Genomic DNA, 72,089 nt, shown 5'->3' on the forward strand with positions numbered 1-72,089 from the left:
AGGACTAAACTTGTAACAAAATACCTAGTAAAGGACACTGCCTGTCAACATTCGTTAAAAAGAAAACTGTCTGAAAGTGGTATAAAGACAATGGAGAAAACTTGTGATTTTTCAAAAAAAAAAAAAAGAAAAAAAAGAAAAAAAAATGAAGCGGCTCTACACGTTTAAATGAAGCGGCTCTAAGACGTTTAAGTCAGTAACGAAGCCGTCTCCGGAGCGCAGATACCGATGAAAGCTCCAGAAGTTGAATCAATGGAACTTTGCTGCTGCTGGTGTGGTGTTATCTCTTCGTCTTCTTCCTTCTCTATTTCCTATTATTCAGGTTACATTTCTTATTATTCTTTTACCTACTTACATTTTGTTTCTTAATCATTCCGTTAATTAATAGCGTTTTACTCAACGTTTTGTGAATTCATATATACTGATAATCGGTGATACGAGCAACAAACACACACTCACTCACCTTCAAGCACATCTCTACTTCTTTTTAGTTTATTTCATGACCTATTGACTTGTTGTATTTTTAGTGTTTCTGAAACCTTGTGAGAACTCCATCTAACTATTGATATTTCTGTTTCCTTTTTTTTCGAGGTTTAGTTTAAGGGTTTATTTTTTAAAGTTTTGGGTTTAGCTTTACCATTTAGTTTTTAGCTTACGCCCCGCTTGCGGTATGCGCATATAATGTATATATTTGTGGGCACTCCGAGGGCAAAAGTGGAAGTGCACTCATTTTAACATTATTTTACTAATTTGGTGGGATTTACCGAGTATGATGATGATGATTTAGTTTTTAGCTTTTAGCTTTTAGATGTTTGACTTTAGGTTTTAACTTTTACGGGTTTAGAGTTTAATAATGGTTATCGGTATTTAACCGAATTTTACCTTCAAAAACCGGTCTTGTCCGGGTAGTGTACCATATTGTATCGAGCATTTTCGGTACCAATACCGGTACCCATATTTGGCGATTTTCGGTACCGGTACTTTTGTACCGAGCTCATCCCTAGACTTAGATATGGTCCAAGTGTTTATATTTTACTAGTAATTGTTGTTTTGTTTGATTGATTGCAGATTGGTTAAAAAATGGTCAAGACAGAGGAAGATGCCTCAGATACACCAACTGAGAAGGTCTGTGTATGTTGTACACCCTATGTATACGAGTGTATACTAAATGAATACGGGCGTATAACACTTTTATATGGTTGTATACAAGTGGTTATAGGAATAGGACTACCCATTGTTACATAAGAAATATAAGCTCACTTTCTGATTGTTTTAGGTCAAGCTGTATATAAATGCATCCTTACGAGTTATGACTCTCGCTAGATCTATGTCATCACGTTAAAAAAACACAAGATTTTTGGCATATGTTAAATGCGTGTGTATGATGATATACATTGTATACATGATTGACACTTTTTTGATATATGAATTTCAAAGTAAAAAGATTACTACAGTCTCTTTTAATTTGTATGATGATATACATTGTATACTGTCGTTTCTTCAGGAGTTGTATTTTCGGGCTGAAGTGAAGATTCGATGCCGCATAGAAGTAGCGACAGAAATCCGGGTTAGGTTGAGACCAGGCTCTGCTAGGTCGGAGTTATTTCGGGGAACTTGTTTTGGACCATGGCTAGATGTACGATCTACATCTATCGACTCGAGTTTACTCCATCTGATACTACAGACTGAATATACCCCGACCCCAGTCGTGCATCAAGATGCATTATTTTTTCATGTTGGAGGTCAGGAGTTGCGGTTTGGACCTCAAGAGTTTTGCCTCATCACAGGACTGCAATTCGGTCCGCATCAACTTTTGAGACAACATCGGATGCACGTGGGGCCCAATACGACATTCAGGGGGAGGGTATTTGGTCATGTACAAGCTAGGGTAAAGGTTTCGGATCTCAAAAACGTCTTTTATAGCTCTCTTGATCAGTTATCGGACCTTGATGCCGTACGACTTTGTCTGCTGATGTTGCTTGAGGTCGGATTCATGGGCTCTCAGTCTCTTTATTTGGTTGACCCGGATGCTCTAGAGCTAGTTGAGGATCTGGACTCATGGAACACATTTCCATGGGGTTCATATGTCTGGAAGGTTGTGTACAGGCAGCTACATAATGCGCTGCCAAAACGTTCTGCACGACGCACTTTTTCGCCACTTAATTATACGCTAGAGGGATTTATTTGGGCCTTCAAGGTTATTGTTATTTTGTTTAAGACAAATTTTTATTGTAATTTACTTGTCTGAAGTTTATTATATTGTGATTTTCTAGATATGGATCTTCGAGGTTTTCCCATACTCTAAGAAGTTTGCTATCAAGCATAATGGGATTCCGAGGGCCATTAGCTGGGGCAAGAACCAATGCATAACGTGGAAGCTTGCACTACCATTTGTCGTGAATGCCACAGTGGTATGTTGTATGTACATTAGTTTTTCTTATCATTTCAATTAGTTTATTAGTAACTAGTATTACTTAGTTAAGTGTGCCATTAATTTTCAGCCCGGATTTGAGCCACTACCAGTGTTGACACCAACTCCTGCAGAGTGTGCCACTGATTGGTGGCGCGCTAGCTGTCAGTTTTTTGACGGCTATGCTAATGATTTTTCACCGTTGTTGAAGAAGGCACGATTATCATCGGTACCTCAGCCGTCGGTTATGGTACGTGATCAGCTGGTAGGCGACATTAGCAACACGACTACTATGCTTGTAGAGGACAATACCGACAGCACCACCATGCCCGTTGATGACATTGCCAGGACCAACACCATGCCGAGCTCTAACAACACAACTAGTCATCAAAATACCGGGTTGACATGCCTCACTAGTCTAGACACACATGTTGATGTAAGTATCCTAAACTCTTTATTTATAATCACTTAAAAATCTTATAATATTTATCTATTACGCATGAGCCATGATTGTGTAAAGATAGAGATGCCAACGGCGTCAAACTTGCTTGCTTCATTTGACCACCTCGTAGAGGATTGTGTTGTAGATCATCGAAATCTATATAATACCAACCAAACCTGTTACCTAAATCAACCTTCCTCGCTTGTTTTTGAGCTTCCAATATGTATCGTCATATTATACACAGGAAATTTTTCATCTCAAAGTTGTAAGCTTTGTGTCAACTATATTACTTAATGAGAAGTCGAGCTAAACCAGCTTAAGCTTGGACTCGAGGTTAAACGAGCCGGCTTGGCTCGAAAACGTTTAAAGAGCTGAAATTTTGCTCAAGCTCGGCTAGGATAAAGCTCGAGTCATCTTATTTATTTTTGCACATAAGAGCGAGCCAAACAAGCTAGCTTACCTTGACTCGAAATTAGATCGAAGATTAAACGAGCCAGCTCAGCTTGTTTATTTTTCGAGCAAGCTTCTTTCCGGCTATTTTCGAACGTTATTTGAACAACCCAATTCTTTTGACCCATTAGACCACCCAGTCATTTTGCCACATCTAATCCTTTTACTGAACAGGAACGAAAGATTTCATCTCAATCCGACGTAATTTGTGTCCAAGGGTACAAAGTGAAGCAAAGTGTTGCACCGGTTCTTGAGAACATTTTCAAGAAACACGGTGACATTGCAGCAGATTGTGTATTCAAACCCGTCTCTATGAGATCATCTTTCCTTGAGATCGTTTGTGAAGTTGTCAGTCGAATTCAAACCAATGATGATATTGACAACATGGAAGAAATAGAACAGCAAGTGGTAGCTACAGAGGCAGCTAACATTAATGTGTCATGGCTTCGAGCTCACTTGGACGTCATCCGCAAAAGGAAGGAGGCGAGCAAGAAGTGCAGTTTGCTTATGGAATTGAGAGTGAACACGGTTGTGGTTGAAAAAGCCGCCCAAAAGGATCTGCGAGAGAGATGTGTGGAGCTCATGGCTGCACAAGAACGGTTTGAAGAGGCTGAAAGATGTGTGAGAGTACTCCATCTTGTTAAAAATAATCTAAAGGACAGGATCTTGGAATCCAAAGGTAATGTAGACTCATTGGCAAGACAACCAGTTTTATAGGCCAACTAGATCATGCTAGGATGTGTAATAGTTACAATATTGCCTAAAAAAAAACTTATATTATCTCGAATCAAAGGTGTAGAATGCACAACTCTAGTAAAACTGTTGTACTTGAAACAACCTTTTCTCCTGCTCATTTTGGAAAATATTTATAGAGCGTTTCGAGTTTATTATTTTAATGTATAGTAAAATCCTTAGATGTTTCCTTTTACAGGCAGTTTTCTCTAACAAGTCTTAGCCAGGGGCGGACCCACATGATGCGGGTCGGGGTCCACGGACCCCAATGTTTTTTTAAAATATAGTAGAACCGGTATGTAAATTTAGACGTGCTCATTTAGACGTTTCATATCTTTGTATATTGTTTGTTAATCATTGTGTGTGGGTTTCGACGCCATAGTTTGATATATTCACAAGCATATCAAGATGTCTCAAGACTTCTCTACCAACTCGTGCCACCATTATTGGATATGCATTAAAATTAGTCGATTTGATTGCGTTTTGCTAACCGTTTTGTTAATTCATATGCGTGTCAGTTAATTACTTGTTCAAGTTGATTAAGCATCTTGTATGAAAGTCAAGAGTCATAGAACCAGGTATAAAAGTTTCCGGGTCGGTTTGACTGGTTTGGGTCGGATAAGGCAATATCATCACATGGGCATAGTTTATGGCCATTTAAGATTTCGTCATGATCATTAAATGGAACCAAGTATTAAACATGGTCAAGTCAAACAAAAACTTATGATCCTAATTACATGACAACTTAAAAAAAAATTAAGTATTTTAATTAACAATAAGCCATTTGTGACGAAGGATTGGAACAAGCTGTGGGGCATAATAAAACAAGTCTTAACTCTTAGGTAGCGTTCGTTTCATGGAATGGAATTAGAAAATTTTTCTGTGTAAAATTGATCTTGGTTGGGGGAGGGAGGAATTTGAAATCCCATGAATTTCTTTAATCAATGAAATTTGTGACTATTTCAACATTCCATTCCATTCCTTCATTAGAGTGAAGGATTTCTAAGGAATGTTGAAATAGTCACAAATTTCATTGATTAAAGAAATTCATGGGATTTCAAATTCCTCCCTCCCCCAACCAAGATCAATTTTACAAAGAAAAACTTCCTAATTCCATTCCATTCCATTCCATTCCATGAAACGAACGCTACCTTAAGGTTTGGAACAACCAATGGTGGATCCAAGATTTATTTTCTAAGGGTGCGGGGTTCAACTATTTTCAAGAGGTGCGATTGGGGTTTTTGCCTAAAAAATACACTAAAATTTATTTTCTCAAGGGGTGCGCCCGCCCACCTACCCATCAACATAGGCCCGTCCCTGGGAACAACACATTAATACACATTATGCCGTAAAGTATAATATGTAGGCCAGTAGGTGGAACTTAATTCAACGTTTCCATTACCACCACAAATAATCGAAAGTATATAGATTTAAAAATTGTAAAATGATAAAATCTCACTAAGTGCTTATTAATACTCAATACAATGATATTCTATCGTTTAGAAACCTCAATAGGTATCTTCATTATCAAACATGTTTTTTTATAAGATTTTGTATAGTAATTTTAATATATGAGTGATAATTAATAAGCATTTAAATACATAACTATTAGTTTGATCCAGGAAGAGATAATTATAGACCTCATTTACGATTAAAACTACTAAACCCCTGACAATCCCATATTTTTTTACTATGGTCACTCTAGTATATTAAATCGAGTAATGAATACTAGAAAATTAAAAAAAATAAAAAAATTCTGCAGATATTTGTCCACAAAAGCTTTAGTTTAATCTTACAAAATGTTGTAGATAAAAAAAAATTAAAAAGTATAATACAAAATTTAAAAATCTTAGATGTTTAACATATTTAATATTTTAAATAAAATATTGTTTATAATAATCTAACCTTCTAAACTAACTTATGTATCTCCAAAGTATTTATAAAGATATTTTATTTTATATTACTTTGAAAATCATTTATTTTTCTATGATAAATTTTGTTACTTCTTGTAGGCAATGAATAATCATTTAAAAAATAAGTAAAAAAGTTAATGTTCTTATTAAATAATGCTTAATATTTAAGAATAAAATTAATAGCTCCTTGATACATTTTGGGTAAATTACACTTTTCGTCCTTTATGTTTGTATCAGATTGCAATGGATAATCTTTAACTTTAATAATGTCACAATCCTTTATTTGGAAAACTTATTACCCCCTACATCCTTTAACATCAATCAGGTTAAAATTTTCAATTAAAGTTAGTTATGTCTTTTTATCCCAATCTTTAAATTATAAAAAATAAAAACATTAAGGGCATGTTTGGCTAAGCTTTTTGAAACAACTTATTGACTTATTGGCTTTTGAAAAGTCATAAACTCTAAAATAATGTTTTGCAATGAGGGTGTATGTGAGAAAAAAAAACCAAGTCATAAGTCACTCAATAATGACTTTTCCAAAAAGCTAATAAATCAATAAGTTGTTTTGAAAAGCTCAGCCAAACATGCCCTAATATATATTTTAAGCCCTTTGCTTAGAGCTACCGTAGTGCCACCACAGCCACAAGGCCCACAACGAGATGCCAACATTTGAAACCATCAACTACCACCATCAGAATAACATTTGTTGTTCATTTGAAACCATCCATCCACCACCATTAGAATAACATTTGTTGTTAAACAATTACTATACACCTGAAAAATGGGTTAGGGCCAACAGTTGAAACCATTCACCACCAGAAACACTCGTCCAACACATCAAGACTGGTAATTCAAAGGCTGATCCAACAAAAGCTGATCCTATTTTTTAGACATAAAACATGTCAAAGGCTTTGACTTAATTATTATTAGGTTAATAATGAAAAAGAAACAATAAAATGCCATTTTGTGAAGACATACGTTTAATCAGTTTAGGGTGTAAGGGGTGCTCACCTAATAGGTGAGTCCCCCATCTTACACATGGCCAATCAGATCAAGCCACGTCAACTCCCCTAATACACTCCCCTAATACCTTGTTTTGATGACGGCACTCACCTATTAGGTGAGTTGTTTTTTTTTTTTTTTTTTTTATTCTAAAAGAATGCATGTTTTATAAATTAAAAAAAGATTAGTAAAAATAAAAATTAAATAAAAGACATTTTATTAAATTAAAAAAAAAAAACATTCGAACTAGAAAAAAAAAATACATTCAACCTAAAAAATATAAAAACAAACTACTCCTCGTCCGAATCAACTTCAAGGTGAGGCAAATCTAAACTTCCGAGATGCTCAACGAGATCGTGTTTTAGCCTCCAATGCGTGTCTTCGTCAATGAGCTCCGTATAGGCTGTATCATCGAAGACGGGTTCGACTGGAGGATCTTGAATATGAACCGGTGCTATCGCCCTTCCGTCGTCTTTTATAATCATGTTGTGTAAAATAAGGCACGTATACACGATGGACCTTATTTTTTTCACCGTTTTCGAACGCATTGGACGATTTAGTATTCCCCACTTCGACTTTAACACACCAAACGCCCGTTCCACATCTTTTCTTGCGGCCTCGTGTTGCCTCTTGAATTTTTTTTCGTTCGGGTCGTGTGGATATGGAAAAGACTTCACAAACACGGACCAGGTAGGGTAGATCCCATCAGTAAGATAATACCCGCGTTTGTATAAATGGTTGTTCACTTGAAATGGACAATTTGGCGCCGTTCCATTTCGTTGAGCAAGAAATAACGGAGATTGTTGCAGCACGTTGATATCGTTTTGTGAACCCGCTGGCCCACAAAAAGCATGCCAAATCCACAAATCTTGAGACGCTACCGCTTCTAACATAACCGTCGGGTATTGATGATCGCCTCTCATGTATTGTCCACGCAATTCTGTGGGGCACATTCTCCAGACGAAGTGTGTACAATCCAGACTCCCTAACATACCAGGTAGGTGATGCCTATCCTCATGAGCCTGATACAATAGCGCGATGTCGTGGCTCGTTGGTCTACGTAGGAATTCACCGCCATACCTTAAATTAAATAAAAGACATTTCATTAAATTAAAAAAAAGACATTTCATTAAATTAAAAAAAAAACATTCGAACTAGAAAAAAAAAATAAATTCACCGCCATACCTTTTACAAACCGTCTCGCAGAAATATTCAAGGCACTCACGAGAGGTCCTTTCAGACATATTTAAATACTCGTCCCCCTCGTCTGGTGGGTTACCGGTTGCAAGTTGTTTAATTGCCGAAGTAACCTTTTGCAACGGTGTAAAGCTTTTCTTCATTCTCCCGTCTAAGCCTTCTTGAAACCACTCGTCATACGCTTCCACGTCACTAACAATTTTTAGGAACAACGACTTGGACATACGAAACCTGTGACGAAAAGTATCTTCACTAAATTTTGGATTTTCATCGAAATAATCGGCCATGAGTGTCTCGTGGCCCCCCACACGATCCCAACGGACATATTTTTTTTTACTAGACGATGCCGTGTCTAGTAGCTCCGCTTGTTGGATGAGATTTTGGAAGAAAAATAAGCTACTATCGCTTGACGACGTATCGCCATCGTCGGGAAAGTCGGGTATGGGAGAAAGAAACGGGAACTTGGAATCCATTTTGTGTTTAAAAGATATAAAAGTTTTAGAGTTTTGGTGTTGGTTTGTTGTGGATGTGGTAAAAAATGGATTAAGATTGGTTAGTATATATATTGTTTTAAAAAAATTGATTTTTTTTTTTTTTTAAAAATTCGACCGTTTGTAAACGGTCAAATCTCGATCATCGTGCCATTTCCAAGCGGTAACCCCACACCCATTTCCAGCCCCGATTCGGGACCCCGCAGGGATGGCGGCGGTGTTCCCGATCGGGGAAATGGTTCACCGAGGCCCTCCCCGATTGCGCCCCGTATACCCTTACACCAACAATCAAACTCGAGAAGTAGATCAGAGAAAAACGTATCCGCACTCGCTTTCCTTCTCGAAATCTTCAAAGGTCGTCAATAGAGCACGGTTATTCATGGAGGAAACTGTTATTGGGATTAGGATCAAATACAAAGAATCCTAATTGTAAGAAGTGTAAGAAGGATTTATAGAGTGACAAGTGTCCAATAACCTAAAAAAACCCACTACACAAAAAAACCCCACTAAAAAAAAAACCCTTAAACATCCACCACCACCAAAAACCTAAACCCCCCCACCCCCACATCACCCAACCTAAAAAAAAAACTTTTTTTTTTGCCGAGGGGGGGGGGGGTTTAGGTTTTTGGGTGGGGGTGGGTGTTTAGTTTTTTTTATAGGTTTTTGGGGGTTGGGGGGGGGGGGGGTTAGGTTTTTTTAGGTTTTTTTTTGGGGGGTGGTGGGGGGGGGGGGTTAGGTTTTTTTTAGGTTTTTGGGGGGTGGGTGGGGGGGGGGGGTTAGGTTTTTTTGGGGAGGTATAGTTTTTTTTTTTGTTTTTTTTTGCCGGGGTGGGGGTGGGTGTTTAGGTTTTTGGTGGTGATGTAGTGGGTTTAGTTTTAGGTCATTGGACACTTGTCACTCTATAAATTCTTCTTACACTTCTTACAATTAGAAGCCTTTGTAGAATAACTTGACCCACTGTTATTGTTAGATCATGTGAATATGGACGGGGATCTTCAGGTTGGGGGAGATTTGGAGGGGAGACGGGATGTGAGATGGAAGGAGGGTGGACCAAAGGAAGTGGGGTTGCAGGTTTTTGGTGGTGGTGGTAGTTGGTGCTGCCACCGTGGCTCCGCCACCAAGGGTGGTGGCGGGCGTTTTCTAGAGAGAGATATAGAGCCTGTTTGGCTTAGCTTATTTTGAGGGTAAAGTCCTTTTGAAGGGCAAAAGTCCTTTTATAAGTGTTTGGCTTTTCTTTGTTTGTGAGGGGGATTTGCCAAAAGTCAGGATTTTCTGACTTATTTCAGCCAAAAGTCCTTTTAAAAAAGTCAGAAATACGTTAAGCCAAACATGCCAATACTAGAGATATGAAAGAAAAAGAGGATAAGCTCTTCGGTCTGTGGATGTGAAAATGAAATTGAAATTAAATATATTACGTACGTTTAATATAATAGGTAAAAGAGTAAACTACCATTTTGGTCCCTGTGGTTTGGTGACTTTTGCCACTTTAGTCCAAATTTGAAACCTTTTGCATCTGGGTCCTTGTGGTTTCATTTTTATTGCCATTTTAGTCCAAAAATGAAATCAGGTCATATTTGTCAAATTAAATTCTGATATTTTGTCCTTTTCTCAAGGGTAAAATGGTCATTTCATTTTTTATTTTATTTAAACATTTAAACCGTCTGATAAAGGACAATTTCACCATTTTCAATCTTTCTCTCTCTAGCTTTAAATTTTTCCTACTCTCTCTCTCTCTAGACTTGACCTGCAACAACAAGACGAACATCCATTAAATATTCTTCATCTTGAAAACTACCCAATTCGACCAAACCCTCTGTTGTTCCATCCGATATTAATTGCATTGTGCAGTTTTCATTGCTAATTTCCTCTTCTATTGAATATCACCATTGTCATCTTCTTCAGTTTTTCTTCACATTTGAAATAATATCCATGAAAAACAATTGAAATGCATCTATTTACAAACAAGAAGATGAAATTATTATGAAGCAGGTACCGATTCCGTTACTTCAGATTGCTCTTCTGGCTTCTTAACTCTTTCATCTTCTACATTCAATTCATCAATCGTCATCAACCTTACGAACAAACCTAATCTCTCACTCTCATTCCAATGCCGTTTTAATAGTGAAATCTATGAGATCAATTATTTCTCGATTTGCACTTGTTTTGTTGTGAATTATGGTTTATGTGTATATTGAACGGTCTGGTTAAGTTAATAGAGGAATCTATGAGAGTTTGCACTTATTTTATTATAAGTTAGGGTTTATGTGATAAGTGGATCTGTTGAACAATCTGGTTAACTTAATCGTTTAATCTATGTGATCAATTCTCTCTGGATTTGCACTCGTTTTATCATAAATTAGGGTTTATGTGATAGTGGATCTGTTGAATCATCTGGTTAAACTAACTGAGGAATCTATGAGATCAATTTGTGCATTGGTTGCTTGAATACATGGATCTGCAAGTGATTTTTGATCATATGCCAGGAGAGAGAAAGAAGGTAGAAGAAGAAGTGTGGGGGTGTGGTGGGGCCCACAAAAAATTATTGTTTAAATAAAAAAGAAATGACTATTTTGCCCCTGAGATAAGGACAAAATAACAGGATTTAATTTGAGAAATATGATTTGATTTATTTTTGGACTAAAATGGCAATAAAAATGAAACCACAGGGACCCAGATGCAAAAAGTTTCAAATTTGGACTAAAGTGGCAAAAGTGACCAAACCTCAGGTACCAAAATAGCAGTTTACTCTAGGTAAAATTATTAAATTACCCTCATGTGCAAGGCACATGCTATAGTTAACTGAAAATTTTAACTTGGTTAGTGCTAAAAAACGTAGGGTGTAATGGGTTTTCAAAATAAAGGATTGTGACTGTAATTATTGAAGTTAAACACTATCCATTGCAATCCGATACAACATAAAAGACGAAAAACGTAATTTACCCATACATTTTTGTTATCTCTTGTAGGCAATAAATAATCAGTAAAAACGTTAATGTTCTTATTATTAATGCTTAATATTTAAGAATAAAATTAATAATTCCTAAATCTATATATAACATTGTTTGTAACTATTGAAATGAATACTATACTGACTTGAGCGTCGGACAATGATGGAATATTAGAATGGAAGGCACTAGGTTAATTACCAGAAATATGGAAGGTCAATAATACCTTAATATCGTACTTTACTCAAATTTAAAAATCAAATTTAAGATAATGCACGTCAGTTCAACGGGTTGAACCAGCATAAATAGATTTACCGCTACTATATACCGGGTTTGTGTCCAGTATTCGGTATTACCGACCAGTTCATACCGGTATTTCAAACATTGTTAGTAACTATTGAAATCCAGGTTCACAACCCAAGTTCTAAGCATATAACATGTTAGTCATGAATTGTGCGTGGATAATATATTAATATAACTAGGTGCCAGGATGTAACCGGGGGTACCTTGAGCTCAAAGAGGTAGAATATCCGAGTCCATGACAAATTGACGTGTGGGTCGTAAAAGTGTTCACGATCCGGTTTTGACGGTTTTTAGATTAAACTGTGAGAATAGTGTTACTAACAGTTTCAAAAACCAAAAACCAAATCGTTGGATTTTAAAACTGAACTACTATCAACGGTTTGGTTTTCACGATTTAAGCATAACTAGCGTTTAGGACCCGCGCGTTGCGATGAGATCATTAACCAAACGAAAAGTAGACGGAAAAACGCTAAACCATGCACGCCTGCTGCGGTGTGTTAACATGCGAAAATTAGACCGAAACGTTAAACATAGAAAAAAAAACTAAGTCGGCCTAGTACTTGCGCGTTGCGACGGAACAGTTTGAGAAAAAAATAGTTTCTACCAAACACACGTGGTGCAACATTTTAAATTGCAAAATTTAGACGGAAACGTAAAACAAAAAATTTGTAAATATGAAAAGTAAATGAGATCAAAGTTGAAAGTAAAAAAATATTGGAGTTAAAAATGAAAAATGCTTTTTGATAAATTTATAAAAGATAAAGTATAGAAGGTTAAAGTAAATAACCTATATGAAAGTTTAATAAAGAGAAAAACAATAAAACATTATGTGGTGAAAACTATTTTGAATAAATTATATGATTTGAATAAAATATTTAATAATAATGAAAGTTACATAAATCAGTTGTAATATATGCATTAGATTGTGCACAAAGTTGAATAGTAAAATATACACACATCAGAAACTTGATAAATTATAGTGAGGATAATATCATCAATATTAATAAAAATATAAATAAATTTAAAAATTAATCATCATTTTCTAAAGAGCAAAGTGCTAAAATAGTCTCCGAGATTTGGTCACTTCGCTACTTTAGTCCAAAACTCAAAGTTTTTAAATCTGGGTCCCTGTGGTTTCAATTTTGTTGTCATTTTCATCCAAAAGCAAAATCTGGTCAAATTTTTCAGTTTACATCCAACTTTTTTGGCTTTTCCTCTCTTTTAATTAAGGGCAAAATTGTCAATTTTTTTTAATTTTTTGAAATAAAACGTTAAAAGACCATTATGCCATTCATTAAAAAGGGAGAAAAAGACAAAAAAAACTAGATGTTAACCGAAAAATCTGATCAAATTTTGATTTTGGATGAAAATAATAACAAAACTGAAACCACAGAAACCTATATTCAAAATGTTTGAGTTTTGTACTAAAGTCGGAAAAGTGACAAAACCTCATCTGCCAATTCATAGTTTACTCTTTTCTAGATATTCTCGTCATTTAACTATATTTTAAAGTAGAAAGTCGGTGGCAAAGGCCACCGACAATCTACTAGAAATTACAATTGTGTCCTTTAATTTTTCCAAGCATTAAAAGAGCTATCCTATACAAACGTTAAAACTTGGAATATTGAACTTTTTTAAGATCCCAACTAGAAGTAGATGAGTTGCAGTCAATGACAGGAATGGATTTCTAAAGGATGTAATTTTTATTTTGGCTACCTTAAAATTTTCTATTTTTGCTCCCTTATTTTTTTAACTAATTTGTTTTCCTCCTAAAACTTACACAATAATAAATCTATTGTCTAAATTTCTAACTTTTCACTTTTACTTCCTTCGTTTTTTTTTTATCTTTTTTTCCCTTTGTGTTTTTAGTTTATATCACGTTTACATGTTCCTATAAATTCGAAACGAGTAGTTGGTTTGTCACAACTTAATACATTTCGTTTAATCGTACCGTATCTTTATACGTTTCTTTCATGTGCTTAAACACGTTAATGTCACCTTGCAAACGCACTTAACGAACGATAATGTGCCCTTAAATATTACGCCACAACGCGCGAGCACCTTATTTTCATTCCTTAACTTAAAAAATTATTTCCTCACGGGCTTATTTTTATGGACATTTCGGTACATATTCATGTATCTGCATTGGACATAAACAGTACACATTTACGTTTCGACCTAAAGTTTTCCTAAAAATAAGTCGGGTCTAATATAATACGTTTTCATGCCTATTTTATGTATGTTTTAGGTTGTTATACGTTTTGATGTAAATACTTTATTTTCTCACATGCTCATTTTTACATGCACATGTCAATATTAATTCATGTTAATGAACATGGTCAACTATAATACGTTTTAGTGGTTATTTTTATCTACGTTTTTAGTTGGTTTATGATTTGACATACGAATCACTATGCACATTGATGCCACTAAGTCTTAATGAAGATGTAAGGGTTGTATAGTAGTTAGGTGGAACCCCACTAAATGAACCAACCCGGTTTGGATTTTGTTATTTGATTTAAATGCTTATATAAGTTACATTGATTATATCGGATACGTCAAAACAGAGTCTGTTTTGACACATTACATAACGTTTGCACTAATCTATTTGATGTTTGCGATGTACCCACGCCGCAACGCGCGTGACCTTGTTACTAGTTAATGTTAAAAAGTCAAAGTCGGAAGTTGTGTGTTGGGGATATAATTTTCTTGTGAGAAATAGAACAGCAGATCAGATCAAAACAAGATCAAGTCAACGGCTAAATTCATAGCGTTGGAGTATCTGGTTGCTGTTTCGATCAGCTATTTTGAGTTTAGTTTTATAACTCGATTCTTTAAATTTATGAAGTAGTGATGGTTTATATGTGGTGGTTTTCTGCATTAAAAGTCGTATGATGTTTGAAAGCTTATTATTTAGTTCGGATAGTAATTTTAGTGCTAGATCGGTTGGTAAAATGTTTGATATCGGCAAACTGAAGCCAATGGGGTTTGACTTTTCTAAGAAAGTCAAATTCTGGTTTGAAATCTGATAAAATCCGTAACTGAATCTTGTTTATCAAACGGATAACTTGAAATCAGATACACATATCGTTATTCATTAGGTCCCAAGATCACCATTCTATAACTTGGTTCAATTGTTTGACTTTGACAAAGTCAAACTTTTACATTTGAAATCAGATCCACATATCTTATTAACCCTGGTAATTAAGCTGTAAGGTATGATTACCAGCTTATTACATATAATAAATAAAATACACTCTTATGGGTTAAAAGCGTGATCCGTTGTTTCTTTGCAGTCATCTTCCAAGAAAAGATTTGATCAAGTTGTAGAACCCGTAAAGCATAACTCCAATGGCGGCGTCTTCTTCAGCATCATTCGTTAAGGAGAGCTTTCAGTATGATGTGTTTTTGAGTTTTAGTGGAGAAGACACTCGTAAGAACTTTGTGGATCACCTTTATGCTGCTCTTGAGCAACATGGTATTCACACTTTCAAGGACGACGAGAGACTCAAACAAGGAAAAAACATCAATAACCAGCTTTTGAAATCTATTGAAGAGTCAAAGTTGTTCATCATAGTTTTCTCAAAGAACTATGCATCTTCGTCTTGGTGCTTAAATGAACTTGTAAAGATTATGGAATGCCAAAGGTCGAACGACCAGATTGCTTACCCTGTTTTTTACGATGTGGATCCGTCTGAACTTCGCAAACAACGTGGACCAGTCGGAGAAGCTCTTGCCAAACACACCAATAAAGAGATCGGGAACTGGAGAGAAGCTCTGACTGAAGCAGCCAATCTATCCGGTTGGGATTTAAGGAACACTGCTGATGGGTAATTTCTTTCATCATTTCTCTATGAAACTATTCATTCTTTTTTAGTTTCTTTCTTATTTTGAGGAAAGCTCAAGCATTGTTGCTATTGATATGCTATTATGTCTTACACTTCGTATATTGACTTGAAATATAACTTTTTTGTGTGGGATCTTGAGTTAGTTAACTGAATCTTCTATAATTCATAGGCATGAAGCCAAAGTTATTAAGTTAATAATTGCACGGATCTCACTTGAGTTACGACCCATTAATGTGAACCTTGATGATAAATTAGTAGGCATGGAACCCCGACTACAAGACCTTGAGAAGTCTTTAGATATCGCGTCAAACAAGGTTCACATGATAGGGATCAAGGGGATGGGAGGTGCTGGTAAGACTACACTAGCCAGGGCTATGTTTGATAGAATATCAGTTTACTTTGAAGCTAAAAGCTTTGTTGAGAATGTCAGGGAAGTTTCAAAAGCATCGTTGTCCGGTTTGTTGTCATTGCAAACAAAGATTCTTTCAGATTTGCCAAATGGTCAAGGAAACAACGTAGGTAGTGTCCATGACGGGAAAAACATGTTGAAAACAAAGCTGCGTTGTAGAAAGGTTCTAGTGGTTTTAGATGATGTGGATCATCAAGAGCAGCTTGAGGCGTTAGCTGGTGATCTTAATTGGTTCAAGCCTGGAAGTAGAATTATCATAACAACAAGAGACGAGCAAGTGTTGATAGCACATAGAGTGGAGCGGATTCGTGATGTCAGTCTATTATCACATGAGGAAGCGATTGGCCTCTTCAGTAGGCATGCATTTGGGAAAGATCTTCCAATTCAAGAGTATGAAAAGGAATCACAACAAGTTGTACAATATGCTGCTGGCCTTCCCTTGACAATCAAAGTTTTGGGTTCATTTCTGTGTGGTAAAGACAAGCTTGAATGGGTGGATGCATTAGAAAGACTCAAAACAATACCATTGAAGGAGACTCTTGAAAAATTGGAGTTAAGCTATGCAAGTCTGGAGGATGATTATAAAGAAATATTCCTCGATGTTGCATGCATATTGAAGGGGTGGGTGAAAAACGAAGCAATAAGCATGCTTGAAAGTTGTGGATTTCAGGCTAGAATTGGTTTAAGAGTTCTTGAGCAGAGATCTCTAATAACTTTTCATGATTATTCTTTTGGCCCTTGCTTGTTGAGCATGCATGACCATATTGAAGAAATGGGCAAGAATATCGTACGTCGTTTGCACCCAGATGATCCCAACAAACATAGCAGATTATGGATTCAGGAAGAAATTGAAAATGTATTGGATACTAACTTGGTAAGAATCAGATTTACTTGTAACATAGAGATGAGACAAACACATTTTTTTATTTATGACATGAACTATTGTTGAATTACAGGGTTCTGAATCGACAAGGTGTATACGTCTAGAGCTCACCCCTAATATTGTTTTGGAAAGTCTTGGAAACATGAAGAATCTAAGATGCCTTATTGTAGATTGTGATTACGATGTGGGGGTTGATGAAACTGATTATATAGATACCGATTGTGATGACTTTGTGGAGATTGATGAAGTAGATCATATAGATAACGATTGTGATGACCTTGTGAAGATTGATGAAGTTGGTCAATACTTCCCAAATGCATTACGATACTTGAAGTGGTATTGTTACCCTCATTGGTGTTTACCCAAAACCTTTCAAGCAAATAATCTGGTTGAGCTTCACATGTCTTGGAGTAGAATCGAACAACTTTGGGTGGGGGGAAAGGTAGGATGATTGATTAATAATTTTAATTTATTTATTGATCAGTTATTAGTATTTTACATTCTTTTTGGTGTGATATTAGGTTCTTAAGAAGCTTAAATCCATTACACTCTCCTACTCAAAGTTGAAGACCCTTGACCTTGGGTTGACTCCGAATCTTGTGAGGTTAAATCTTGCATTTTGTGATGATTTGGTATAACTTCATGTGCCAGTTGGATGTTTAAAAAGGCTTACGTACCTAAACCTTTGGTATTGTATGAGGTTGAAACCTGTTTTGTTTATCAAGGATTTGGAATCACTTGAGGTTCTTAATGTAAGTTCTTTACATCTAATGGAGTTCCAGGATATAATCCCGAGCCACTCCAACAGTAATCTGCAACAGCTTTATTTTGAAGGCAATTGTGACAACTGTGCTCTGTAATCTCTGTACGATGTAAAACAATGTTGATTATTAATAAAACAATTTGCTTTGGTGTTATTATATGTGTTTTGATGTATTATGTGTATATTTTTGTTTGGTGATTTGTGCAATTCGATTCGATTCCAATTTTAAGCTCTAACTCGCTTTCTGGAAGGTTATATGCGCGCTAATGCGTAAATATAACCATTTTAATGCAAACACTCCGGAATAGTGAAATAGGCTTAACATACCTTAAATAGCCTCCACATAACTTAGAAATAAGTTTTGGATGGTTCGGTGTGTTAAAATCAACCTTGTTCGATCGCAGGGACTAATTATGTCAAATTGCGAAACTATACCGAATTGTATAGTAACGAACACTCCGGAACTTGATCATAAGTTAAACATACCCTAAATAACCATTACATGGCTTAGAAACAGTCTTTGAGGGGTTCGGTATGCTAAAATAAACTTTATTGATCAATAGGGACTAAAAGCGTCAAAAAGTGCACAAGTTTGCATTTTCGCGCATATCTTACATTCTGAATATATCCGGACATCCAAAAATTCATGTAATCATTAAAATATTATGTTTTAGTGTGTGACATGATAAAATTCCATTCGTCGCTTAATTTGGATCGTTTTTGCGTTTGTTACGACTTCTGTCGTAATTAAGCGAATAACGCAATCGTACGACCAAACGAACCAACATCCGAGATATTTTTGAGCATGTTTTAAGTTCCCTATACTTTAACTTCATTTTGGAACCTTGAAATGGGGTTAACGGGGTTTAAACGTGCCAAAAATGAGCCGAAATGCAAGTTTCTAAGCTGCAGGGACTAAAACTGACAATCTGTCAAACATCCTCAGGCGGGGCGCGTAAGACTAAGCAAAATCTTACGCGGGCCGCGTGGCCTTGCCAGACAGAAAGTTCAGAATTAGCAATCTGGGCTGAATTCAGGGGTTTTAATGTAATATTTGCAATACCTGGAGCTGGTTTTTGACTCCCATTGTATTCTAATACCATTAACCCACATGTATGGCCAAGATTAATCCCTCAAAACACTTGGAATCATCCTATTGATCTCCATTTCCTATAAATAGCAAGCTTCCTCATTTGGGTTTTTCACACTTGATCTAAATTCAGCTCTAAGTTGGGGTGTTTACACTTCATACCTGAGCTATTTTAGATCAAACACCCTTCTTGGACCCTTGGTAAGTCCTCTTTTTGCTTGTTCTTGTATTTCTAGCATGAAGGTCAAACAAGTTTGACTTTCAGCTTTGACCAAGTCAATGGTCAACACAAAGTTCCGTTGAACTTTGTAACGTGAGCGTAATCACGATGGTTATAGTCCCTAGTGACTATACCTACTGATTACCACGTTATCTAGGCTCAGTGACGAGTCGTAGTTTCGGCCAAAATGCGTTTTCTCACGTATTTTGTAACCAAACTACTCTAGGATATCAAAACCGTTTGTTTTGATATCCAAACCTGTTTTCTAACTTAACTAAACATGTTTCGACATGTTTAGCTCGTCACTTGTTAGTTTAGTGCTTGTGTGGAGTCGTAAGTCAAGCGGACTAAACACCCGCTTAGACTTTCGAACACGACCCGTTTGGTCGATCGTTAGGATCCGACCAAACATGTTTAGTGACCATAGTAGCATAGGGAATAACCTTTCGAGGTTATACCTTATGGTCACTTAGGTTTAATTAGTCGCATGGTAGGTAGTCATATGCCCTTAGTAAATTACCAAAATACCCTTTTCATACATAATTGGTAATTAAGCATATGTAACCTAAACTTTTTACACATAACTGATTATGTAACATAATTAAACATGTATGGGCATATAATACTTGTCATAGGACTAGTTAGACGTCTCGAACGCGTTGTTGCGTGCACGACATGTTAAAGTAGCGTAAGCTACCTTAATGGGCCGCGATGGGTCGAAAGCACTTAGGTTAGGTTCCGATTTAGGATGTAGGCTTTGTTAAACCATATCACATGAGTTCCAACACTCATTTGGTTTGCAAGACCTCATTCTGTCCAATCTTCCGATTTAGGCGTCTATTGTTTAACTAGTGGTTCGATTACTAGGTGCCACTTGATTCCTTTGGTTTGCTTGAATTTGCTTGAGTTCTATTGATCGAGGATACTTTGCACTACATGTGAGTACATAGTCCCCTCTTTTACTGTTTTAAATTGTTTTGGGGTGATTCATATGTACAAAACGAATTTCAAAGTTTAAACGATGATTTCAAAAACGATTAAGGTGGTTTATACAAAACTAATATCGATTTCGATAAGGTGTACACGACTTGTTGGTTGTAATTACATAACAAATGACATTCATTAGCTCCGATCAAGCCGACCAGTATTAGGTTATGGTACCATAGGATCTGACAAATCCCGTTATTGCACTGCACCCATGGTTATGTGTGGGGGTTGTGGATAACGACTGAATCTGATGATTGTTAACTTACCCTTTGGTGGTTTGTTAATACGAAACGAGAAACGAGTTAGTCGAGTCACAAAGGTTTGAATGTTGTTAACGAGACGACCAAAAGTAGTTTCACTATTAAAACGAATACGATTTTGGGACGAGTTAAACGATTTGAAACGAGATACACGAGGTGAAACGAGTAAACGAATTAAACGATTGGTTTTGGGCAATGATTAGCTAATGGGACGGGTGTAGTATGATAGTATCATGGTAGATACGCCGCTGGTACATCTTATATATATAAGTGCTTCTATCATATTACATTGCGTGTAATTATTTAGCTCACCGAGGAAACGATTTTGAAACGATATCACACAACGATGTTTTTCTAAGAGATATAAACTATACGAGTTTTTACGAGATGTTTTACAAGTTGGTTTTCAAAAGCAAATGTTTTTGGGTTAAGAATCATGGCTACGAGGTTTTATAAACTATAACCCGCTTGATTCGAGTTGGTTAATTAAGTTGCAATATTATGCTCTTTTCAAAACAAAGTTTTTAATAAAGTATTGCAACACTTAAACTAGCCATGAATTCGACACTCCTTTAAAACCTATGTACTCGCCAGCATTTCTTTGCTGACTAAGTTTTTACATATGTTTCAGGTGTTGATACTTGAATGACTACTAGGATGCACGCGTCACATAGGATCTGGACGAGGCCTTAGTGACATAATAATAGTGATAGACGATGTAAAACTTGTTTATTCTATGTTAAGACAATGCAATGTTTAATATTATCAATAAAACGAAACACTTTTTGTATCCATGGTTGTGAAACAATAGCTTCTGTTGCAACACTCCCCGACGTTTCCGCCACGGTTTGTTGTCCTTCGTGGTCGGGGTGTGACAGAAGAAGTTGGTATCAGAGCCAATGGTTATAGGGAATTAGGTTATTAGTAATGCTTTGACCTAGACTATAACTTTAGGACCCTAACACAAGTTTACTTGTGTTTAGATTTTAAAACAAAACCGTCACCTATCCTTAGGTGATAACCACAACGAGAACACAAATCCGAATCTGCTTCGAAAATTAATCATCCGTTCTAGGATGATTGATTACTAGGTTTTGAACCCTCTGTTTTATGATTTTGAACCCTTCCAGTTTGATTCAAATTTGGCTTAGTGCCTTTTGAATTTTCAAAATCTCGTCAAAGTTTGGATTAAAATAATGTGAACACGTGCAAACTGGAAGAGTGAATGCCTGTACCCTAAGTTTTCTGTCTAAGGCTAGAGTGTTCGTACAAATCCACATAATCGGACCAGTCACTCTTACCTGGGAACTCTTGGGTTGAGTGTTCACTTATAGGCGAGCATGTCTTCGCGATGCATTATTTTGATTCATTTACTTTGATTAGTCACTGCGTGTCATTTGTTTGTTCGAGGTAACGAACAAATGATCGCCCTCCTTGTGCTTTGTCGATACATCTTTTGCTTTTCCTAATTATCAACCTTACTCGTTTCTCATATTTCCTTGTTAGACAATGCCTCCACGACGTGAAGCACAGTCTTTCACCATTGAAGAAATCGCAACCCTGGTCTCTCAGCAAGTGGCTGCTGTGCTTCCCGGTGTTGTAACTCAAGTTCACGAGGTATACAACAATAACAATAATAACAACAACAATGCGTAGTGTAATTTCAAGAACTTCAATTCTGCTAAACCTCTAAAGTTTTCTGGGTCGCAAGGAGCAACTGCGCTCCTACAGTGGTTCGAGAGTATTGAGAACACATTCAGGCATGTGCAGTGTCCGAATGAACGAAAGGTTGAATTTGCTTCAAGCGTGTTGAGAAGCGAGCGCTTACCTGGTGGAATGGTATTATGCGCGATAGGGGTGCCGAAGTGGCGTTGGCACAAGAATGGGATGAGCTTCGGGCTCTCATGATGAGAGAGTTCTGTCCCCGTCACGAGATTCGAGCTTTGGAGCGAGAGTTTGACGATTTAAAACAAGATGGGGCTGAGCACCGTGCGTACACGGATCGCTTTGAGGAACTCAGTCTATCGTGTCCCACCATGGTTACCCCACCAGACAAAGCAATCGAAAGATATATCGATGGTCTACCCGATTCTATGCTGGATATTGTGACCGTTGTTAAACCCACTACCCTTCGTCAAGCGATCGAGTTATCTGCTACCCTGACTGAATCCCAAGTCAGAAAGGGTAAACTCACTCGCAAGGGTGACAAGAATAAATCGTCTGATTCTGCGAAAGACAAGAAGAAGGGTAAAGGTAAAGAAGGTGAGTCGTCGAAGAAATCAAGGAACCGAAAGGGTGCACATAACTTTGCTGTTACGACACAGGCTGAACAGAACACACCGGCTCAACCTCCTACGAAAAAGGCGTATGCCGGTACCGCACCTCATTGTGCTCGCTGCAACGGTCATCATGTTGCACAACAAGCTTGTAAGCAATGCACGACGTGTGGTAGATTTGGGCATTTAGCCAATGTTTGTCGTTCAGGACAAAATCAGGTTGCCCAGGTTCAAGCTCCGGCACAAGGGAATGCTGCTAGATTCCCACCAGGTTCATGTTTTAATTGTGGAGAGTTTGGCCACTTCCGCAACAACTGTCCGAGGCTGGCAAATGCTAATGCGAATCAGAATGCGAACGTCAACGCCAATGTGAATCCTGCTCGAGGGCGAGCATACAATTTGAATGCAAACGAAGCGAGGGCCGACAACGAGGTTGTCAATGGTACGTTTCTTGTTAATAATCAACCCGCATCTATTCTTTTTGATTCTGGTGCCGATCGAAGTTTTGTTTCGTTATCTTTTGAACCTTTGATTGCGATACCTAGAACTAAATTGAGGAAACCCTTATCTGTCGAAGTTGCTACTGGTAAACCTCTTGTTCTCGATTCTGTTATTCGTGATTGTCAGTTGAACCTTGATAACCATCTTTTTCCTATTGACCTCACGCCAATGCAACTTGGGAGCTTTGACGTCATCGTTGGAATGGATTGGTTAACCAAACACCACGCTGAGGTGGTTTGTTTCGATAAGATTGTTCGTATTCCTCTTCCATCTGGCGATGTTTTGGAAGTTCGTGGCGAGAAGCCATCTGGTGGATTGAAGCTTATGTCGTGTACAAAGGCCCAAAGATATTTAAGAAAGGGATATGTTGCTTTTCTAGCACATGTCACCGAGGAGAGAAGCAAAAGTAAGAGTATCCAGGATATTCCGATTGTTCGGGATTATCCAGAGGTGTTTCCCGATGAACTGCCTGGTTTGCCTCCAGTTCGTCAAGTTTAGTTTCATATCGACCTTGTACCTAATGCCAACCCGATTGCGAAAGCACCTTATCGTCTTGCACCGTTAGAGATGCAAGAGTTATCAAAACAGCTTCAAGAGTTATCTGATAAAGGATTCATCCGTCCGAGTTATTCACCTTGGGGAGCTCCTGTCCTCTTCGTGAAAAAGAAAGATGGGTCTTTTCGAATGTGTATCGATTATCGTGAGCTTAATAAGCTTACCATCAAGAATCGATATCCCCTACCACGAATTGATGATCTCTTTGACCAGCTGCAAGGTGCTTCATGTTTTTCTAAGATCGATCTGCGTTCTGGGTATCATCAATTTCGTGTTCTCAAAGAAGATATTCCCAAAACTGCTTTCCGTACGAGATATGGGCATTACGAGTTCACAGTCATGCCTTTTGGCTTGACGAATGCTCCAGCTATCTTTATGGACTTAATGAATAGGGTCTGTAAACCTTATTTAGATAAGTTCATTATTGTGTTCATCGACGATATCCTCATTTATTCGAAGACTTGAGCCGATCACGAGCAACACCTTCGCTTAACGTTGGAACTCCTTAAGAAGGAACAACTTTTCGCTAAATTCTCCAAGTGTGAATTCTGGCTTAAAGAAGTTCAGTTTCTAGGTCATATAGTCAACGAGCAGGGTATTCATGTGGATCCATCCAAGATTGCTGCTATTAAGGAGTGGAATACACCGATAACGCCGACTGAGATTCGATCTTTTCTTGGTCTTGCTGGTTATTATCGTCGATTCATTTCTAATTTCTCGAAGATTGCGGTTCCACTCACAGCTTTGACTCAGAAGAGTAAGCCTTTTGAGTGGGGACCCAAGCAAGAAGCGTTCCAAACGCTGAAGCAGAAGTTATGTAATGCTCCTGTTCTATCTCTGCCCGAGGGAAACGATGATTTCGTTGTCTATTGCGATGCATCCAACTTAGGCCTTGGTTGCGTCCTCATGCAACGAGGAAAAGTTATTGCATATGCATCTCGACAGCTGAAAATCCACGAGAAGAACTATACGACTCATGATCTCGAGTTAGGAGCTGTGGTTTTCGCGCTTAAGATCTGGAGCCACTACCTCTATGGAACGAAGTGTGTGGTTTTCACAGACCACAAAAGTCTCCAGCATATTCTTAATCAGAAAGAGCTGAACATGAGGCAACGACGTTGGGTTGAACTCTTGAACGATTACGATTGCGAAATTCGCTACCATCCTGGTAAGGCGAATGTCGTGGCCGATGCACTTAGTCGAAAATAGCGAGTCAAGCTTCATTCCGTTCAAACACTATCTGATCTCCAATCTCGTGTTCTTCAAGCTCAGCAATTTTGTGTTTCACAGAATTTGATGGTTATGGAATTACCACATCAGCTTGAGCTTAAACTCGAAGCAAAAAGAGATGGTTTGCTTTATTTCAAGGATCGTTTTTGGGTCCCGAAACAAGACGATCTCCGCACCCTAGTGATGGACGAATCTCTCAAGTCCCGATATTCTATCCATCCTGGTGCTGATAAAATGTACAAGGATCTTCGTACTAAGTTCTGGTGGCCTGGTATGAAGAAAGATGTTGCCTTATATGTATCAAAATGCCTAACTTGTCTTAAAGTCAAGGCTGAACATCAACGACCTTCTGGTTTGCTTGTACAACCAAAGATACCGGTTTGGAAGTGGGAGAGCATTGCGATGGATCTCATCACTAAGCTACCGCGTACTTCTAAAGGTCATGATGCTATCTGGGTTGTTATCGATCGATTAGCGAAATCAGCTCATTTTCTCCCGATTCGCGAGGACCTATCTGCTGATAAACTTGCAAAGATTTATGTTGATGAGATTGTTTCACGACATGGTGTTCCTTTGGATATCATTTCTGATCGTGATGCTCGATTTTCATCTCATTTCTGGAAAACCATGCAATATGCTATGGGAACCCAACTAAATCTAAGCACTGCTTATCATCACCAAACAGATGGTCAATCCGAGAGGACAATTCAAACTTTGGAGGATATGCTTAGAGCATGCGTGGTAGACTTTGGTGGTAATTGGGATTCTCATCTGCCAATGATCGAGTTCTCTTACAACAATAGTTATCATGCTAGCATTAAAATGGCACCATTCGAAGCTCTCTACGGTCGAAAATGTCGTTCACCTGTCTGTTGGAACGAGGCCGGTGAAGCTCAGCTTACTGGACCTGAGCTCGTTCTGGAAACAACGGACAAAATCAAGAAAATTCGCGATAATCTTGTGACAGCTAGAAGCCGTCAAAAGAGTTATGCGGATTTAGGACGCAAGCCCCTAGAATTTCAAGTCGGAGACCGTGTCCTGCTCAAGGTTTCACCTTGGAAAGGAGTCGTGAGATTTGGAAAGAAAGGAAAACTTGCACCTCGATATGTGGGACCATTCAAGATTGTGGAAAGAACTGGGAAAGTTGCCTATCGACTAGAGCTACCTCCAGAGCTTGGTAATATTCACCCGACTTTTCACGTGTCCAATCTGCGAAAGTGTTTAGCTGACGCTGATCTTCACATACCTCTCGAGGAGATCCAAATCGATGAAACAATGCACTTTGTCGAGAAACCCGTGGAGATAGTGGACCGTGCATTCAAGCAGTTGAAGAACAAACGGATTCATTTGGTTAAAGTTTGTTGGGAATCCAAACGTGGCCCAGAATTTACTTGGGAACGTAAAGATCAGATGTTAACCAAATATCCACATTTGTTTTCACAAGCTTCCTCTAGTTAAAATTTCGGGACGAAATTTCCTGAAGTAGGGGAGACTGTGACAACTGTGCTCTGTAATCTCTGTACGATGTAAAACTATGTTGATTATTAATAAAACAATGTTCTTTGGTGTTATTATATGTGTTTTGATGTATTATGTGTATATTTGTGTTTGGTGATTTGTGCAATTCGATTCGATTCCAATTTCAAGCTCTAACTCGCTTTCTGGAAGGTTATATGCGCGCTAATGCGTAAATATAACCAGTTTAATGCAAAAAACACTCCGGAATAGTGAAATAGGCTTAACATACCTTAAATAACCTCCACATAACTTATAAATAAGTTTTGGATGGTTCGGTGTGTTAAAATCAACCTTGTTCGATCGCAGGGACTAATTATGTCAAATTGCGAAACTATACCGAATTGTATAGTAACGAACACTCCGAAAATTGATCATAAGTTAAACATACCCTAAATAACCTTTACATGGCTTAGAAACAGGCTTTGAGGGGTTCGGTATGCTAAAATAAATTTTATTGATCAATAGGGACTAAATGCGTCAAAAAGTGCACAAGTTTGCATTTTCGCGCATATCTTACGTTCTGAATATATCCGGACATCCAAAAATTCATGTAATCATTAAAATATTATGTTTTAGTGTGTGACATGATAAAATTCCATTCGTCGCTTAATTTGGATCGTTTTTGCGTTCGTTACGACTTCTGTCGTAATTAAGCGAATAACGCAACCGTACGACCAAACGAACCGACATCCGAGATATTTTTGAGCATGTTTTAAGTTCCCTATAGTTTAACTTCATTTTGTAACCTTGAAATGGGGTTAACGGGGCTTAAACGTGCCAAAAATGAGCCGAAATGCAAGTTTCTAAGCTGCAGGGACTAAAACTGACAATCTGTCAAACATCCTCAGGCGGGGCACGTAAGACTAAGCAAAATCTTACGCGGGCCGCGTGGCCTTGTTAGACAGAAAGTTCAGAATTAGCAATCTGGGCTGAATTCAGGGGTTTTAATGTAATATTTGCAATACCTGGAGCTGGTTTTTGACTCCCATTAACCCACATGTATGGCCAAGATTAATCCCTCAAACACTTGGAATCATCCTATTGATCTCCATTTCCTATAAATAGCAAGCTTCCTCATTTGGGTTTTTCACACTTGATCTAAATTCAGCTCTAAGTTGGGGTGTTTACACTTCATACCTGAGCTATTTTAGATCAAACACCCTTCTTGGACCCTTGGTAAGTCCTCTTTTTGCTTGTTCTTGTATTTCTAGCATGAAGGTCAAAAAAGTTTGACTTTCAGCTTTGACCAAGTCAATGGTCAACACAAAGTTCCGTTGAACTTTGTAACGTGAGCGTAATCACGATGGTTATAGTCCCTAGTGACTATACCTACTGATTACCACGTTATCTAGGCTCAGTGACGAGTCGTAGTTTCGGCCAAAATGCGTTTTCTCACGTATTTTGTAACCAAACTACTCTAGGATATCAAAACCGTTTGTTTTGATATCCAAACCTGTTTTCTAACTTAACTAAACATGTTTCGACATGTTTAGCTCGTCACTTGTTAGTTTAGTGCTTGTGTGGAGTCGTAAGTCAAGCGGACTAAACACCCGCTTAGACTTTCGAACACGACCCGTTTGGTCAATCGTTAAGATCCGACCAAACATGTTTAGTAACCATAGTAGCATAGGGAATAACCTTTCGAGGTTATACCTTATGGTCACTTAGGTTTAATTAGTCGCATGGTAGGTAGTCATATGCCCTTAGTAAATTACCAAAATACCCTTTTCATACATAATTGGTAATTAAGCATATGTAACCTAAACTTTTTACACATAACTGATTATGTAACATAATTAAACATGTATGGGCATATAATACTTGTCATAGGACTAGTTAGACGTCTCGAACGCGCTGTTGCGTGCACGACACGTTAAAGTAGCGTAAGCTACCTTAATGGGCCGCGATGGGTCGAAAGCACTTAGGTTAGGTTCCGATTTAGGATGTAGGCTTTGTTAAACCATATCACATGAGTTCCAAAACTCATTTGGTTTACAAGACCTCATTCTGTCCAATCTTCCGATTTACGCGTCTATTGTTTAACTAGTGGTTCGATTACTAGGTGCCACTTGATTCCTTTGGTTTGCTTGAGTTTGCTTGAGTTCTATTGATCGAGGATACTTTGCACTACATGTGAGTACATAGTCCCCTCTTTTACTGTTTTCAATTGTTTTGGGGTGATTCATATGTACTGTAACACCTTGAAAATTCCTGTCCATTAGAATAAAGACACGTGTCATGTGTGACAGACGTGTCAGAAAAAAAACGGATTTAATAAAGAGATATGTGGTAGGATTTTTTTAATAAAAAGGGGCATCATGTTATTTAAAATACCTCTGAACGACCCAAGGGCGACACGTTATTAAATTACCTCTGAGCGACCCAAATTTTTATAAATCCCAAGATCCTTAAATCAATTGATGATCATCTCATACGATAACCGGTTGCTCCCGAATAAATAAAGTTTCATCTTTATTAAGGGCTATGGAATTATAAGTTGTTACTACTCCTAATTTAAATAAAATTCTTATGAATAAGAATTGTTATAAGCTTGGCCAAACTCCTATCAAAATCCAAGACTCATTTCTATGAAATCTCCGTCAACTTACAAGTCCCTTAATGAGTTGATATGAATGGGGAACATGTAAGAAGAAGTAAGGCATGCAATGGCTGGTCTTGAAGGCCCCACATCTGAAAAGAGACAGCATGTTTCGGGTATTGTGGTTGCATGGTGAAGACTTAAAAGTTTGCAAACTTTTGTCTTCTGACCATCACTTACGAACCGCAAGGCCCCTGGCTTACGGTCCGTAAGCAGGGTACCTAGGAATGTCCCGCAAGGAGTGGTTAAGGACCGCAAAGCCTTAGGCTTACGGTCCGTAAGGAGGACACCTGAACCATGTTTCAGTAAAGTCGGTTACGGACCGTAACCCCTGTAGCATACGGTCCGCAAGAGGTCCTTACGGACCGTAAGGCCTCAAGCTTACGGTTCGTAAGACCGTCGCTGGCAGTAAGTTTTGGACAACTGCCTGTCCAAAACATTTAACCGACTTAAAACGTAAATTCTTGATTCTATGGGCTTCCTAGGCAGTATATAGACCCTTAGGGACATCTGGGATGATCTTGTAACTATCCTAGAGTTGCTTGGCATGATCCTAAAGCATCTAGTTCACTATATAAAGAGTTCAAGTGTGTTCTTTGAAACTTGCTCATTTGGAACATTTGGCTAAAGAATCTCTGGAACTCCTCTGGTCACCAACTCATTTTCTTAGGCTCTCTAATCCATCTTATGACTCTTGTAAGTGTCCTTAACATTCTTTAATCCTTTCTAGCTTAGCTAATTAAGTAAAAGTCAAACCGTCGTAATTAAGTTTTGACTTCGTGATTAAGCATAATGTGCTTTGTCAAATCACGAATTAAAGATACCTTTAGGAAGGTAATTAAGTGGGTAACAAACCCTTAAAAGGGTGTTTCCAGATTCCCACTCTAAGCAAGTCAATTGTCGAGTCAAAGCTAATCATAAAAAGTCAACAGAATGCTTAATTTCGAATTAACGCATAATTAGCAATGTAGGTTGTATGTAACCTGTTTGAACATTAATATAACTTGGAAATAAGTATAAGAACATGTTCAACTCGACAATTTTCTGTTTAGACCCGGTTCGGAACCGAAAGTCGCATAGTTTGACTTTCTCTTTGACTTTCAGTTCTGACCCGTTTTAGTCAAGATTAAAATTACCTTAGAGCTTCTTTTGGACCTATTAACATGTTAGTATATCCTCCTATGATTATACAATGTGGTTCATTAGATATCTAGTTCGTATGCATGTTTCCGTTAAATGCCCATATTTTGACCATTATGCCCAAATGTCCAAAAATCATGATTTTTGAAAATATAAAAGGGTAGACACCTTAGTTACTGAAATATAAAGTTGTCCCCAAAATTTGACATCAGTTTGAGGTCAAGATTAAGAGTTATGCTCATTAGCGTAATTAGAAGCCTTCTTAGTAAATAATTAGCGTATTTAACGCTTAACCTATCTAAACCCGAAATTTTTATCAAAACTTTATACCCACTGTTATATAATAATATTTTGGGAATTTTAAAGATTTTTATTCATTTTTAGGCTGAGCATAACTAGAGGTTCTAAGCTTAATTCGGCTTATGCCGGTATTACCCTTTTTGACCATAAAACGAGTTTTACAAAACCTTTTGACCCCAAACCTTTTCCTACTGATTTATTAAGATAAATATGATATTTTAAGCCTTCTAGAAATATAAAAACATCAGCTTTTCTTTTAAAACCCGGAAATGACCCCAAATCGCCTTTTTAGGCATTTTTACGACATAGTATGTGTCGAAATTAGTTTTTATATAAAAGGTCTAATACCTACTGATATATTTTATAAAAATATGTATTATAACAGTAGACTAAAGTTGGAAACTCAGATTTTCCGTTTTTACCCTTCTAGCTTATGTAAAATTACCAAAATGCCCTTATGAGGCGTAATTGGCATTTAAAAACATTTGGGGCATATTTGGACATACCTTTCTGATATTACAATATATTTGGTGCATATAATCTCAGGAAACTTGCATATGACTTATATGGTTACTCGTTACGCACTTTCGCGTTCGGATCGGCTTATGTGACTAGTTCACGCATATTAGCCGAAACGGGTCAAACCGTATCATCTTAGTCTCTAAATTCAGAATGTGTTTAGTTTACCCATAATATACAAGTATCCAAGCTTGTAGGGTCTAAATCATCTTCCTCCCCGGTTTTCGCATTCCTCGCGATTAAACCATATTTACTCTTTGAAACTAACCGGTCTAAGCCTAGGCTATATTAAAGACCCGTTAGGATTCTAATAGGTTATTATAACCTTCGTTCTAGAATAGGAGCCCAGTAAAAGACACGTGCATTTTTGAAATTGTGGTTATACTTGCTCAGGTAAATACTCTTAACTTATTTTCCCTATACGGGCTTGGGGGTACGGTATATAAAATACCGCTTGGTCGGGAAATTGACCCCAACTCATTAGTAGTTGGGTATTATCAATGTGACCTGTTTGAAAACTTGGTGTTGTTTGTTTTTATGCCTTTGGGAGCTTAATGACCATGTCCCGGATATCCTTGGCATCATTTTTGGCCACGACCTTGACACCCGGGTGTAGGCGTACACCCGGTATTATGTCCATTATTAAGGTATAAACGTTGGCTTCCCGCCGCGGACTTATACTAAGTGGTGTGTCATTTAACCTTAAACCCGATATGACTCGGGCGACTGAACGGTTAACAAACATGTAAATCTTTTACAAGTTTAACTTTGATTAATTATTCCCAAGTTATAAAATGTTTTGTGCCTTGTGCATTTAAAACCAATTTTTCAAAAGTTTTCAAAATGAGTCAGTTAAATTGTATTTACCAGTGCAAACTGACGTATTTTCCCAAAAAGATTAAGTGCAGGTGCTATACGAAATAGGCTGGTTTCTCCTTAGCATCGTAGAGTCTCGCAAGCTTTCGGGATGCATGTATCTGTTGAACAATTTCTTCCTTTTATTTTCGATCCGCCTGTCGATCTATTTCGACTAGTTGTGATACTTGATATTACACTTAAATGGTTGAAATAAATCTATTTTCATTTGCTTCCGCTGTGCATTATAATTTGTGTTGTTTGACACATGATGATATCAACTACGTCACGATACTCCCCCACCGGGCCCACCGGTGACACGTGGAAATTTGGGGTGTGACATGTACAAAACGAATTTCAAAGTTTAAACGATGATTTCAAAAATGATTAAGGTGGTTTATACAAAACTAATAACGATTTCGATAAGGTGTACACGACTTGTTGGTTGTAATTACATAACAAATGACATTCATTAGCTCCGATCAAGCCGACCAGTATTAGGTTATGGTACCATAGGATCTGACAAATCCCGTTATTGCACTGCACCCATGGTTATGTGTGGGGGTTGTGGATAACGACTGAATCTGATGATTGTTAACTTACCCTTTGGTGGTTTGTTAATACGAAACGAGAAACGAGTTAGTCGAGTCACAAAGGTTTGAATGTTGTTAACGAGACGACCAAAAGTTGTTTCACTATTAAAACGAATACGATTTTGGGACGAGTTAAACGATTTGAAACGAGATACACGAGGTGAAACGAGTAAACGAATTAAACGATTGGTTTTGGGCAATGATTAGCTAATGGGACGGGTGTAGTATGATAGTATCATGGTAGATACGCCGCTGGTACATCTTATATATATAAGTGCTTCTATCATATTACATTGCGTGTCATTATTTAGCTCACCGAGGAAACGATTTTGAAACGATATCACACAACGATGTTTTTCTAAGAGATATAAACTATACGAGTTTTTACGAGATGTTTTACAAGTTGGTTTTCAAAAGCAAATGTTTTTGGGTTAAGAATCATGGCTACGAGGTTTTATAAACTATAACCCGCTTGATTCGAGTTGGTTAATTAAGTTGCAATATTATGCTCTTTTCAAAACAAAGTTTTTAATAAAGTATTGCAACACTTAAACTAGCCATGAATTCGACACTCCTTTAAAACCTATGTACTCGCCAGCATTTCTTTGCTGACTAAGTTTTTACATATGTTTCAGGTGTTGATACTTGAATGACTACTAGGATGCATGCGTCACATAGGATCTGGACGAGGCCTTAGTGACATAATAATAGTGATAGACGATGTAAAACTTGTTTATTCTATGTTAAGACAATGCAATGTTTAATATTATCAATAAAACGAAACACTTTTTGTATCCATGGTTGTGAAACAATAGCTTCTGTTGCAACACTCCCCGACGTTTCCGCCACGGTTTGTTGTCCTACGTGGTCGGGGTGTGACAACAATGATGTAGAAAACCTACCTTCATCAATTGGAAATCTTCATAAGCTTGTTAATCTATCATTCAATTTTTGCAGAAAACTCAAAAGTCTTCCGGGAAGCATTTGTAGTTTACAACATTTAAGATTTCTTTACCTTAGAGATTGCGGCATAGAGGAATTGCCAGAGGACATTGGCCAATTAGAGTGTTTAGAATGGCTAGATTTATCATTTTCAGAAGTTAAACATCTCCCGGATAGCATTTGTAAGTTGAAACATCTTAAAACTCTCTATCTATATCATTGTAAAGTTTGTAAGTTACCCGAGGATTTTGGTCAAATAGATTCATTGAATAGTCTAGATCTAAGATATTGCAAGATAAGAGATATTCCACCCAGCATCTGTAAGTTAAAACATCTGAAAGAGCTTGACCTTTCTGATTGTTCTGAACTTGAGAAATTACCAGAGAACCTAGGAGATTTAGAAAGTTTGAATAGACTATATCTAACATCAACCAAGATAAGAGATGTTCCATCCAGCATCTGTAAGCTAAAGCATCTCGAATATCTTGACTTTTCTAATTGTTCTGGACTTGAGAAACTACCAGAGAACCTAGGAGATTTAGAAAGTTTGTATAGACTAGATCTAACATCAACCAAGATAAGAGATGTTCCATCCAGCATCTATAAGCTAAAGCATCTCAATTATCTTTACCTTTCTACTGGTCGGATGCTCCTATAAGTCATCTTCCCGATAGCATATCTTTGTTGAAAGATCTTCATATTATCGGATAAAAAAGAGGGATTGATCCAGATGCAATTCTATTTCAAGAAAAACAACATATTACATTTGCTCCCAAAAGGAGAAGGGCCAATACTGAAGCAATAACAAGCGATGCAGGTTTTTGTTGAAATATATAATGTTATAAACTCACTGAATAGCATATATTCTAGTGAGATGTATTTGAAATATATTTATGGTTTGTAGGTGACAAGGTTAAAGAACGAAAGATGGAGGATCACTGATGAAACTTTGTGAAAGACTAGAGCTGGAGGGGCATATTGAAACTAGTCTTAAATCCGTGTTCAGAACATATAATAATTCTACTGTTGACATTTGTAGTGTTTACGAATTATCTGTGATGAATTGAAACAAATTGTTTGGTTGTGAATCATTATATTAAGGTTGCTTTATTTGGTTGTTTGAATTGATACTTGCTGGTGATGTCGGGGCAGATTCAAATAAGGAAAAGGCAAGATGGGTCTGATTTGATGTTCATGTTTGTGTTCGTTTTGATATCCTCTGTTCTACCAAGTGATCATCACATAAAGAATCTATGGTATTGGTTCTCTTAACCAACGGATGATTTGCAACCAGTTTTGGAAACGACTTGAAGGATGAATTAAACGAAGAATCATTTTATAATGAGACATGAATCATGAAAACAAGGGGTCAACAATTCAATACTTAAGGGGTTTTTTATGAAAATATGTTAGCTTGGAATGAGAGAATCACACAAGAGAGAGAGAAGAAAACCCAAATCAAGCTTAGTTTCATAGCTTGGGGTTGTTATCTTTATAACTACCATTAACTACTTCTTACACATGTTACAATTACAGTCCCTCCACTATCACTTATTACAATTGCATACCCTCAACTAACCTAACAGATTTATATTGTAACAATACCCCCCTTCTTTATAAAATTTTTGTCCTCAAAAATTGAAATTGGGGAATCTCAGTTGAACATCCTCCAAAAATTCCCAAGAAGCCTCCGAAACAGGCAGACCTTCCCAATGAACTAACACTTTCATTGCAGTTTTAGAACCCTGTTTCACCAACTGACGGTCCAGCACAGCTCGTGATTGTAATATAAACCTCGGACCTTGTGGAATTGGTCTAGTGACAACAGTGGAGCCTCGAGCCTTCTTTAGCAAGGATACATGGAAAGTGTGATGGATTTGAGCATGTGCCGGTAAGTCCAATTTATAAGAAACTTTCCCAATTCTTTGTAGAACTAGGAATGGACCGAAATATCGAGGTGATAGTTTCCTGTTTTGATGAGTTTTTAAGGATTGTTGTGAAAATGGGTGTAATTTGACATACACCCAATCCCCTGGTTCAAATTCTCTGTCAACCCTCTGTGCATCAATCAATTGTTTCATCCTGTTCCTAGCAATCTCAAGATTAGCTTTCAATTTCACAATCATACTTTCCCTGTCTCTGTAAAAATCTTCCACTACTGCAACAGTAGTTTCACCAGAAATATAAGGAATGTGAATATTAGGCTTAACTCCAAATAGGGCTTCATAGGGAGTCATTTTAATAGTGGAGTGCCAAGTACTGTTGTACCACCACTGAGCTAAAGGAACCCATTTTACCCAAGTCAATGGAGCATCCATGCTCATAGCCCTTAGATAAGACTCTAAACATCTGTTTAGGACTTCAGTTTGTCCATCAGATTGTGAGTGATAAGAAGATGACATAGCTAGCTCAATGCCTTGTAGTTTCATGAATTCTTTCCAAAATGTACTGAAGAACACAGGATCTCTGTCTGAGACTATTGTGGCAGGGCAACCATGAATTTTGAATACATTGTCCATAACAACACTGGCCACAGTAGCAGCAGAGTAGGGATGACTCAATAACAAAAAATGACCATACTTAGTTAGCCTGTCCACCAATACTAATATTGTATCTTTGCCCTGGACTTTAGGTAAACCAGACACAAAATCCATTGAAATATCACTGAAAATGGATTTTGGAACGGGCAGTGGTTGTAACAGTCCAGGTGTGGCAGTGGTTTCATACTTAGCCCTCTGACATATTGTGCATTCCAAGACAAACTTATGCACATATTTAGAACAGCCTTTCCAATAGAAAAAAATCTTTAATCCTGTTAAGTGTAGGGGTCACACCTGAATGTCCTCCAATGGCTGAAGCATGAAATAATGATAAGATCTCCTGTTTGAGAGGAACGTCATTAGGAATTAGCAGCTTATCTTTTCTTTTTAAACACTGACCATCCCAACTTCTGTTAGCAATCACCACTCCCTGTTTAAGTTTGTCAATAAGGTCTTTGGTGACAGGATCATGTTGCCAAGCATCTTGAATCTTTTGCCATAAGGTAGGATGAATTGAACTTAAACTGATTTGAAACAAAGCCAAACCCTGCACCCTTGATAAGGCATCTGCTGCGACATTATCTGCCCCTTGTTTGTAACAAATTTCATAGTCATACCCTAGGAGTTTTGAAAGCCATTTCTGCTTCAGGGGAGTTACAATCTTCTGTTCCAACAAGTATTTTAAGCTTTGATGATCAGTTTTGATGACAAATGGTTTGGTAACCAAATAGTGATGCCACTGTTTGACAGCCATGAGAATGGATAGTAATTCTTTTTCATAAACAGATAAACTCTGTTGCTTAGGAGATAGTGCTTTGCTAATGTATGCCAAAGGGTGCCCTTCCTGCATTAAGACTGCACCCATCCCCTTTGCTGATGCATCAGTTTCCACAATGAATTTCTTTGAAAAATCAGGAAGTTTCAGAACAGGAGGTGTACTAAGAGCCTCTTTGAGCTGGTCAAAAGCTAACTGAGCTTCAATGGTCCAACTAAAACTGTCTTTCTTTAATAATTCAGTAAGAGGTTTGGCTAAGGATCCAAAACTCTTAATGAATCTTCTGTAATACCCTGCTAGTCCTAAAAAAACCCCTTAGCTGTTTAACAATGGTTGGAATAGGCCATTCTTGAACTGCTTTGAGCTTGCTAGGATCAGTAGAAACACCTTCTTTAGTAATGATGTGGCCTAAATATTCCACTTTTCCACCACCAAATGAGCATTTAGACTTTTTAGCCTTAAGAGCATTAACCCTTATAAGTTGTAACACAGATTTAAGGTCCAACAGGTGTTGCTGCCATGTACCACTGTACACCAAAATGTCATAAAAAAACTAATGCACATTTCCTTAAAACATCCTTGAACGTGGCATTCATCAAAGATTGGAATGTGGCTGGTGCATTAGTAAGGCCAAAGGGTAATACTAGAAACTCAAAATGGCCCTGGTGAGTCTTAAATGCATTTTTATAGATGTCAGGCTCATACATCCTCACCTGATGATATCCAGACCTCAGGTCAAGTTTAGAAAATATACTAGCTCCTTGTAACTCATCCAGAAGTTCTTCAATCAGAGGAATAGGAAAAACATCCTTAATAGTTGCTTCATTCAACCTTCTGTAGTCCACACACATTCTCCAAGATCCATCTTTCTTTTTGACAAGGACTACTAGTGCAGCAAAAGAACTGATGATGTGTCTTATCACACCTAAATCTAACAATTCTTGTGTCATTTGTTCAGTGATATCCTTTTGGGCACCAGGATATCTATAGGGATTCAAATTCAGGTTCACTTTGTCATCTTTTAATACAATTTTGTGATCAAAAGGTCTTAAAGGAGGTAAACCCTGAGGAACTTCAAAGATGTCCTCATATTCTTGTAACAATATGTCTAGGTTAGCCTTTTCTTCAATATCACCAATGATTGGTTGATACATGCAATCTTTAGTTGTTGAATCTTGAATGGTAAACAATTGAGCATGAGAAACATTCACTTGAGACTTGATCATCATTGCTATTTTCTCCATTGAACACAAACTCACCCCTTGCTTCTTAGTTCCCCTGAGTTCAAATTCTTGAGCAGCCACACTAAATTTCATAATCAAGTTTTTGAAATTCAATATAATGTCATTCAAAGTTTCTAACCACTGAATGCCCAATACAATATCATAGTTATTGAGAGATCAATTACCAGCATGTCAAGAGTAAACCGGTTGCCCTGCATGACCCACTGAAAGTCCTTGCAGACATTTACACATTCCACTTTATTACCATCAGCTACAGTGACTTGTACATTATTAATTTGTTTGACTGGACACCTTAACTTTTGGGCCAAAGCACTGCTCATAAAGTTGTGGGTAGACCCACTGTCCAACAAAATATACAGTTGCTTGGTACCAATTGTGCCCACTACTTGCATAGTGGAGTAGGAAGGGATACCCATAAGGGCATTTAAGGAAATCTGTGGATCACCCTGCACAGAAGACTCTTCCTCCGATCCTTCCAATTCTTCATCCTCAGGATATTCATCCACTTCCACTAAAAACAACTGTTTCTTGCCTTTGCACACTCTGCTATGCCCTGCTACATACTTTTCATTACAATAAAAACATTCTCCCTTTGCCCTTTTTGTCATCCATGTATTTATTTGTAACTTTCTTGGGAACAATTGCATTTGATGGTACAGAATTGACAGGAGTGGCTAGCACAGGCTGCTTGCCAATATTTGTCAAATTGTTAGTTCTTGTGGATTGGGAATTGTATTTCTAACTGGTGGAGCCTGTGTTACTCATACTACCCAAACCCAGGGTCTTATTTGACTGATTCTGCAATCTTGCCAAAGAATATGTCTCCCTCAATGTTTTAGGTTTAAACATTTTGACATGACACTTAATTTCAGGTTTCAACCCTTCAATGAATAAACTAATTGTATACTCATAAGGTAATGTTACCTTATTCAAAAGTAGGTCAAATTCATCACAGTAATCTTCTAGTTCACCAGTTTGGATTAATGCCTTGAGTGCACCCATAGCATCCTCTATTAGTGTTGCAGCAAATCTAGTGGATGCATTTCTTGTATACTCATCCCAAGTCACATCACATATCTGTTTCCCAGAGGATTTCATAAACCCTTGATGCCATTGCAAGGCTCTACCCTCTAGATGGACAACAGCATATCTAACTTTGTACCTTTCAGGGGTATCATCTATTGAAAAAAAGTGTTCACACTTATAAATCCACCCTTCAACATCATCACCATTAAACTTGGGAAATTCCACTTTTGTTAAGCGATTACTGCTGAGCCTATCCTCTCGTTTCTTGGAATCAAAGTGCCTTGTTGTTCCAGTTTTGAAAATGTTGCTTGCATCTGATCAAAAGCTGCTTTCAAGCCCATTAGTGTTTCTTGATTTTGTGTTGTAAAAACATCTATTCGGTTGATGTCTTTTGCAAGACGTTCAACTTCCTGGTTTCGAGTAGCCATCTTACTGAATCACTAGAATGACAAAAAGTTGCAGATATGAATGAAGAAAAAAAAGAGGAAACATGAATCAAGAATCAGGCAACTGATTAATGATATGGAATAGAATGATCAACAATTGATCACTCCAAGAATCAATGGAAATGAGTAGGAATTCGAATGAATTGACAAATTGATGACGGAATTCGAAGAAAACTCGCTGAAGAAGATAATCGGAAACTGGTGGTAACCGGAATCAATGAGCTCCGATAAGAATCGGTTGGCTCTGATACCAATTGTTAGCTTGGAATGAGAGAATCACACAAGAGAGAGAAAAGAAAACCCAAATCAAGCTTAGTTTCATAGCTTGGGGTTGTTATCTTTATAACTACCATTAACTACTTCTTACACATGTTACAATTACAGTCCCTCCACTATCACTTATTACAACTGCATACCCTCAACTAACCTAACAGATTTATATTGTAACAAAATATTTATTTATCATTTCTTTCAACCAAATTTCTACCTAGAGTCTAGGGGTGTTCATCGAATCGAATATTGAATTTTTATTCGAATAATTTTATTTTCCTTTGAATTCGTATTCGATTAAAACTTATCGAATTCGAATCAAATTCGTATTCGAATAAAAAACCCAATTCGTATTCGATTAAAAATTCGAATTCGAATCCGAATCGAATTCGAATAAATTTGATTTGATTCGGATTCTTTAAAAACATGTAAATAACCATCAAAATGAAACCTAAATTTTAAAGCAGCCATTGTAACATCCCGAAAACGGGTTTGGTAATCCAACCACGTTAATAGTAAAGGACGGGTAAAATACCGTTAGTGGTAAAATTTAACCCGGTAAATATTAGGACTTAAATAAATAAACCTAATATTAATTAAATAGGAAAATAAATACTTTGAGAAAACAAAGTATATAAAAAGCCCAAATTAACGGGACATAAAACATAACGGGTTATAATTTCTCGAGCCCGTTAAAATAACTAGGAATAATTAACATAGTTAGATGATGACTTGTGTGTAGTTAAAGATCTAAAAATAAACTAAGAGAAACTAGAGGGACCAAAAGTGTTTAACTTGAAACTTGTTTTAATAAAAACATTTTATTAAAACAAAAACACTCCATTTGGAGTCTTCTGGAGATCGACCAAAGCAAGGAGGGGCGACCCAGATTTCTCAAACCCTAAGTTCATGCTATTTGATCAATTGAAGGCAAATTTCAGTCCCAAATCAAATTCCGAGCATAGATTGATGATCCCCATCGAAAGGAGATCATAAGGTATGCAATATTTGACAAAAATTCTCTACTTGAATTTCTGATCAAACCTAGAGAATTCGAAATTGATGGTTGCATGTTTGTTATTTTGATAAAATAGGAATGATATAATGTCTAGGAGTAAAACCCTAGTCAATCACATGTTGAAATCATGCTTATTTCTTGTGAATTCACAATCACCATTGAAGGTGATAAGTGGGTGTTGTAGGAACATGTTAAACACTAGAATTTTAGTTGTGGTTCTAGTGTAATTTGAGTTCTAGGAAGTAAATTCAGATTTTGTTAATGTGAAAATAGATGTAAACATGCTTAGTTGATGTTAACCATGGCTAAATGACAAGTATTGAGCTTGATAATAAATTGTGAGAAATTATGCCCGCAAGGTGTTTGTTAAAACGCGTAATTGCCTTGTTTGACTAAATACGTGAAATAAGGGTTCAACCGGGTTCTAATCATAATGTTGATTTAACTTAATGATGCTTATTGTATGATTTAAGATAGTGACCTATAAAAGTCAAACTAACCAATGATAAAGTCGAATAGTGGTTTCGACATAGAAAATACGTAAGGTGGAATAGTCGTGAATTGAAATGACTAATCTAACCACCTTGTGAATAATGATAGTTTATCGCCTAACGAGCTAGGTGGAGGCTTGGGAAAGAAGCGCTCAAACGAATCAAGCACGAGAAGAAAGCGTATTCGGATGCGAGGTAAGTAGAGCTTACGCCCCTTTACATTATTTGCAAAGTTACTTAATTTCAAGTAATGATATGAATGCTACTAAGTGGTTGGTATATGATATTCCGACACGATTCAATGAGAGTTGGAATGAGGGGAAAATGGTAAGGAATCATGAGTTATGGTAAAAAGGGTAAAATGGTAAATTAGTCATGTAATGACGAATAAATAAAAACGGTTTTAAGTAAAACAAGTTCAAAGAAAAACAGGGATAGGTTTAAAGGGGTGAAATGGTAATTAAATACCATCTCATACGGACAAATGGTCAATTAGACTAAATGGGTCAAATGGTGTGGTTAACACCATTTGACAATAACATTTGACAATCGCTTTTTGAGTTTTGTAATTACAGGAAATAACATATGTTGCGTTGTTTTAATTAGAAAATTTAAAGCAAGAGGTATGTAAACGGGTCAATGCTATGACCCGAGCCAGGTACGCATATGTGGACTTATAGTTAAAAGTGCAAAGAAGGTCAAATATCTAGCCGAAATCCTTCATTTCAAAAAAGAAGGATTAAATGTGACCAAAGAGCCCTTAATAGGTAAACAATGTAAATGACCCTTAGAGGTTGTTTAGAAACTTATATTATGAGTTTGTAACCCTTAGATGTGTATAAAAGTTCTAGGCAAAAACATCTGTGGGTCGAACGCCTAGAAATAGTCAATTGCGGAAAAATGACCAACCGATGGGTAAAATTGGGAAAAAGGGGTTCATATGTTAAATCCACCACAAAATAGTTGTGGTGGAATATATGTAGTTAATTAGACATGGAAATTTTGTAGCATCAAAAGAAAAGCACAAGTTCTAGACTAAAATGCGTAAATACCCTTAACGGGTCAAAATAGAAGTATTAGCGAAACGGGTTAAGAATGTGTAATAACACGTGATTTGAACCTTGTACAATAGGAAATAATCATAATAATATGTTTACAAAAGAAACAAGGGCCACAATCAAGTTTGTTAGATGAAATCACGAACGGGTTAAAAGTTGGTAAAAAGGGTAATAAGTCGAGGAGTTAAAAGTCTGAAATTTTATTATGTTGGATGTTGGATTTTAACTCCATTAGATGGAGAATTAAATTACGGACGCGTAGGAAAAAGAATCGGGTAAAACGGATTAAAAACGAGAGAGTTATGCTCGTTTCCGTGAAATCGGGTCATGTTGGGTATGTACAGCAACATAATATGAATAGTCTGCCAAAAAGGGGGCTAGGTGGGGCGTCTAGACCCTAGGCGAGACGCCTAGCCCCCCTGAACTTGAAAAACGTTTAATTTTGTTTGTTTGACCCATATAACTTGTTTAAACTTGTTATTTAACTATCAAAACTAACTTTTAAGTTGGTTTTGATCATAGGTGATTGCAAAGAGTGCCCGGATGAAGATCAAGCTCAAAGAAGAACCGAACACAATAAAGTTAAAAGCTTCTGCGCGACGTTTCGTCGTATCTTTTAAACGACAAATTCAATTACATTAAGTTGTTCATTAACTTTTAAATTGTAAAAGTTTCAGTAAACTCGTATTGTCATACTACGTGTAATCGTATAAACATGTATTTTTATGAAATTTATATAAAGTATTGTATTAAACAAGCAAGGGTGTTACAGCCATAAAACACGATATCACATTAAAAAGATTCAAATAAAGTACTATAAGTCTAACATTCAAGACGAGAAGTCGGGAATAACCATTTCACATTACAAGTTAATATTTTTAGGGTTAGAAATCTATTGATAGAATTGTTACTTAGATTTTAGTTATGTGCCATGTAGTGGGTTTGGTAATGGGTGATAGAGGATCTTGTACATTAATCCAGAAGTGTGAGAAGTGTATTATAACACTATATATAATACCATATAAACACCGGGTAACACTATGTAACACTATATAACACTATGTAACACTATATAACACTATATAACAAATATAACACTATATTTTGTCGGATAGCATGTCTATGATAGATGTATAGTGTTATATAGTGTTCCATAGTGTTATATGGTGTTATATGGTGTTACATTATGTTATACGGTGTTTATATGGTGTTATATAGTGTTATATATAGTGTTATAATACACTTATCACACTTCTGTATTAATGTATAGGATCCCTACCCGGTAATGGGTAATTTTAATAGTTGGAATAAATTTTGAAAATAACTTATAGTATAGGCTAATAAAAGTCATATATGTATTATATATAAAAATAATAAATAAAAATGTATAATTTTATTCGAATTTTGAATCGAATCGAATTTGAAATTGTAAATTCGTATTAGATTCGTATTTGATTTACTTGACTCGAATTGAATCGAATTCGAATTCGAATTCTTATAATCGAAACGAATTCTTGATAATCGAAACGAATTTCGAATTTTTCAAATTCGAAACGAATTCTGAACACTCCTACTAGAGTCCATTTATCAATATTAGGAATTTCAAGTTCTGTAAGTGGCTTGTTGCACTGATCTCACTTATGTTTGTTCCTAGAAATGTTGCATTAATCTCATTTAGCCATTGCTCCAATCATTGGTGCTTTGAATCAGAAACTAACAAATTTGACTTCCGAAGTCAAACTTAGAGTTTGACTTGTAGGTTAGACTTTTGACTTTTTGAGGTCAAACCAATACTTTCTTAGTGTGTGCTTCTCCATTATTAACCGGATTAGATTCATGAGGGTTTGAAGTCAGTACATGATAACTAATATGTCGCTCTTTAGATACACATGAGGATCTGTGTTTGGGAATCACGTGTAATATTATTTCTTGAGTTTGAGATGTTGATTGATATGAGGCTTCATGACATATGCATAATAATAATAGGTCTCTGCATATGGATCCTGTATAGCAGAGAAAAGCTGATTAATTCCAAATCCATGTCTTAGACCGTGGGGTATGGTGGGGCTTGGGTTGGGGGCATGAGTTGACACGTGGAGTTGGAGCCCCGCCCCCCCCCCCCCCACCGCCTAGTGACGTGTCCGTGGGGTATGGCGGGGCGTGGGTGCACCACTTGGGTTGGCAGATTATTAAAAGAATTACAAAAAATTTATAAAATTCACACAACATTTATAAGAAAAAACCCTAAAATTTCATTAAATTTTTAAAAATTACATAATTCGAAAAAATTACATAATCCGAAGAATTACATAATTCCTAAAAATTACAAAATAAAAAACCTAGAGCGTTAGGTAAATTTCAAAAAGGGCGATCTTGTCGAACGTCTTTCGCTCCTTGCCTCGAAACTCAATGTTCGCCACCGCCACCCGGTCCTCGTGGCTTAACTCGCCGCTCGGAATGGCTTCGTAGTAAGCCTTGAAACGATCGAGCTTGGGCCGTAGCTCGCGCCATTTATGTTGGCACGCGTTGAGGTTGTGGCGGTCGTGTCCGATGTTATATCGGTAGGTTGCGAGTGCTTCCGGCCAATATCGTGTTTGGTCGGGTTGCCGCCCCTTCATAGCGTCAACGACGCTTGTGACGAGAGCCAATTCTTCCTCGTGGGTCCAAGATGCCATCTTCTTCGGGTTGGGTAGCGGGTTCGTGGGATCAAGTGGGTAGCGGTGGATAGCGACGGTTTGGGATGAGGTAGCCGGTGGGGTTTGGGGTTACATTTATAGGGGATGTTGGGGGTTGGGGTGACCGCTTGGCTTGGCCAAATGGTTTGAATTTAAAATTCAAACATTCAAACACCCGCTATGACATGGTGGTGGACAGCGAATAGGAGGCCGCCACATCGGATGTCAAAACCGCCCCACGCCCGGCTTCAAACCCAAGCCCCAAAGGCCACGCCCCAACCCAAGCCCACCCGGGGTGGTGGCTTCGGCGTTTTCCCCCAACCCACGCCCCAACCCAAGCCCCATACCCCATAGTCTTATATGTGTAGTTTTCGTATAGAACTTTTTGGGTATATACGTTTTCGACTCCCCGGTTCTATAGAAATTTTTTGGTATATACGCTTTCGACCCCCCGTCATTCGGGTCAAGCTTCGTCACTGGGTATCGGTACCGGTACTTACCGGTGTTTTACCCGTAAATACTGGTACCGGAAAACGAAGAAAATGGGAACCGGTACGGTTCAGCACCCGGTACCCGGCACCAAATCCTCATCCCTAGTTTGTGAGCATAAAATGGATGGTGCCAACTTTGATATCTGTTGTATATACAATTTTATGTTTAGGGAGGTTCTTATTCGAATTTTTTTGGTCAAAGTGGTTCATCGAGCCAACAGTGGTCAACGTCGGAAAGATGGTCTTGGATTTATTCGAATTTGATGCAATGGGCCTGTTTGGATGGGTAGTCACAAGTTTTGGGATGATTGGGCCAGAAATAAGTGTGTTTAAAAATAGGCCCAATTTACTAATGGGTTGTGGATTGCACAAAGGCCCAAAGAAAATACTTCACTGAGATGTGATTTTATATGGGATAGATATGGCCCCACTAAGTTGACTGTTATTCAGAGGTGGGCCTGGTTTGGGTGGGACACAAAATGGACTTGTTTTATTTGGGGTTACCTTTTAACATGGGCCGATCAGATGGATAATTGTTATGTTGGTGTAAGCTAGCCGAGCCAGCGCTCGATTAACTTATGAGAGCTCGGGCTCGAGCTCGGCTCGATTCGAGCTTTGCTTTCAAAGCTCGAGCTCGGCTCGTTTATTATCTATTAATTAGTATATTAAATAAAAATAATATAAATAATAGACTTTTTAGGCTCGCGAGCTCGATAAGTGAAGCTCGGGCTTGGGCTCGTTAGGTTTTTATGAAGCTCGAGCTCGGCTCGGTTCGAGCCTACTTCTTTGAGCTCGAGCTCGGCTTGCGAGTAAAACCCAAAGCTCGACTCGGCTCGACTCGGCTCCAACTATTTTGAGAACAACCTTAAACGAGCTAAAAGCTCGGCTCGAGCTCACTTCAACATCACTTAAATGAGCCAAAGCTCGGCTCGTTAATGTTATCATCATTATTAATATATTATATATAAAAAAACTAAAATTTTGTATGGGATCGTTTAGGCTCACGAGCCTAAACAAGCTTTGTATTTCAGGCTCGAGCTCGGGCTCGATAACAAAACGAGCTCTATTTCAAGCTCGAGCTCGGGCTCGTTAAGGCTCGGCTCGTTTGAGCTTTTAACCAAGCCGATCACGAGTAGCTCTCGAGCCTCTGGGCTTGTTTACACCCCTAGGTTCGAGGTCGGCTTGTAAACAAGTTTAAATAAGCTCGGCTCGACTTGGCTCGTTTACACTAAGGCTCGATAAAGCTCGACGAGCCTAACGAGCTTCACATGTGAGGCTCGAGCTCGATAAACAAACGAGCTTTGTTTTAGGCTCAAGCTCGGCTCGGGTTCGATAAGGCTCAGCTTATTTCAAGCTTTTTCTAGAGTCGATCTTAAGTAGCTCGCGCGCCGCTCGGCTTGTTTGCACCCCTAGTTAGAATTAGAGATGGGCATAATAACCGGTTCCAAACCCGACCCGGTGGAACCGACCTGGAACCGGTTCCGGTTCCTACCCGGCTAATAGTAGAACCGGTTCCGGGTTCAAAAAACCCGTAGGTTCTGACCCGGTTCCACATTTTATAGATAAAATCTGTTCGTACCCGGACCCGGTGCGTACCCAGAACCCGGTTCCTACCCGGAACAGTTCCTGGTATTACAAATAAACCCGATATGCCCATCTCTACCGTTAACTTACACCTACAAGATATAAACCGAAACATAAATATTTATTAGAACCGGTTACATTGAACGAAACATAACTAAACACGTCAAACTAAACATAACTAAACCGGTTACATAAAACACACTAAACAAGTCAAAGTGCTTCCAAATTGCGGTTCCCACAAGCTTTACACCTTGCCATCTCGTGGCTATCGCTCATTAAGCACAAGTCAAAGTGTTTCCAAATTGCGAGGTTTTGTTTAGTTTCCGAAACCATCACAACCTCGTTGTTGCAAGCCATTTTAATTGTGGAAGTTTGAAGGTGTAAGTTATTGATTTTGGGATGCAAGGAGGCAAGAAGGCAAGGAATTTATAATCGGTTTCTAATTTTTTCAGCTTTTTTCATTGAATTGACCGAAGGAAACAGTTCCTAATAGTATTTGCAATCTTTTCCATTGAATTACTATTCGGAACCGGTTCCTAATAGTATTGGCAGCTTCTTCATAGTAACCTTAGGAACCGGTCTTCTGAAGAACTGGAACCGGGTATTAAAAGGAACTGGAACCCGGTTTTTGAAGAACCAGTTCCTCCCTGGAACTGGGTACACTAGTTTTTTGGACTATAAGAATACCCGGGTATAGGAAACCCGATTTTCACACAATTCAATGCCGGAACTGGTGTACAAAAATGTGCACCTCAACTCTACTTGGAATACCAATACCAGGCCTACACATGGATTGGGATTACAGAGATAAATCACTATCATGCAATGGGCCGATTGCCTTATTTAAAGATGGGCTTTAGTGTGTATTTCAGAACTTGCGTCTTTTATTGATTTTAGGAAAATTGCATTTAAACAATCCCAAGTTTTTCAATTTGGCTGAGTTATTTGCCGATAATAATCCGAACAGGACCACTTTTGGCGGATAATAGTCCGCCGTTAAAAATAGGTTAACAGAGTTAAGTTCTTTTTTTTCCGAATTACAAACCGATGTTTTAGGGATATGATCAGAACGAGAATACGAGTCGACTTATGTAAAACTTACCTCGAAACGGTGCTCCAAACGACTAGTTTTTTGTTAATTGGAAGTTTAAACACCCGAATTGAAGCACAGTTTTCGTCGTTTGGGGCAGTATTTTGAGGTAAATTTTACATCAATCAACTTGTATCCTCGTTCTAATCAAAAGCCCTAAAACATCGGTTTGTAATTCGGAAAAAAACTTAACTCTGTTAGACTATTTTTAACGCAGACTATTATCGGCCAAAAGTGGATCAGTTCGGGTTATTATTGACAAATAACTGAGTTTGGATTATTATCAGCCAAATTGAAAAAGATGAGATTATTCAAATCCAATTTATATAAGATTTAGTAATGTAAAAATGTGATTGGGCTTAGTTGTGTGCCCCAGGTTTATTCTATTTGTATGGGACTAATCGACCACGTATGTTGATTGTACCTCCACGTATGTTGGTTGTACCTGGGTTTTGGACTTAACTTCAGGACATCCAAAGCAAGTTTTAAATCTGCAATAATCCAATTATTTCAAATTCATATTAAAATCAACATTTATAAACTCTACAATAGTCCAATTATTTCAAAATCAGTTTATGTTGCGTAAGGAATGACATATTTGAGTGAATAAATAAACCATGTTAGGTAAATGGTGAATTGTTTATTCAAAATATTATCATGCAATAAAATTTCTGTATAGAAACAAAATAAATACATTATATATTAACACATTTAATAAATATTTGTTTAAGTTTTCTCTAACATGTATTTACCATTCCATCCAGTTGCAAAACTATTTATTTATTAGGGTTGTCCAAAAAGTTCGCGGCTCACTCAAAGTTCTTGAAATAAGCTCGGTTTTAAACGAGTCAAGCTAAGCGGCTCACTAGAAGTTCACTTGAAATAAGCTCAGTTTATAAATGAGCTGAGCCCGAGCCAAGGTAGGTTTGGTTTGTGGTTCGTTCGTTACTTGGCTCGTTAGCACACTCGTTTGACTCGTTTAAATGAAACCCCATATACATACATATATATATATATATATATATATATATATATATATATATATATATATATATATATATAGTGGGGATCCTGCGAAAAATGTGTTTTTCCTAGAAAGTATAGGAAGCGATCTGGGCCATCCAATGGGTGTGTTTAATGGTTGAGATCATCTTGGTGGCATTTTGGTAATATGTGTGTCTTAAAAATAGAATTATTTAATTAATTAGGGGTAGATATGTCATTTAGCTTGTTTTAAATATGGAAATAACTGTCATTCCATAAACCACCCCACATTTCTTGCGATTTTCTCTCCCTCTCCCCCTTTCTCTCGTCTATCTCTCTTCCTTCTATCCTTCAGGAAGAAACACAACATCAAGAAAACACATCGTGACAAATGTCACACATCGTAACAACATGAATGGTAAAACAAAGCGTCAAGAAATCCTCCAGCATTACCAGCATGAATGGTAAAACACAAGTGTATCAAATTGCTTTGCTGTTAAAACACAATGTCAAGAAATCCTCCAGCATTACCAGCATGAATGGTAAAACACAACGTCAAGAAATCCTCCAGCATTACCAGAATGAATGCTAAAACACAACGGCATCAAACTGCTTGCTGTTAAAACACAATGTCAAAAAATCCTCCAGCATTACCAGCATGGATGGTAAAACACAGCATCAAGAAATCCTCCAGCATTACAAACATGAATGCTAAAACACAACTGTATTAATCAGTTTGCTGTTAAAACACAATGTCAAGAAATCCTCCAGCATTACCAGCATGGATGGTAAAACATAGCGTCACGAAATCCTCCAGCATTACCAACATGAATGCTAAACACAACTGTATTAATCTGCTTGCTGTTAAAACACAATGTCAAGAAATCCTCCAGCATTACCAGCATGAATGGTAAAACACAGCGTCAAGAAATCCTCCAACATTACCCAACATTACCAACATGAATGCTAAAATACAACTGTATTAATCTGCTTGCTGTTAAAACACAATGTCAAGAAATCATCCAGCATTACCAACATGAATGGTAAAACGCATCGTCAAGAAAACGGAGATGATATGAACAGTATTTGAATCGGATGACGAAAATCAAGTGCCGGAACTTGTCGGACGTGATTGTCGGAGGCGATTGTCGGATTGAAGTTGATGGTGATGGTTATGGGTGGTGACTGAAAGATGGAGGTTAATTAATGACGAACGAGACGCGTTTCGGATCGAGTTCAGATGGTGATGATGAACTCGGAGATGGTGGGGATGGAGAAGTGTTTGATGATTACAAAGACGAAGAAGGAGAAGGTTGCGGCATTCAGAAAATCTTGGAGAAACAGTTTCCATAATTTTATGCATTGTTAGTTAATGAGAGATAAAATTCCAAAAATAAAATAAAATGTCAAATTACACAAGTTCCCTTTTAGTTAAAATCCCTCCATGCCATGTGTCACATTCTTATTGCTTCCTAGACTTTCTAGGAAAAACCCACTTTCTATCCAACACCCCCTCTCTCTCTCTCTATATATATATATATATATATATATATATATAAGGGGACCGTTAAAATGAGAACCACCCCGAGTTGTAAGAATCGTGAGAACTACACCGTACGGGGCGAGGTGGACCAATTTTTTTCATAAACGTAGATGCGTGTATTATAACAACATTTGTAAAAAATTTCAAAAAAAATGTCGTGTGTGTAGTTTTGAGCACCACAAGTTTGTGTTTACGGGTACCGTAAATTTAACCGGAAAATTTACGGTACCCGTAAACACAAACTTGTGGTGCTCAAAGCTACACACACGACATTTTTTTTTGATTTTTTTTACAAATGTGTTTATAATACACGCATCTACGTTTATTAAAAAAAATTTGGTCCATCTCGCCCCGGATCAAGTAGTTCTCACGGTTCTTACAACTCGAGGTGGTTCTCATTTTAACGGGCACTTATATATATATATATATATGTGTGTGTGTGTGTGTGTGTGTGTGTGTGTAAAGATTACAACCTAAAACTCTAATATATTTTAAGCATTGGTGTTTAGTTAGTAATGCGTTTTTATCAAAAGAAATAGATTGTTAAGCTTTATTTTAATTAGTAATAGTCATATTGATTTAAAAAGATATAAACTAAGGTAACTTGCTTTCTTCTCTTGTTCATTTTTATAGTTTTCCAAAAATCGGTGTTCTGTTAGCCTAAATACGTTTTATTTATTGCTTTCTGGTTTTATGTTTATCATTATGAGTAAAAAATATCATAAATATAAACTTTTTTGAATAAACAAGCCGGCTTGATGTGTCACGAGCTGCCCCAAGCTTTTGACTAGCCGAGCTCGAGCCCAAAATTTGAGCTCGTTAATTTAAACGAGCCGGCGTGACGTATTGGCTCAACTTTGCTTGATTTTTATACGAGCTAAGCCCAACGCGACCTTGACTCGTTCACAAGCTTATTGTATACAAATGGAGATAACCATACCAATGGTATGTTGGTTTAGTTCAACCATATTGCACAAGTAATCCAACTGGGGTAGCCTTGTAAACAAGACGAGTAGGTGGGGCTCGACTGGTTTGTTTATCTTAATGAGTTAAAATGTTGAGACTGAACAATCAAACTCAATTCTTAAAAGTTTGATTCAACTCGCTTACTTTTATAGTTTTAAATTTATATATACGCCCGATCCTATCCAGGCACGGTGTGAGGTTGGTGAAACCTAATAGCGCTATCAACTAATAACCCGTTTGCCAGGCCCCGCCGTCTAATCGGTATAGAAAGTGGGGACTTCATGATAGAGTTGCGTTTAATACACTTGTTGCATCTAATATAAATAGTAATTAACCGTATTCCAAACCAGGAATAGGAAGCAATCCCAACCCTGGGAAAGTGTCGTTTTTTCCGTTTCCCAACCATCGGGAACGCATGCTTTTGGTAAAGTGTGTGAATTCACCTTGGTTTGCTCAGCAGATAGTTTACTTGTTCTAAAGTTTGGTCAACCACTTCCTATCATGGTTACCAAGTTATAATTAGGTTCGTATTCAAGTAACATCACGTATACACGTTTTTAACATGTAGCACACAAGTTTTCATGTTTCACATACATGCACTTACGAATCCACAACAGTCTAATAGATGAACAGTAGCACAGACAGTTCAGTATATATATATACATATATAGCCCATTAGTGTGCGGCCCATTAATTCGTAGCCTAATAGTAAGTGTGTGGTCTAATACATAATAAGTGTATGGTTGTGTATGTACGGTCTACTATATTAATCAGTCCAACAAGGAGTGTGTGGTCTAGTAACTTATCTGGTCCAAAACCTGAGGGTGTGGCCCAATTAACTTATTGTCACACCCTTTTCACAGGCGGAAGCACGAGGTGTGATCATGAAAGGTTCTCATTGCATACGATAAGTAAACATACTACATGATATAAAACAAACTCCATTTTGCCATTCAAAGTTTAATCATCCAAAATACAATTTAAGTTTAGAGTTTACATCTTAACAAAAGATAATTGTTTGAAAGTTTACAACGTCATTTTAAATTAAATATCAAAGTTTTGTTTCCTATATCACCGCAAGGAGACGAGATATAACAAACAAATCTATCAAAAGGTGGCAATGAACATAACACTACATCTTGAACAAAAGAGGCCGCGAGCATTTCCACTAATTTCCTGAAATACATGTCTGTTTAAAAATCGTCAACAAAAGTTGGTGTGAATTCATGCAGTTTGTATAAAATTTAAGATTTGTAATTGTATAAAACATGGTATGTAATTGTAAAATGTAAGTTTGTGAGTTGTAATGAAAGGGAACCGAGATCACTAATGTTTTGCAAGGACATTAACATGTGTGACGACATAGGAAGCATCCAAACCTAGCTGATTTTTAACGTCGATTACCCTTCGACTGTGACCCAAAGCACTCTATGGCAATGTGTGGCCAAGAGAGTGAGGCTGCCCGGACCTGCTAGATCTAACCCTTGCTCTTTCGGTCTAACTTAGATTAATGGTGCTTACGTATACCCTATTCGTGACATGATCTATGTATGATTCCTTTGTTTTAAACATACCATTGTACATGTATTTTCCCCAAAGTTTAGAAAACAATAGAAATGTTTAAAAGTGGGGACATGAAATCATGGGTTTGCGTCTTGAGCGTCTAACTTCACCGGTGGTCCTCTTGGTAGATGACGTAACCTATAAACGTTCTACGTACGTTAATCACCTAAACTTGTAATCATTTAAGTACAAGTTACCATTTTGTTCTATGTATTCGTTGTGTTTTACATGTATATGTTCTTGAATTATTAATATATATTTCACCATATATTTGGTGTTGTATTTGTTATGTGTAATTATATATTTTATTCACAAAAATATATTTGGGTTTGAGAAGTTCTAAAGAGATATATGTTAAGAATAATATATTTTTAACTCGTCCGAATATATGATACTTATATTATTTTTCTAAATACATATAAGTAATTTAACAAATAATATTTCTAATATTATTTTTGTATAAGTATACTTAGGAAAGTATACTTGTATTTAAGTGTAAATACTTATGTATTTTACATTATTTTCCAAAAATCAATTCTTTTGATTTTTAATAATTTCCGGAATTATATTTCTTAAAAGTAATATATTTTTAAGGTTTAATTGTTATATATATATATATATATATATATATATATATATACATATACTCTTCACTTGTCTGTTTTTGTATAATCTTCATTATTTGTAGTGATTATTTATATAGGACGAGGATCATTACAGCACACTAATTATTGCGAGAACAAAAAGAACAACTCTAAATCACTAGATTTTATGATTTAAAGTTCATATTTTTTTAATTTTATATTTCCTACATTCGTATGTATATTATATATGCATGGAAAACCTTATATTTTTACTTATACTTAGCCTACATACATGTAGGTAATTTAACCTACACAGAATGCACATATATGTAGGTTATATGAAAAAAAAAATTCATATTTTGTTTTGAATTCTAGCGTGAGAAACAATAAATCTTCCATTTGTAACATTTTCTTTACTTTTTAGGTTTTTAGGATTGAAAAAATGGGTGATTCATTTTGTTCCGCGTGTTCTCGCAATATTTAGTGTTCTGCATAGAAGCTTCCCCTATTTATATATAAGTCCATAAATATATATAATTGTCCAATAATGTCCAAATATTGTCCAAGTCCATGTATTTGTGAAGTATATATTTTTATTAATATATATATATATATATATATATATATATATATATATATATATATATTTGTCCATATACCCTTTCATGGGTAAATTGTTGTATACATATATTCTTAAGTACTTCTTATGTATTTTTATGTGTATTTTGGTAGTTATACTCCTTTGGAGTATTTAGTGTATTATCAAGTTCCTAACATACACTAATACATATAATACACATAATATACACTTAGCACATAATTTTTGTGACCACTAAATATATATATATTTTTCCTAAAATATACATACTTATAACTGATTTTATCCTTGAAGAAAACCTTATTTTCTTGGCTTGTATTTTAGTATAAAAATTAGGAAACCTTGGAAAAAAATTTTAGGACAATTTTTGTAAAGAAAGTTTCACCAAAACTTATATTTTTCTAAGTGTCAAAATTTTATAATTTTTTTTACATATTTTCACCTAAAAATGGAGGTTTCCCATGTTTTTAAAACATGTGTTTATTTTCTTTAAATCATCAAGATTCAAGATTCAAAAATTTAACAAGCAAAAATCACTAAAATCATCATGTTTATTTATGTGATGAACTTGAATATTCTTAAAAATACGTAGTCTTTTAAATCCATGCTTTACATACTTAGATCTTTTTAAATCAAAGCTTCTTGTTAAATTTTCTTGAACTTTAATGAAACTTTATTTCATAAACTTAACCATCCACTTGTTTAGTGGTTTCAAGATCATGAAAAACTTTCTTTAAAACGATTTTCATACTTACTTTAAAGATCTTTCAAGTTCATCTTAAAGTTTCATCATGGATCTTTCAAGACCCATGCTTAAACTTGTTAGATCTAAGCTTCTAACAAGCTTACACATGATGGATCTAACTAAAAACACAAGATCAACATCAACAACTTCACAACATACATCAAACAACACTAATATTACTTGTTTTCACTTAGATTATGTTAGATCTTCATGTCTTCATTTTTTAAAGTTTATTTTCTTAGATGGTGTAACTTGTACATAACATTAACATGAAGTAAAAGTGAGTGTATGAGGTTTACTGCTAGCTCTTGTGGCTAGGGAAGTGGCAAAGAACAAGACGAAGATGAAAATGATGCAAACAAGGTGGTTAAAAGCTCCAAGTGATGGTCCTTCAACTTCCTTTACTTGAAACCTTCTTAGAACATCTTCATACACCTTTGTATAACCTTGGATCTTCTTGAAAGTGAAATAAAAATAAGGATGTATGTGTGTGTTCTTGAGGCCGAGAGTAGAAGGCGAGAAGGAGAGGAAAAGATGAGAATTTTGAATGAGTAAGTGATAAGGTTTATCACTCTTAGGTCATTCTTATAATCATCCAACAACTCATTAACCTTAGGGTCATATGTCTAAACATCTTTGACCAAACAATGGTTTGGTCAATGGAGAACGATGTGGGGCCACTTAAGGGGCCGACCTAAGCGGGGGGGGGGGGTATTGTGCATGTTTTTGGAAGTTTAGGGGCTAGAAGGTAAGTTAGAGGGGGAGCGTGAAAGAGTGACGTTATTCGACACATGGCATACACTTTTTATTATTATTTTTATTACAAAATTATATAGAAACTCTTCAATTTAAATACAAAACATTAAAAGAAATAATATAAATTAGAAAGATTATATAAAGTTTAAATTAAAATTACATAAACTTCAAATTGAAAATACTTAAACCTATTTTTTACATAAACCTTTAATCATCGTCTTCATCTTCGTCAGGGTCGTTTCTTGGAATGCTCCAAACGTATTTAATCAAATCTGCTCGAAGATTGTGATGTGTTAGATTGTCATAAATTTCTTTTAAGTTTGCTTCTTTCACTTTATTAGTTATTTCTGTGGTATTTGGTTGAGTCTCCTCCTCGTGGTACTCGCAACTTGCACGTCCGTCATCCTCCAAAAGTATGTTATGTAAAATAACGCACACGTACATAATATTTCGAATTCCAGGTTTTTCCATAGTCCTACACAACATCTTCAAAATGTGTCATCTTTTCTGCAAAACACCAAACGTTCGACGACTTTTCGCGTCACGCAGTTGGGCAGTTTTCCCATTCCCATTCCATACAATCTAAACTACCGATCATCCCAGAGAAACTATGTCCCTCTTCATGAGCCTCCAAAAGTTGTAGTATGTCACCAAATGTAAGGTTTCTCAAATAATTTTTAAATACGGTTCTACGATATACTCACAAAAATAATGGAGGCTTCCCTCGTGGTACGTTCTGACATTTTTATATACTCATCCATAATGTAGGAAGTTGTCCCATAAGCCAACTGTCTAAGCATGGCCGTGACTTTTTTGCAACGTGCTAAATCTTAGACAACTACACAGATCCTTTCTTTATCGAAAAAATCATATTTACTTGATAAATCGTTTGATATTATAAGAAATAATTGACGAATCATACAAAATCAATGACTAAAAGTACTATCATCATAAGTCGGGTTAGGTGAAAAATAACCACTTACCAATAAATTATGTGCGGTGATTCAGATGCGTACTATGTATTTCGCTCTCTTGGGTTCTAAGGAGCACTATTCATCTTCCATTATAGGTTCATCCACCTTTTGAACCGCTATAATTATGAGTGTTGGTCCCTCGTTATCTGATGAGAGTAAAAGATAGTTCTCAAGCTCAAAAGACGACGAAAAAAGAAGAACATGAGGAGCTTGATGTCACGGCCCCCGACCCGGTTTTTACCCGTTTCAGGATCCGCGGGACAAAAATTCTGCGGTATTCTATTTATTGTGAGTTTAGCATTAGAAAAATTTATTCACAGGATCGGCTAAGTTAAAACTTTTCCCGATTATTTTTATTTCACAATTCGGGATAAAACCCCGGTAATTTACAATAACAAGATTTTATTCATAAAACATAATTCTTTATTTTATATTGAGCCACTATCTTAAGCTTGAAATGCTTCCCCTGCATTTTTCCTGAATTACAGCAGATCACCTGAAATATGTTTGAAAAAGATTTTGTCAGCGGGGAAATACTGAGTGAATTATTCTAGTTACTGGAAAATGACACATTTATTATAATTCATAGTGGTAAGATCTTTTACAATGTTTCTGACATCATCCAACTACCCACAGTACTTTACCACTCGACCCATTGGCCCATACGTCCAATGGTGTCTGTGATTATGGTCATATCACCCAATGGCTGCCCCAATGGTGACGATTATCAAGTAATGTGCACAATACCCCACATACCGGCTGTAATTTGGTGAATACATAAACTTAATCACTGTAAGTTATAATTCTGAAAATGATTTGGAGTATTGTAAACAGTCACAAACTGTGAGAAAAGAATTTATAAAAAGAGAATAACTCACATTGCAGGTTTAGTATTGACAGAATATGATTTTGGCCCTGTTAACCTAATTTCAACAATAATGCACACAAAACAGGGTTAGTGATCAATACAGCAGTTACGATAACTTTGCGAGATCAAATTCTCACAATGAATGACCAAGTGCAATACTTCAACTCATTTATCAAAATGACAAACGACAAAGTATAGTACTTCAACTCATTTATCGAATTATCGACAAACGACAAAGTACAATGCTTCAACTCATTTATCGAATTATCGACAAACGACAAAGCATAACCCAATGTGGGCGGCACTTAGACATTCTTTGGATATATTGATCCCGGAAACTAAATCGTAATAGCGATCGAGTAATTACCCTATTCTGCGGCAGCACCTCGATACTAGTGTGTGTTTAATTGTGATATAATCGATCTAATTTGGTGTACAGAACGATTTGGATTGAAAAGTTAACATCAACAGTCGACTGCCAAGGTCGGCTATTTATAGTGCAAAATTCGTCTTGCTTACGGACCGTATGACCCAACCCTTACGGTCCGTAAAGGGTCTGGTTTGCTTACGGTCCGTAAGGACTAACCCTTACGGTCCGTAAGGGGTGCGTTTAGGCCTGTAGACTAGCCTTCTCAGTAGCCTAGCTTTGATGAATCATTCAATTTCGAATTTCAGTAATTTACAACGCGACTTTTAAGATAAATATCAAATAGGGTTTAGCCCCCTAAGTTTTAGGGGCCCTGATCCTGATTCCGATTATTCCGGAAATTTCAGGGTTAGTGCCAAATCACTTGGGGGTCTCAATTAGGGTGTTCTTATTGACTAATTATTATTTTAATTATGAATTTTAATGAGAGTTGTTACATCCTCCCCACCTTAGGAAAAATCTCGTCCTCGAGATTTACTGAAACAGATGAGGATACTTGCGCTTCATTTCTGACTCTAATTCCCAAGTGTATTCTGGTCCTCTCTTGGAATTCCATTTGACTTTTACCAGTACAAGTCGTTTGTGTTTGAGGAATTTGACTTTCCGGTCTTCTATTTGTAAAGGTTTTTCTATGAATTTCAGTTTCTCATTTACCTCGATGTCTTGAAGAGGTACTACCAGAGATTCATCTGATAAACATTTCTTAAGGTTGGATACATGAAATACATCATGTACTCCAGCTAGTTCTTCTGGTAGCTGTAAGCGATAAGCAACTGGTCCGATTCGTTGAATCACTGGAAATGGTCCAACATATCGGGGACTTAGTTTTCCTTTCTTACCGAATCTTACAACTCCTTTCCAAGGAGATACTTTCAGTAGTACTTTGTCTCCTATTTGGAATTCAAGTGGTTTGCGACGATTGTCTGCATAGCTCTTCTGGCGATCTCTTGCTGTTTTCAATCTTTCTTTAATTTGAGTTATCTTGTCTGTGGTTTCTTGCACAATTTCTGGACCTGATAATTGACTTTCTCCTATTTCTGCCCAACATACGGGTGTTCTGCACTTGCGTCCATACAGTGCCTCGAATGGAGCGGCTTCAATACTTGAATGATAACTATTGTTATAGGAGAATTCAATTAATGGTAAATGGTTATCCCAATTACCTCCAAAGTCAATTACACATGCTCGGAGCATGTCTTCCAGAGTTTGGATCGTCCTTTCACTTTGTCCGTCTGTTTGTGGATGATATGCGGTACTTAGATTGAGTCGGGTTCCCATTGATTCTTGAAAACTTGTCCAAAATCAGGAAGTGAAACGACTATCTCGATCCGATACAATGGAGAGCGGGACTCCATGTAAGGATACTATTTCATCCACATACAGCTTGGCTAATCTTTCCATGCTAAAAGTTTCCTTTATTGGTAGCAAATGAGCTGATTTGGTTAATCGGTCCACAATTACCCAAATTGCATCATTGCCTTTTCTGGTTTTGGGTAACTTAGTAACAAAGTCCATTGTTATGAGTTCCCATTTCCATACAGGCATTTCTAACTGTTGTAATAGACCTGAGGGTTTCTGGTGTTCGGCTTTAACTTGTGAACAGGTTAAACACTTAGATACATATTCAGCTATATCCTTTTTCATTCCTATCCACCAAAAATTCTTTCTTAAATCTTGGTACATCTTATTGTTTCCTGGGTGTACAGTATACCTAGATTTATGGGCTTCTTCTAAAATTTTCGATCTTAAATTTCCTTGTTTAGGTACCCAAATTCTGCTTTTGTGGAATTTCCAAATTCCATCATTTCCTTGTTCCAATTCTTTTAGATAACCTTTCATTCCTTCGGCATCGTCCTTGATTGCTGTTTTCTGGATTTCCTTCACTTGATCCCTTAAATCTACTTGTAGATTTATTCTAAGAGCACGGACTCGCCTTTGTTTTTCATGATACTTACGACTTAAGGCATCTGCTACTATGTTGGCCTTTCCTTCGTGATATTGAATATCACAGTCGTAATCACTCAAGACTTCCATCCATCTTCTTTGCCTCATGTTCAACTATTTTTGCCCGAATATATACCTTAAACTCTTATGATCTGTATAAACAGTAAACTTACTTCCATACAGATAATGTCTCCAAACCTTAAGGGCAAAAACTATAGCTCCTAATTCTAAATCATGAGTTGTATAGTTTTCTTCATGCTTTTTCAATTGTCTGGAGGCATATGCAATTACCTTCTTGCGTTGCATCAACACACATCCGTATCCCAGTTTTGAAGCATCGCAATATACTTCAAAATCTTCTGTTCCTTCTGGTAAGGCTAAGATTGGCGCATTGGTTAATTTCTGCTTTAAGATTCTAAAGGCTTCTTCTTGCTTTGGTCCCCACTCAAACTTAGTGGCTTTACAGGTTAGCTTAGTTAATGGTACAGCTATCTTGGAAAAATCCTTAATAAACCGTCTATAATAACCGGCTAAACCTATAAAACTTCTAATTTCCATTGCAGTTTGTGGAACTTTCCAGTTGGTAATGGCTTCGATCTTAGCGGGATCTACGTGAATACCTTCATGATTCACCATGTGGCCTAAGAATTGCACTTCTTGTAGCCAAAATTCACACTTTGAAAATTTAGCGTACAGCTTTTCTTAACAAAGTTAAGAGTGCATGCAAATGCTGACAATGCTCGGCTTGACTTTTGGAATAAATGAGTATATCGTCAATAAATACGATTACAAATTTATCCAAATATGGTTTACAAATTCGGTTCATCATGTCCATGAATGCAGCTGGGGCATTTGTTAATCCGAAGGGCATGACTGTAAACTCATAATGACCATACCTAGTTCTGAAAGCAGTTTTAGGTATGTCTTCCTCTTGAACTTTCAATTGATGGTATCCGGATCTTAAGTCGATTTTAGAGAAATACCTAGCTCCTTGTAATTGATCGAAAAGATCATCAATCCTAGGTAATGGGTATCGATTTTTAATTGTAACCTTATTCAATTCTCTATAATCAATACACATTCTCATTGATCCATCTTTCTTTTTCACAAACAACACTGGTGCACCCCAAGGGGATGAACTAGGTTGTATAAATCCTTTGCTTAGTAATTCATCTAATTGTTTCTTTAATTCTAGCATTTCGGTAGGAGCTAATCGATAAGGTGCTTTGGCTATCGGTGTAGTTCCTGGAATTAGATGAATTCTAAATTCTACTTCTCTATCTGGTGGTAGCCCAGGTAACTCTTCTGGGAATACATCTGGGTATTCTGAGACTACAGGAATTTCCTTGAGTTCCTTGTCTTTAGTACAAATGATTACTGAAATCATATATACTATTCCTCGTTTTCGTTCATAGTTAGCAACTTTCATTACTGATATGAACTTTAATGGCTTCCGAGGTTTATCTCCTGAAATCTTAATTACCTGTCCATTAGGTGCTCGAATTTCTATAGAGTTCCTATCACAAATGATTTGAGCATGGTTGGCTATTAACCAATCCATTCCTAATACGACATCAAACTCAGCTAATTTCATAGGCAATAGGTTTGCAACAAATTTATGACCTGAAAGTTCTATTTCTACTTTTTGCAAAACCTGATTAATTTCTACGGAATTCCCATCTGCAGTTTCGACTGTAAAGATCTGCCTAATTGTAGTTAATGGTAACTTAAGAGCTTGACAGAATGAAGTATTTATAAAATTTTGGTTTGCACCAGAGTCAAATAATACTTTTGCATAGACGTTGTGAACTAAAAACGTACCGGCTATCACATCCGGAATGAACTCGGCTTCTTGAGTAGTTAGCTGGAATGCTCTCACATTCTTCTTAACAGCTCCTTCAACTGGTTTGCCCTTGTTATCATTGATTTTGTTCAGTTTAGGACATTCGGTTTTGTAATGTCCTGTTTCTCCACAGTGAAAACAGGTTACAGTTTTCTTCTTACAGTTTTCTTCACTATGTGTCACACCCCGACCTCCACGTGTCACCGGTGGGCCCGGTGTGGGGTACCGTGACGTGGTTGGCATCGTCATAGACAAACAACACAATATAATAATGCACAGCGGAAGCAGAAATAGATACATTTCAACTTTAATGAAAATGTAATAATAAACATTATAAGTAGTTGAAACGGATCCACAGGCGGATCAAATAAAAATAAGATAAAATTGTTCAACAGATATTTTGTCGTCCGAGCTTGCGAGACTATAGTGGACGCTCTTAGGAAACAGCCAGCCTAGTTCGTATAGTACCTGCACTTAACCTTTTGAGAAAATACGTCAGTTTACACTGGTAAATACAAATCAACCGACCCATTTTGAAAATGATTGAAAATTGATTTAAATGCACAAGGCATAAATATTTTATTAACTTGGGATAATTATGCAATATAAACTTGTGAACGAATTACATGTTACTCGTACATTTGGTGGCCCGGGATCTGCTGTCCGGGCTAAAGATTAAATGACACACCACATTAAAGAGTTATACACGCCGGGTGTACGCCTACACCCCGTGCTCTGGTCGTGGCCATCTCGTAAGATAATGCCAAGGATATCCGGGACACGGTCAATAACCCCCCAAAGCCTAAAGTAAGAACAAGACTGTTTAAACGAGTCGCACAAACTATTCAAGACTGTACACCCATAGGGTGCAGGATTTGTACGCTCGATCAAGCGGTATTTTAAATACCGTACCCCAAGCCCGTATAGGGAAAATAAGTCAAAATGTATTTACCTGAGCAAGTATGAGTCACAATCGGTAAGTGTAGGTAGCTTTTACTGGGCCTCCTAATCTGGAACAAAGGTTTATAATAACCTATTAGATTCCTAACGGGTCTTTTATTTAAGCCTAAGCTTTGACCGGTTAGTTTAAGGACGATACGGTACAAGCGCACGATTAAGCGAAAGACCGGATAGATCTGAGTTCAAATATTTATACTTACTGTTATTATATGAAAATATACTAATTACATCAGTAGGTATAAGTCTTATATGTTAAAAATAGGTATAACGCTTACTATGCGTTAAAAATGCTAAAAATGCGATTTAACGCCGTTTCCGGGTTTTCAAAGGAAATCTGAGATTTTTATATTTCCAGAATGCTTAAAATACTTTATTTAACAAATAAAATTAGTAGAAAAAGGTTTCGGGTCAAAAGAATGTATAAAACTCATTTTATGGCTTAAACGGTCAAAACCGGCATAAACCGAATCGACTAAGCGATCTAAGATACGATCAGCCAAAAATTAAATAAAAATCATCAAAAATCCCAAAATATTATATAACATCAGTGGGTAAAAAGTTTTGTATCAAAACGTGGCCTGAAATGGGTTATATGCGAAATGCGCCGATTATGTAACTTTAAGATATAGTTTTACGCTATCGGCCATAACTCAAATTCTGGACCACCAACTGGTCTCAAATTTTCGGTGCAAGTTTATATATTAGAAATAAAGATTTCTACTCTTTCACTTTTCCAAAAATCACGTTTTATATCAAAAAGGGCAAAATAGTCAACTTTAAGCATAAATCGGAAACATGCAAATGAATCGGCTAGGCATAGACTCAAGCAACAAAAATTCCAGAGAGTTTTACCAAAATAAAAATGGTTCAAAATACACTCCAATACAGATCTCAAACATGCATGCACGGATCCGAATCGATAGTCTACGAAATAGTCGTTTTACAAGACTTTCGGTTCCGATTCGTATTTATACTAAAGATTGTCGAGTTGATGATGATAAAACACGTTCTTATATCCATTATAAGTTATTTTTGATGATCAAACGGATTGCAAGTCATCTACATTACGATTTAAGCTTATTTTTGCAAAAACAACTTCTGTTGACTTGTTAGAAACAAGTTTGACTCGACAATTAGCATGCATAAAGTGGGAATCAGAGAATACCCTTTTGAGGGTTTGTTTCCCACATAAACACCAACATATTAGTGGTTTCAATTTGAGAAATGACTGAGTAAAACTCGTTTAATTGAAAAGTCAAAATACAAGAACAACGGTTTGACTTTTACTAATAATCAAAGCATGAACGAATTAAAGACTGATATAGAAGCTTACAAAGGTCCTAATGAAGCTTAGTTAACACTAGGAGGTGGCCTTGTCGTTCAGAATTGCTCCAGAAGTGCTTGAGAGCTTTTGCAAGTTTTGGGTGTTCTTGATCACAATGCAAGTGCCAAAGAAATGAGCTTTTTGATCCATTTATGGAGGAATTCAGATGTGTAGCAAGCTTCTCAGTAGCCTAGGCATGCAAGGGATTTAATTGGAGCATTTTGGAGGTGGTAGCAGCTGTCTCCAACTCAAATTTCGGACCCAAATAACTGATTTCGCGAAACTGAGTTACTGGGCAACCTTTACGGACCGTAAGGTCCTTCCCATACGGTCCGCAAGGACCTGGTCAGAACCAACAACTTTCATCTGTTGGCAGAAATGGCCCCTGACCTTCGTATGCGATGTTTTGATGCTTATCTTGACCCGTAAACCCCCAAACTTGGTTTTAAGAACCTTGGGACATTTACCAATATGATAATGTCCTCGGATAACTTTGCGCTCAACCGAAAAGCCATGAAATTCGACGTTGACGCTTTTAGTCCCCCAAGTACGGTTTTGGCCATAACTTTCTCATACGTTGACGAAACTTCACGAAATTTTAACCAAATATTCTAGTGAGTATATTTTAGCATTACAATGCTTCGGGTCTGCCAAAAGTTCACTCAGAGGTATAAATTCAACATGTTGACACTTTTGGCCCCTATAGTTTGTAATTCCTCACTTTTGTGCAATTTCCGCGTCGTATGATCCATGAACCATCTGTTTAAGGTTATAAACATTATGTAGGGTTATCATAGAGTCTAATTATCCATTGTTGACACTTTGGACCCTTACGTTCCATAGTTTTCACTGTTTGTCACTTTTAGTCCCTCTAAAGTATACTTTTACATACCGGAACCTTATGACACGTGTCAATACATTATTGGACGAAATTTTTCGAGGTGTTACATCCTCACCCCCTTAAAAGAAATCTCGTCCCCGAGATTTACTGAAACAAATGGGGATAGTTCTCTTTCATCGTGGATTCCACTTCCCACGTGTATTCGGGACCTCTACGGGCATCCCATTTGACCTTAACAATAGGCACGTGCTTCCTTCGAAGCTTCTTCACCTGTCGATCCTCAATCGACAAAGGTTTTTCAACGAATTTCAAACTTTCGTCTATGTGTATATCTGTATGCGGTATAACCAGTGATTCGTCAGCGAAACACTTCTTTAAATTACAGATGTGGAACACATTATGAATAGCGCTAAGCTCTTCAGGAAAGTTTAACTTATAAGCAACTGCCCCGACACGTTCGATGATCTCGAAAGGTCCTATGTATCTCGGGCTTAGCTTGCCTTTCTTACCAAATCTCATCACACCCTTCCAGGGCGATACCTTAAGCAATACCTTATCACCTACATCAAAGTGAAAATCTTTGCGCTTAGGATCCGCATAACTTTTCTGCCTGTCCCTGGCAGCTTTCAAATGATCGCGAATCTGCACGATCTTGTCCGTCGTTTCAAAAACGATATCTGGTCCTGACAGCTGGACATCTCCAACTTCTGCCCAACAAATGGGCGATCTACACTTTCTACCGTATAGGGCCTCAAAAGGCGCAGCTTTTATGCCGGAATGGTAGCTATTGTTGTAGGAGAATTCAATCAGTGGTAGGTTCTTATCCCAACTACCACCCAAGTCGATCGCACATGCACGAAGCATGTCTTCCAAAGTTTGAATAGTACGCTCACTCTGACCATCAGTCTGAGGATGATAAGCCGTACTAAAATTCAAACGAGTGCCCAACGATTGTTGGAAACTCTTCCAAAAATGCGACGTATACCTCGTATCTCTATCAGAGATAATAGATATAGGTATACCATGCAACGCTACAATCTTATCGACGTATAATTGAGCTAACATATCTGAGCTATACGTCTCCTTGATGGGTAGAAAATGAGCTGACTTAGTCAGTCTATCTACTATGACCCATATGGTATCATTTCCCTTTTTCGTCTTTGGCAACTTGGTGATAAAATCCATTGTCACCATTTCCCATTTCCACTTGGGAATTTCGGGTTGTTGAAGCAAACCCGACGGCTTCTGATGCTCAGCTTTGACTTGCGCACAAGTCAAGCATTTAGCTACATGCTCAGCTACTGACTTTTTCAAGCCAATCCACCAGTAGTTTGACTTCAGATCCTGGTACATCTTATCAGCTCCAGGATGAACGGAATATTTAGAGCTGTGGGCTTCCTGGAGGATAACATCCCGAAGTCCTCCATATATCGGAAACCATATTCGTCCGTTTAGTCGTAGCATTCCATCTTTGTCGTAGGATAACTGCTCCTCAGTTACTCCTAACTTTTCTGCACGATAGTTAGCTTCCAGCACAGCTTCCTTCTGTGCAGCTAACACCCTTTCATTCAAATTATTCCTTATCTCAATACGCTTGGCATTGATTCTGATCGGTTTTACCCTTTCTTTCCTGCTTAAGGCGTCGGCAACTACATTAGCCTTGCCTGGATGGTATCTTATCTCACAGTCATAATCATTTAGAGTTTCCATCCATCGCCTCTGACGCATGTTCAATTCTTTCTGATTGAACAGATGCTGAAGACTCTTGTGATCCGAATAAATTATACACTTGGTTCCATACAAGTAATGTCTCCATAGCTTCAAAGCAAATACAACCGCACCCAGTTCCAAATCATGGGTGGTGTAGTTCTTCTCATGCACCTTGAGCTGTCGAGAAGCGTAGGCAATTACTTTGCCTTTCTGCATGAGTACACAGCCCATGCCAGTATGTGACGCATCACAGTACACTACGAATTCTTCTATGCCGTCGGGCAATGTCAATACTGGCGCATTGCTCAACTTCTTCTTCAAAATGTCGAAGGATTCCTGCTGCTTAGGGCCCCAATCAAAATTAATCTTCTTACGAGTCAGCGAAGTTAGGGGCGCAACAATTCTTGAAAAGTTCTCGATGAAACGCCTATAGTATCCTGCCAAACCGAGGAAACTGCGAATCTCAGTAGGAGTCTTCGGCTCCTGCCAATTCATGACTGCTTCTACTTTAGCGGGATCTACTTGGATACCACGCTCGCTTACTACATGTCCAAGGAACTGGACTTCTCGAAGCCAAAATTCACACTTCGAGAATTTGGCATAAAGTTTCTCCTGATGCAAAAGTTTGAGAATACAACGAAGGTGTTTCTCATGGTCAGCTTGGCTCTTCGAGTAGATAAGGATGTCATCAATAAAGACGATGATGAATTTATCTAGATAGGGCTTGCAGACATGATTCATGAGATCCATGAATGCGGCTGGTGCGTTAGTGAGCCCAAACGGCATCACTAGGAACTCGTAATGTCCATATCGAGTCCTAAACGCTGTCTTGTGCACATCTTCTTCTTTGACTTTTAGCTGATGATAACCTGACCTCAGGTCGATCTTTGAGAAGTAGCTTGCTCCTTGCAACTGATCGAACAGATCGTCGATCCTGGGTAACGGATACCTATTCTTGATAGTGACCTTATTAAGCTCACGGTAATCGATGCACAGACGCATCGATCCATCCTTCTTTTTAACGAACAAGATTGGCGCTCCCCAAGGCGATGAGCTAGGTCTAATAAAACCTTTAGCTAACAGATCATCCAACTGCGTCCTCAACTCCTTCATCTCCGTTGGTGCCAATCTATATGGTGCTCTTGCTACAGGCACAGCGCCTGGAATGATGTCTATCTGAAACTCCACTTGCCTATCCGGTGGCAAACCGGGTAGTTCTTCAGGAAATACTTCAGGATATTCCGAAATAACAGGGATATCCTCAATCTTCGGCTTTGGTTCATCAATGGTAACTTGTGCCATATAAATGACACATCCCTTCTGCATGCATCTGGATTCCTTGAGCATGGACACTTGCTCCGGCAATCCATGCTGGGTATCTCCTTGGATAGTAAGTGACTCACCAGATGGAGTCTTCACTATCACTTGCTTTAAGGGAAGCAAGGATAACGGGAAGAAATGATTCCTAATGGATATAACGCATCCATCTAGAACAGTCGAGGCGGTTTCTATGGTTCCATCGGCTAATTCCACCTCATATTTCACACTTAAGGTTTTAACAGGAAGGTTTAGCAACTTACAAAACTTATCATCTACAAACGACTTATCAGCTCCCGAATCAAACAAGACTCTAGCAAAAACATCATTTACAAGAAACGTACCTGTAATGACGTTGTCATCAAGAACTGCTTCTTTGGCGTCCATTCTGAAGACTCTCGCATTAGTCTTCTTTCCTTCATCAGCCTTCTTCGCATTCTTTGGGCAATTTGGCCGAATGTGCCCTTTCTCGTTGCAACCAAAACAAGTTGCATCCTTAAGCTTCTTGCAATCTAAGGCTTTATGATCCGTGGACTTGCAGATTCCACATCGCCTTTCTTGAGACTGGGATTTCGCTTCCAAACGACACTTCCCAAAATGGTGTCTCTTGCAGGTCTTACATCTGGGTCTCTCACCCGATGGATGATCTCCTTTCTTAGATCCCGACCCTTTCCTATGGTGAGGTGTCATCCTCACGTTTCCTTTTGTTTTCCTCTGAGCTCTTCATAGCTCTCAATCTGACCACATCTTGAGTGAGGGAGAGGGATAGATCAGCTACGGATCTAAATGTCGTAGGCCTTGAAGCCTTGACGCTTGCCTTTATCTCCGGTGCCAGACCCCCAATAAATCGAGCAATCCTTCGCGGCTCCGGGGTCACCAGATAAGGCACTAATCGGGATAAGGTGTTGAATGTAGTGAGATACGCCTGACAATTGAGGTTCTTCATTACCAGAGTCACAAAATCCGACTCAATCCTTTCGACCTCATGCTGCGGGCAGAAATTCTCTTTGATCAGTGCTACAAACTGATCCCATGTCATGCTATACAGAGCGGCCTTACCGGCAGCTTGTAGAAGTGATTTCCACCATGCTAACGCATCTCCCTTGAACGACTGGGACACGTACTTCACGACGTCCCTATCAGCACACCCGCTGATATCTACCACAGTATCCATCTCATCCAGCCATGTCATGCAGTCAACTGCTCCTTTTTCCCCAGTAAAATCTCTTGGTTTGCAAGACACGAAATATTTGTACGTACAGGACTTGTTGTGCGTATCCTGCTTCAGCTTGACTTCTTTCTTAGGAATACTGCTGTGGTTGGAGGAGTGATTATCCTCCTCATCCTTTTTTGGCTCACTCTTTTTAGAAAGCGGCCTACTATGAGCCCCTGAATGAGTCTTAGGCTTGACGTGCGATATGGTTCGGGTTCTGCTCCGAGTCTCGCTAGATTCTCTGAATTGCCTTTCCATAGCTTTGGCAACAGCATTATCTATTAGCTTTGGCAACAGCATTATCTATTAGTCCTTGTATTATCTGGGTGTTCCCCAGTATGACTGTTGGTTTCTTCCGATTTTGCCATGTAGCTTTAAGCTACAGAAAGGTAAGGACAAGGTCTATTTAGAAACCTAACAGTAGTATCATTCTAGACGATTTATTAACCATGGTATTAAGAACCATAATAGTTAATTTAATTAATTTCATTCAGGGCTTTTATTAGCAACTATATTATGGAATGAAATATACATATTGGCACAATAAGCCTAGTCACTTTGGACAACTACTAAATTATAAATTTAGATTTTTATAGGATTAGCATTGTATAATTAAACAAATAATCCTTTACTAGGCAGGGAGTCATAAACCACAACTGCCACTATATGACATAGTCATAACCCGTAGGTATCAAGTCATTAACAGACTTGTATACAGATATAATCTGTAGATAACTTTATTACAAAGGGTGGCTTGTGTGATTTTACAGATCACGCTTAGCCAGGAATGTTAACATGTTTTCAGATGTTAACAGAGATTTGAATCTTTTCAACCAGGTTTTACCATATTGGCCAAGTCTGTTAATAAGACATTCAAGCTAGGTTTTACCTTACTAAGATTCTTATTAAATGGCAAATCAAATAAAAATTGATATTTTCCATTTATTTTAATATTATATTCATGCACATAAATAAAATGAGAAATTCAAATTAACCATTTTAAATTTTAAATAAAGTAACTAGTACATCTTTGCCCTAAACGGGTCTTTAATTCAAATAACATGAATAACATGCCCGCGCAGGGGCTAAACCAATAACAACAACAACAAATAACAGACAAAATAAACCCACGCAGGGGTTAACTGAAATAACATACCCACGCAGGGGTAGGACAAGAGAAATATACCCACGCAGGGGGAATACAGGAATAAATGTCCACGCAGGGACATGAGTAATTGAGATAACAATCAAAGGATTTAATGATCCTTCTTACTCTTACCCTTGAGCAAGTCAAACATCTTCTTGAACATACCACTGTTGTGTCGGCGATCAGCTCGCATCTCATGTTGCAACTCACGTCGCACGTTGTTTATTCCTTGCAGGATTTCTTGGACCTGCGGCGGCGACATCATAGGTGCCGGCGGCGGTGGCTGATACTGCTGTGGCTGAGATGGCTGTGGCTGCTGGTATCCCTGCGGCGGGTATCCAAAAGTGGACTGCCCCGTCGCCCAAGTGCCTCCAAATGGGCCTTCGGGTGGAAGAGTGCTGAAGTTTGAAGCCATCCAGTATGGGTCTCCTGTATAATCATAGCCCTGAGGGAAAACCTGCTCAAACGGGTTGAACTGTGCTGCGCTAGCGTAAGCCGGAATCGGCTCTCCATAGTTCTGCGGCGGCAGAGGCGGGATCGGTGCTGAAGTGACCTCTGAGACGGGATGCGGAGACTCTCCCATCTCGGACTCCTCATGAAGAGGCGAGTAGCGGCTGCTACCAATGTGCGGAGGGGTACCAATGCGAATCCCTCCTCGCGTAGACATACGCGCATTCCTCCTTGGCCTCTGAGGCGGAGGAGGCAAAACTGGTGGTGGTGGTGGCGACGGAGTGATCACGTCGCGCCAGAGGGCCTCAGATGGGTCCTGCTGCAAGGGCGGTTGCTGAAGCTGCTGCTGCTGAGAGTGGTGCTGTGAATGCACAGGAGAACCATGGTAAGACTGGTGCATCGGAGAGTTGTGGTGGCTGGGGGTGTAATACCAATCGTGCTGCCTGAACCTCTCCTCATAGCTGTCAACACCATTGTAGGGTGATCCCCTAAATGGTGACCCATCCGATATCTCAATGGGATGGTTGGGGGTGCCGGACGGTGGCAGTGAAGGGTTCGTGTCTTCGTCGACCTCCATCTCGTGACCACCAGAGAAGTGGTCTTCCGGTCCTAGTGGGTTATGACCCACTGGTTCATCCAAGAAAGCATCAGGGTTATACAATCCCTGATAAACTGGTGCTGGGTAGTGGTGAGGTGACTGATGAAGAGGTATGAAAGATCCATGGGAATCATGGGGCCCAATCTCAGAGTGGGGCCCAAATGATTGGGGTAGGGATGGAGAGGTGCTCAAAGATACCGAGAGCCTGGCTGGCTCGGCAAATGATCTCCAAAGATCATTGGCTGCAGTGTTGTGCGAAGCTGATGGGGCTCGCCTGTGTGAGGGTCCTGCCTCGTGGTCATGTGATGTGGCGAATCCTCCTCGTCCTCGCATACGTGGCGGCATGATGATCCTGTCAAAAATCAATAAGTTGCACAACAAAATATATAAGACAAAGCTAATAATAAATAAAAATAAATTAAACGAAATGTTGAACATTTCCTAAGTTCTTTGTCTAGACTCAAAAATCGAGGAATGTGCAATTGTGTAACTGAGATTAAACACAAAAGACTAGTGTTTAATTCACTCAGCGTTGGCTCTGATACCAACCTGTCACACCCCGACCTCCACGTGTCACCGGTGGGCCCGGTGTGGGGTACCGTGACGTGGTTGGCATCGTCATAGACAAACAACACAATATAATAATGCAC

At 37.7% G+C, this 72,089-nt stretch overlaps 4 protein-coding genes across 4 annotated transcripts; 3 read left to right on the top strand and 1 right to left on the bottom strand.

The window, feature by feature from the left end:
• Positions 1–202: 202 nt before the first annotated feature.
• Positions 203–4,102, top strand: LOC110935763. Its single transcript, XM_022178111.2, has 6 exons — positions 203–322; positions 1,069–1,125; positions 1,505–2,197; positions 2,274–2,411; positions 2,502–2,846; positions 3,477–4,102. Exons 2-6 carry the CDS (start codon positions 1,081–1,083, stop codon positions 4,017–4,019), a joined length of 1,764 nt encoding a protein of 587 aa, XP_022033803.1. The 5' UTR covers positions 203–322; positions 1,069–1,080; the 3' UTR covers positions 4,020–4,102.
• Positions 4,103–15,217: 11,115 nt separating this feature from the next.
• On the top strand, positions 15,218–15,930 carry LOC110932922 (disease resistance protein RPV1; the record flags this gene model as incomplete). Its single annotated transcript, XM_022176174.2, has 2 exons — positions 15,218–15,718; positions 15,906–15,930. Coding segments are annotated over exons 1-2 (504 nt in total), but the record flags the coding sequence as incomplete, so codon positions are not given.
• Positions 15,931–15,937: 7 nt separating this feature from the next.
• On the top strand, positions 15,938–16,854 carry LOC118491433 (TMV resistance protein N-like; the record flags this gene model as incomplete). Its single annotated transcript, XM_035989223.1, has 1 exon — positions 15,938–16,854. A coding segment is annotated over exon 1 (858 nt), but the record flags the coding sequence as incomplete, so codon positions are not given.
• A 21,819-nt stretch (positions 16,855–38,673) lies between these two features.
• LOC110932921 lies at positions 38,674–39,389 on the bottom strand. The gene is made up of 2 exons (XM_022176173.1): positions 39,242–39,389; positions 38,674–39,113 (listed from the first exon to the last, which is right to left on the bottom strand). The coding sequence occupies exons 1-2, from the start codon at positions 39,387–39,389 to the stop codon at positions 38,674–38,676; spliced, it is 588 nt and encodes a 195-aa protein (XP_022031865.1).
• Positions 39,390–72,089: the final 32,700 nt, after the last annotated feature.

This window comes from Helianthus annuus, chromosome 4 (assembly GCF_002127325.2).
Source record: "Helianthus annuus cultivar XRQ/B chromosome 4, HanXRQr2.0-SUNRISE, whole genome shotgun sequence".
Lineage (NCBI taxonomy): Eukaryota > Viridiplantae > Streptophyta > Magnoliopsida > Asterales > Asteraceae > Helianthus > Helianthus annuus.

What these genes read in the sequence shown, in the direction of transcription:
- LOC110935763 (XM_022178111.2), top strand. Translation starts at nt 1,081, where the DNA reads ATGGTCAAGACAGAGGAAGATGCCTCAGATACACCAACTGAGAAG. An exon ending in TTGTCGTGAATGCCACAGTG is followed by an intron (nt 2,412 to 2,501) that starts GTATGTTGTATG and finishes ATTAATTTTCAG; the next exon opens with CCCGGATTTGAGCCACTACC. An exon ending in GTCTAGACACACATGTTGAT is followed by an intron (nt 2,847 to 3,476) that starts GTAAGTATCCTA and finishes TTTACTGAACAG; the next exon opens with GAACGAAAGATTTCATCTCA.
- LOC110932921 (XM_022176173.1), bottom strand. Translation starts at nt 39,389, where the DNA reads ATGGCTACTCGAAACCAGGAAGTTGAACGTCTTGCAAAAGACATCAAC. An exon ending in TTCAAAACTGGAACAACAAG is followed by an intron (nt 39,114 to 39,241) that starts GCACTTTGATTC and finishes TTTTTTCAATAG; the next exon opens with ATGATACCCCTGAAAGGTAC.